Genomic DNA, 72089 nt, shown 5'->3' on the forward strand with positions numbered 1-72089 from the left:
GCTGTGGTGTGATTGAGGGTCCCATCGCTGAGCGTATCTCTCTGTGGCTTTAAAGCTCCCCAGCTCTGTTGTGTTTTGGGCCAGCTGAGATGCTCAGGTGTATGAAGACACCCTTATAGGGCTAGTGAAGATGACAAGAGACCTCAGGAGAGATGCTCAGGTGTATGAAGACATCCCCATGGGGTTAGTGAAGATGACAAGGGACCTCAGGAGAGCTGTTTGAAGCCACAGCAGGGTGGGGTGGGATGTCCTCAGACATCCCTAATGGCACTGACCCCTGCATTTGATCCTTGCACCCCCAAGCTGTGTTTCAAGCATCTGCAGCCTTACCTCCCTCACACAGCTTGAGCTGTTGTAGCCAGTCCTACACCCTCCACCTGGTGGGACCAGCCCCAGGAGATAAGGCTCCTCTTACCACAGGTGTCTCCTTTTTTCTGGTTTTCCAAAACCCAGTTTGTTCCCCAGTTTAGCTGCATCCCCACCACCCAGCTTTGGAGAAAAGGATGGGAACATGATATATGAGGGTTGTAGTGCTGTGCCCAGCCGTGTTTTCCCAGTGCCACCGGGTATTATCTGGCTGGCACACCTTCACACAGCAAAACCTGCTTTTTCCATAGGCTTCCCGAGGTGTTCTCCTGGGATCACAGCTTTCCCGGGCAGCGCTGAGGAACAAGTAGCTCTAGCAAGGCTCTTGGACAGCGAGAGGTAAACACAGGAGAAGCACAGGCACCCTGTCCCTGCGCTGCCAGGCTATCGCCTGCCTCTTACCCTGCCCAATAAATCACAGCTGAGCAGCACAAGCTGTTCCTGTCAGCGAAACACGGAAAGAAACGCTCCTCTTGGCACTGAGGAGGTGATAATGACCCTGAATTAGAGCCCTACGTCTCCAGCACCTGATTCTCCTGCTCCTGCGGGCGCAGCCTGATGTTTCTCCTCCTGGCTGCTGCAGGAACGGGGCCAGGTCTCGCTCAGGCGGAGGAAGGATTTGAAGGAGAGATGTCCAACCTGGCTTTTGGAGCAGCTTGCAAGAGGTTTCAAGCAGCCCATGGTCACTGCTGCCCTGTGGAGACCAGGGGACAGTTGTACGGCTGTGGGCAGAAGCAGGGACAGCCTGTCACCGTGTCAGGGGATGAACAGGAGATGGCTGGGGTGGTTTGGGTTGTGGCAAGGCACGTGCATGCTCATTAAATTGCTAATGCAGTCCTGGGAGTGCTTTTGGCCCAGGGAGCAGAAACATCAATGATGGTTCCCAGCTTTACTCAGCCCAGGCCAGGGATGGTGAGAGTTTGGGACCCTGTGTGACATCCCCAGATCCCCCCATGGCTCATGCACACACGGTGAAACTCCCCCCAGGCATTGCAAAACCACCAGGCACCCTCATACTGCACTTTTCACCATCTGAGTAATGCTTAGAAGGGGTTTAAGGGGCTCCCTTTAAAAATATAATTTCCTAAAGGCTTTGATCCATGTCTTTTTAATTCCTTTTGAAACTAAAAGGGAAATGTTTGAATAAAAAGTCAGGCCAAGATCTCAGATGCCAGCGTGCTCCTGTCACTTGGCTCCAAAGTGAACTTCTAAGGGACGTTACTCCTGCTCTGAGCCTAACAGAAGTTAAATATTTGAACTTCACACTGCAGCAGAAATGAGACATCCTCTCTTACAAGGAGCGAGGAAAAAAAAATCAGTAATATTAAGGATAAGCTGAGACTTGGGGTTTTTTTAACTTGTCAGAAGAGGAGAATCGCCAAGCTGCAGAGCACCCAGGCCAAGGGCAGCCCAGCGAAGCAGAGAGCTAAAAATACAGCCTGGGACTTCCACTCCTTTCCAAGCCTTACTGGTTTCGTTTCCATCCGCGCTCGCCAGGAACGAGGGAGGATTTATCTGTTGGCAAATCGGGCTTCTGGATAAGGGCGGCGAAACGCAGCTCCTGTGTGTCACTGCTTATCTGTGCTCCTGCCAGAGGACAGAGGGCAAGGCTGCCAGCCTGCCATGTTATCACCCTCGGCCCTCCAACCCTCTCCAGCAGCCGCTGATAACCCCCCGGGATATTCCTTCGGTTTGCCATTGCCCTCTAGTGGCTTTTGGAGAGAAGAAATGGGTATTTCCCCCCCAACCCCCCCAAAAAAAAGAGCATTTTGCAAAGATACTGCTGTGCCCTAGGTGGGTGAGGGCTTGGGGAGGGATGGAGATAGGACATGGGTAGTTTAAAATGGAAAAAGAGCTAAATCAAAATCCTTCATTCATAGATGCTCATCTCATAGACAGCAAAAGGAAAGAGGGGAGGTTGTGATTCCCCCTGTATTCCTAGGAGATGGCATTGCGGTTCATCCAAAGACAAATCTTGCTTTATTGTGCACATACATCTTCCCCTTTTCCTCCTCCCCTCCCTGGACTGACCCTGCTGTGTGTATAAAAACGAACACGGCTTTTACTTGGAAATCTTCTGTGCTGCAGGTAGGCTGGTCCAGCTGGTGGGATTGTGGGCTCCCACGTGTCTAATAGCACAGGGGATTGTTTAACACTGAGTTTATTGCTTCCTCCCTAGAAAAGCACCCTCCAGAAATGCCCTTTTCTATTCACCAAGCCTTAGAAAATGAATTTTTAAAAGATAATCCTCCTTCACCATTTTTCTCCCTCCCCCCCCAAAAAAAAAGAGCATTTTGCAAAGATACTGCTGTGCCCTAGGTGGGTGAGGGCTTGGGGAGGGATGGAGATAGGACATGGGTAGTTTAAAATGGAAAAAGAGCTAAATCAAAATCCTTCATTCATAGATGCTCATCTCATAGACAGCAAAAGGAAAGAGGGGAGGTTGTGATTCCCCCTGTATTCCTAGGAGATGGCATTGCGGTTCATCCAAAGACAAATCTTGCTTTATTGTGCACATACATCTTCCCCTTTTCCTCCTCCCCTCCCTGGACTGACCCTGCTGTGTGTATAAAAACGAACACGGCTTTTGCTTGGAAATCTTCTGTGCTGCAGGTAGGCTGGTCCAGCTGGTGGGATTGTGGGCTCCCACGTGTCTAATAGCACAGGGGATTGTTTAACACTGAGTTTATTGCTTCCTCCCTAGAAAAGCACCCTCCAGAAATGCCCTTTTCTATTCACCAAGCCTTAGAAAATGAATTTTTAAAAGATAATCCTCCTTCACAGAGTGAAGTTAAGAGTAAGCTTGATGGATCGTGCTCTCTATGGGTTTCCAATACACCTGAGGTGGATGCCCTCTGCATGAGCAGCGACGTATTGAAGCTGTTTGTTTAGGAATATAAAGAGAACCCAGTTCTGCAGGCAAAACCTCTGCTGGCAGAATAGAATAGAATAGAATAGAATAGAATAGAATAGAATAGAATAGAATAGAATAGAACATTTGGAAGGGACCTACAACAACCACCTAGTCCAACTGCCTGACCGATTCAGGGCTGACCAGAAGTTAAAGGATGTTATTAAGGACATTGTCCAAATGTCTCTTAAACACTGTCAGGCTTGGGGCATCAACCACCTCCCTAGGGAGCCTGTTCCAGTGTTTGACCACCCTCTTGGTAAAGAAATGCTTCCCAATGTCCTGTCTATACCTCCCACAGCACAGCTCTGAACTTTTCCCATGCATTATAAAATCCTAGGATCGTTAAGGTTGGAAAACACTTTTAGGATTATCAAGTCCAACCATTAACCTAACACTGCCAAAATCACCACTAAACCATGTGCCTCAGCACCAGGTCCACTCAGCTTTTAAACACCAGGGACGGTGACCAGGCAGAGTCACCACTCCCCTGGGCAGCCTGTTCCCGTGTTTGATAACCCTTTTGGTGAAGAAATTTTTCCTAATACCCATCCTAAACCTCCCCTGGTACAACTTGAGGCCATTTCCTCTTGTCCTATCACTGGATCCCAAGGAGAAGAGCTCAGCACCCCCTCTTCCACTTTCCCTCCTAAGACTGAGCAAACACAACACCAGGTCACTAGTTGAAATCACTGATCCTTTATTATACTCTTAGCCAAACCTTGCTATTAATAGCCCAAAGAGGCATAGAAGGGATGAGAGGAGGGTTAATGAGCAGACATACTTTGTTCTAATTCTTCTCATGTTCCTGTACCAGTCGAACCTTCTCTAGAAACCCCCGTTATTCATTGTAGTCTGGAAAACAAAAAAAGAGGTGAATTCAGCAAAGAGACAGAGTAACACATGTCTCCATCCCACCAAAGTGCTTGGAGGAAGGGCTCATTCCCAGCTGAGCCAAAGGACTGCTCTAACAACCTCTTCCCACCCCGAAAGGAAGGTTTATGGCCAACAGAAGCCTCCCTCTTCCTTGCAGGGATTTAAAACACCTCTCCCCACTTTTCTTTCCAGCAAGACCATGGTTTACAGCGGAGAAAGCGCCGCTGGTTTCGTTTCCATCCGCGCTCGCCAGGAACGAGGGAGGATTTATCTGTTGGCAAATCGGGCTTCTGGATAAGGGCGGCGAAACGCAGCTCCTGTGTGTCACTGCTTATCTGTGCTCCTGCCAGAGGACAGAGGGCAAGGCTGCCAGCCTGCCATGTTATCACCCTCGGCCCTCCAACCCTCTCCAGCAGCCGCTGATAACCCCCCGGGATATTCCTTCGGTTTGCCATTGCCCTCTAGTGGCTTTTGGAGAGAAGAAATGGGTATTTCCCCCCCAACCCCCCCAAAAAAAAGAGCATTTTGCAAAGATACTGCTGTGCCCTAGGTGGGTGAGGGCTTGGGGAGGGATGGAGATAGGACATGGGTAGTTTAAAATGGAAAAAGAGCTAAATCAAAATCCTTCATTCATAGATGCTCATCTCATAGACAGCAAAAGGAAAGAGGGGAGGTTGTGATTCCCCCTGTATTCCTAGGAGATGGCATTGCGGTTCATCCAAAGACAAATCTTGCTTTATTGTGCACATACATCTTCCCCTTTTCCTCCTCCCCTCCCTGGACTGACCCTGCTGTGTGTATAAAAACGAACACGGCTTTTGCTTGGAAATCTTCTGTGCTGCAGGTAGGCTGGTCCAGCTGGTGGGATTGTGGGCTCCCACGTGTCTAATAGCGCAGGGGATTGTTTAACACTGAGTTTATTGCTTCCTCCCTAGAAAAGCACCCTCCAGAAACGCCCTTTTCTATTCACCAAGCCTTAGAAAATGAATTTTTAAAAGATAATCCTCCTTCACAGAGTGAAGTTAAGAGTAAGCTTGATGGATCGTGCTCTCTATGGGTTTCCAATACACCTGAGGTGGATGCCCTCTGCATGAGCAGCGACGTATTGAAGCTGTTTGTTTAGGAATATAAAGAGAACCCAGTTCTGCAGGCAAAACCTCTGCTGGCAGAATAGAATAGAATAGAATAGAATAGAATAGAATAGAATAGAACAGAACATTTGGAAGGGACCTACAACAACCACCTAGTCCAACTGCCTGACCGATTCAGGGCTGACCAGAAGTTAAAGGATGTTATTAAGGACATTGTCCAAATGTCTCTTAAACACTGTCAGGCTTGGGGCATCAACCACCTCCCTAGGGAGCCTGTTCCAGTGTTTGACCACCCTCTTGGTAAAGAAATGCTTCCCAATGTCCTGTCTATACCTCCCACAGCACAGCTCTGAACTTTTCCCATGCATTATAAAATCCTAGGATCGTTAAGGTTGGAAAACACTTTTAGGATTATCAAGTCCAACCATTAACCTAACACTGCCAAAATCACCACTAAACCATGTGCCTCAGCACCAGGTCCACTCAGCTTTTAAACACCAGGGACGGTGACCAGGCAGAGTCACCACTCCCCTGGGCAGCCTGTTCCCGTGTTTGATAACCCTTTTGGTGAAGAAATTTTTCCTAATACCCATCCTAAACCTCCCCTGGTACAACTTGAGGCCATTTCCTCTTGTCCTATCACTGGATCCCAAGGAGAAGAGCTCAGCACCCCCTCTTCCACTTTCCCTCCTAAGACTGAGCAAACACAACACCAGGTCACTAGTTGAAATCACTGATCCTTTATTATACTCTTAGCCAAACCTTGCTATTAATAGCCCAAAGAGGCATAGAAGGGATGAGAGGAGGGTTAATGAGCAGACATACTTTGTTCTAATTCTTCTCATGTTCCTGTACCAGTCGAACCTTCTCTAGAAACCCCCGTTATTCATTGTAGTCTGGAAAACAAAAAAAGAGGTGAATTCAGCAAAGAGACAGAGTAACACATGTCTCCATCCCACCAAAGTGCTTGGAGGAAGGGCTCATTCCCAGCTGAGCCAAAGGACTGCTCTAACAACCTCTTCCCACCCCGAAAGGAAGGTTTATGGCCAACAGAAGCCTCCCTCTTCCTTGCAGGGATTTAAAACACCTCTCCCCACTTTTCTTTCCAGCAAGACCATGGTTTACAGCGGCATTTCCACAAAACCACCCCCCTGTGCCTGGGAAATGGCTGCTCCTTGCCCCAAAGGTGATTTCAGGGAGCAAAGAGCTCGTTGCTCACTCCCAGGTGCAAGGCTGAGAGCGTATGGTGGGGCACTGCAGGACTTGTAGAGATACTTTATGTTTCCTGCATTTCCCATCCACCAGCCAGCTCATTCCTTCAGCGGTTTCCTGCAGTAAGGTTTTGTCTGGGTGAATGGAGAGGGTCATTTTTTGGACACAGAGCCCAGCTCCTGCCCGGCTTGAATTTTTTCTGTGGTCCCCAGGAGCATTCCAGCTCCCAGGGAGCAGCTCCTTCCCTGCAGTTGGTTGACTACACCAAAAGTAGCACCAAATATCCTGACTTTAGACCTCCTCAGATGACCCAGTTCTACTCCTAATGGTTTAATAAATGAGAGGATTCAATTCCTCTGGCACTCCCTTGCCCTCAAAGAATGATAGAATGGTTTGGGTTGGAAAGGAACTTAAAGATCATCTAATTCCAACCCCCCTGGACATCTCCCACTAGACCAGGTTGCTCAAAGCCCCATCCAGCCTGGCCTTGAACACTCGCAGGCACCAAGCAACTTACGCTGTAGATCCAGTCCACGTAGGCTGACACACGTGTGAAGACTGTTGGCTTCTTGTAGGTGTTACAGTAAGGAACCAGCCCATAACTCACAATCCCGTGGACTTGCCAGCGGTTGTTTGTGTAGCAGTTGAGAGGGCCCCCAGAGTCCCCCTGGATCAGAGGAAGGAGAGGAACATATTAAGCCAAATTATCTGAGCCATCGAGGAACGACTGGACAGGATTAAGGAGCACCAATTAGTTAATCACTGTCCTGAACATCAAAATAAAAAATGGTGCTGTTTTCTTTGCAAAAGGCTGATTGCTCCACAGCAGCACGGGAGCAGAGACCACCCAATACCTCCGGAGATGCTGCAAAGATCAGACCCACTGTTTATTATCCCAGTCTATATGAACACAAACACAAATATATACACACACCCACCCCAGGAAGGACTGAAACCCTAAATTCCCACCCCCCACTGCAGATACAGTGACTGCAATGGTCCAGGGCACGTTGCACCACATGCAATCCTAAGGTCCACCTGGGCAGCATCTCTGCCAATAAATCAGTGCGCTCTCCAGCTACAAGGAACCAGGCAGAAGGGAAACGCTGCTCCCCTTCTTCTTTGCAAATAAGTATATTCAAAGGGTCCCAGGAAGCTAAAGTGGTGAAAAAGAAAGCCACTTGAGTTACAATGTCTGAAAAGATAAAGGCTCCTGCTTGGCTCAGAACTTGGTTCGTAACAAGGTTCTGCCATAATTAAACCACACCAAAAAATACACTAAATATCTAGAGACCTATGATTTACTATATCTCTAGTAGTACCATGTATAATTGTATAATCTGTTTTATTTCTATATATTTCTATATTATTCATATTTCTATGTGTTTCTATATTATATTCATATATTTACATAATAAAATATATTATGTATTTGTCCTCTATTTTTCAAGGGCTCTGCACGGTTGCTTTCACCAGAAGCCACCTCTGTAGTGAAGGGAATACAGGCAGAGATAACAGGTTTTCCCCCCAGACCCCCTTGTCTTGATGCTGGGGTCACCTGGAGCCCTTGGGATAAAGGGAACCTCACAGCATCTTCCTTTTCCACCTCACCTGGGCCAGATGGTGCCAGTTGGACATAGTCAAAACTTGCAGAAACCTCAGCTGTCTGTGCAAGCAGAGCTATTGCAGGTGGAGAAATGGCAAAAACGGGTCCCAGCTGAGGGAACAGCAAGATCAGATAAGAAGGAAAGAGCAAGAGGGGAGCCTGAAAATCCTCTGAGAATAACAGGTCTTACACTGCATCCGGACCTCACGCCATCTCCACCTGCGCAGATCATGGTGGCTTTTACTTGTGAGCCCCACCAGTCGTTCTGGGAGCAGATCTCATGGTCGACCACCGGCAGCATCACCTCCTGCAGTTTGACTGCGCTGCCGCCACCCACTAACAGAGAAAGGGTGAGATTTTGGACCAGCAGCTCCAGCAGTTGAAGAAGGAAGCCCATACCCTGCCTCGGGCAGCCTCCCCTGCACGGTGGTCCCTCTGAAATGAGGAGGGACCTTCGACAGTCCTCCTTCCCCCCTCACTCACCACTAACCACCCCCCATCCGGTAATGTAGCAGGGATAGTTATTGGGCAAAACATCTCCTTCAGATGGAAGCATTCCCAGCTCAACGAACCCATTGTCATAGGCAGGAGAATCGAGGCGCAGCAGGGCAATGTCATAGCTGAAACGGGATACAGGGAGAAGACTCTTTACTGCAAGTCCTGAATTGGCTGTAAGTCAGATCTGACGTCCTCACTCCTATCTCATCACTCGCTCAGGTCTCTAGCCTCTGGCATGGTGACAGCCAAGCACCTTGCAAACACCATCCACTACTCTTTATAGTTATCACAGGAAAATATGAGCAATTAAGAGCGAAGAGGCCGTGATACAGACTGATAAAGGACTCACACTCCCCCAAAAAACTCCTGCTCCTTTGGAAGTACCCAACCTCAGAGTAAACTTCAGTGGACCCCGGGTGGACAGACATGTCTCTGGGGAGGGATTTAAGATAGTCTCTCTGCATTTCCCCAAGGGCTTCCCTTCATCAGATGCAAACAGTGGTATGGCTGCTAGAAAAGTCCTTGACTCTGCTCTGCATCCTGGATCCCTCTGTGAGACCCATCTTTCCCCCATCTTGGGCAAAACTAAGGACTAAGGTCATCCACATAGACACTGTGTAACTCCTCCAAAAGAGGAGGTCATTTGGGAAATCTCCATTGTGTCATCTTCCAGTGCTTCCCACAAATCCAGCCTCACTGGGAACTGGACTGAACATACACAAAAACACTAATGGGACAGGGTGCTAAATACCATTCAACCACCTGACGATATTCAAAATAATTACCCATTGGCGATGTCATTGGGATTCCAGCCATTATGAATGAAGATTCTGTCCACACCAATATAGTACTCGGTGCCATCCACCTCCAAGAGATCGTGCTCACCCAGAGCCACTCGGTAGGTTGCTCCTGGTGGCCTGAAAACAAATCACAGAATAATTAGTGTAAAAACTACTGCCTACTGCTACCTTAAAATCATAGAATCATGGAATTGTCTAGGTTGGAAGGGACCTTTAAGATCATCTAGTCCAATCATCAACCTGATAAAAAAACATCACTAAGCCATGTCACTAAGCACTATGTCAACCCGTCTTTTAAATGTCTCCAGGGATGGTGCCTCAACCCCTTCCCTGGGCAGCCCATTCCAATGCTTAAATTGGATCACTGCATCACTGAGACCTTCCACCAATGTAATCACTTCTAAAGCACCTTCCACCGGAGGATTTTCAACAGACTGTAGCGAAATGGGCTTATGAATGTGGCAAATTCATAATTCAGGCCCCATCTGGAGTACTGTGTCCAGTTCTGGGCTCCCCAGTTCAAGAAGGACAGGCAACTGCTGGAGAGAGGACAGCAGAGGGCTACAATTCTCTGTGTGGAAAAAAAGGGGGAACAGCAGCCTGTTCAAGGTAGAGCCCAAGGTTACACAAACATCTCCGGGCTGCAGAGTTCCCACAGGGCCCTGAAGAAGAAAAAAACCCCAATAAATTTGGAGTGCTCTCAGATCAAGTCAAAACCAAAAGAGTTCAAACCAAGGCTGAAGAAGCCAACGCTTCAGAGTACTAATTGCTGAGGCACGTGTTGTATTCCCTTATCCATCAGGGCAGCTCTCTGCTTCTCCATGTAATGGGAACTGCTTTTTGTCAACAAGATAAAAAGAGCAACCGCAAACAGGGAGAAGCGTAACCACTGAGAGTGGTTCAACCTTGGTTGGACATGTCAGACTGACCTTGGTTGGACACACTGGTCCTTTTTTAGGATCATTTTCTACATCCTCCTCCCTGCTGAGGGAGTTTTCCTCTCCCTATCCCAAAGTGCTGGCTCTCAGCAGCAGGAGAGGAGGAGGATGCCTTCTTACTCCAGCTTGAGGAGGCATCGCGATCACAGGCTCTCATCCTGCTGGGGGATTTTAACCATTCCAACATCTGTTGGAAAAGCAACACAGCTGGCTGCAGGCAATCTAGGAAGCTCTTATAGTGCCTAGGTGACAACTTCTTGAGACAAGAAATTAACAGCCCTACTCGAGTTCCAACATCTGTTGGAAAAGCAACACAGCTGGCTGCAGGCAATCCAGGAAGCTCTCAGAGTGCCTAGGTGACAACTTGAGACAAGAACTTAACAGCCCTACTCGAGGAGATGCATTGTTGGACTCTGTGCACCCTCCCTTCAGGTATTTCTATAGATTGACAAAATCCCACCTGAGCATTCTCTTCTCCAGGCTGAACAGTCCCAGCTCTGTCAGCCTTTCCTCATGGGAGAAGGTGTGCACCCTCCCTTCAGGTATTTATATAGATTGATGAGATCCCACCTGAGCCTTCTCTTCTCCAGGCTGAACAGTCCCAGCTCTGTCAGCCTCCCTCATGGGAGAAGGTGCTCAACTTCCTTCACCACCTTTGTGTCCTTTTGCTGGCCTTTCTCCAGTATGTCCATGTGTCTCTTGTACTGGTGAGCCCAGAACTGACCCAGTGTTCCAGATGTGGCCCCACCAGTGCTGAGTAGAAGGGAATGATCACCTCCCTCGACCTGCTGGTAATACTTTGCCTGATGCAGCCCAGGATACCATTTGCTGCCTTTGATGCAGCCCAGGATACCATTTGCCGCTTTTGCAGCAAGGGCACACTGCTGGCCCATGTAAAACTTGGTGTCCACCAGGACTCCACAGTCCCAGCCAGCAAGGGCACACTGCTGGCCCATGTTCTACTTGGTGTCCACCAGGACTCCACAGTCCCAACCACCTCCCATAATTGTGGTGAAATACTGGCCCAGGTTGCCCAGAGAGATGGTAGATGCCCCATCCCAGGAAACATTCAAGGTCAAGTTGGACGGGGCTCCTCTTCTCCACATTCTTTCCAGAGGCTTGGGACAGGCAGTAGGTAGGGAAGGCACCAGGCAATATTGCCAAGACCCACGTCCCATCTTTCACAGTGGCCCTGATAGAGCACTTCAGAAGAAAATGTAGAAGCTTTTGTAATGGATAACTTCTTTGAGGGGAAAGAGTATGCCCACCCACCGCAGTCCCCTAACTGCTTTATGCTTGTGGAGCATGATGATTTATATCCGTTTAATGGTTTAAGGCATCTGTCTGGGAGCATAGCAGATGCACAGGTTCTTCAGTTAAGTGTAAAATACAGCCCTGCTCTGCATATCTAGTGAAAAGGAAAACAAGAAATGCCTGTGGCTGGTGAAAACCCAGACTTGTTTCCATGATCAAGGGAAATCCCCTTGGGACACACAGGCTGTCAATGGGTGGGCAGTAATACTCACTTTCAGCTTCAACTGCAGCCAGAAACCACCTGTCAAGTAAAAAAGGAAGAGTTAAGGAAATGAACTGGAGAAGACAGCAAGGCTTATCCACTCAGGTGTGCTAATGGGGTCCACTGTCCATGGCATGGGTACAGTAGGACCAGGGCCTTTTCCATATCATCCCATCAGTCCTCTTTAACAAATCCTTTCTATTTTACTGGAAGCCATAAAAAGTTCAGTGTGATATTTCAGCACTGAGACCTTCTTTAAAGTCGTTGAACGCTTTTTCCCTCTTACATCATAGATCATTTTTAGCTTCCAGTTAGTTTTGGCTAGGAGGTCAGAAAGTGGCCTCCTGGCCAAACAGTCTCTTCCCTCACTTTCACTACATTCATCATCCTTGTTAGACCTGGCAAACTCACTCATATTTCTATTGCTAATTTATTTTGCCAAAGTCTTTATGTGTTCCTTACACACAATTTGTTGAAGAACATCATTGTTTGTTTATTCTCCTTTTCGACAACGTGCCATTTAACTTGAGTAATTGTTTGTCCATCATCTGTACTCTACAGCAACGTGCACGGTATCATACTCGCTTTGCAGCTTTGATGTTGGGCTGTGTTGTAATGCCCCAAAGGAGAAATAAATAACACTGAGGATGATGAATTGCAGCTGTTTTCAGAATTCCTCCACTTCAGACATTGTTTAGGCATAGAGCTCCTGAGGGACTGTCTGCATTTTGCTCTGGGTTCCACATATGTGGTTTGTGGGAGAGGTGAGCCTATGGGACGTGTGTGAATGGAGAGAGGGGAGTTCAGCCACTGGGACTGGGAAGCTGCTCCATGTACAAGCACTTGCCAGGGTGAAAAAACCTGAATTTATGAATAAGAACTTAAATTGTAAGGAAAGGAAAAGAAAAACATGGAGATTGGCATTAATGGCAATAGAAAAGCTGATTAGTTTTTGGTATTGCAGCGTTACCACTGAGCTCCCATTGTGGAGCTTGGCTTGAGAAATCTAGAGCTGCCATCCAAAACACAACATCTCACCTACTGCTAAATCTCAGAGGCCCATAATCCTCCAGGGGCTACAAAAGCTGGTTCAGAACATGCACAGTCCAGGAACTGGAGTCCAGGACTTCTCCTCTCTGAAAGACCATCTCAAGCTAGAGTCATCTCAGCGTTTCTCACAAGTGGAGGCAAAAGAGAACTTCTGCACTCTGAGTCTTTACAAGTCAACAAAACAGGACTCCTGTCCCACTACAAGGCCTCCTCAAGTGGCCCTGCTTGTGTCCATATGGCAAAACTCATTTATACTCTCAACCAGAGAGGTCTCATCCTCGATGCCTATGGAGCAGGGTCTCTTGTCCACACTAACTTTCTAGCCCGTGCTTTGGGGAGCATGGGCTGGAGTAAACCAGTGCTATGGTAGACTGTGCTAACATTTAGCTGTACAGAAAGAGAAAGACAATGTCTGAGTTGGTGCTCTAGCACCATTTATTTAATTGGTGCTCTAGTATTGTTAATTAGTGGTCTGGCACTGTTTAGTTAATTAGTATATAGCCTTTTTGTCCTCGTTCTTAGACCACCAGAATTAAATATATTGATGACAGCAGAATTTTCTAGGTGAGCAGATTATTTTAGGAGTGATGGAATGATAAAGGAAGGTTGTGAGGGATAGGAGGGATGGTGGGGAAAGATTCCAGGACTGTATAAGCAAGTGAGGAGATTTGGGTGAACTTAATGAGATCCATTAGGGGCTACTGAGCACGAAGTTGAGGATATAGTCATCTTTCAGGGAGGTCCTACAGCACAAACTGACTGCCACACATTGGGAGGGTTTACTGTGCATGTTTATTGGACAGATCTGTGTCTGCTCTGCTCTCACACGCTTTTCCTAAGCATCTGCTGTCACCCATTGTCACTAGGATACTGGCTAGACAGATTTTGGCATGACACAGTTCAGCCCTACGTATATCTTTACTTATTGACTACTTATTGACTTATTGACTTATTGACTTATTGACTACTTATTGACTATTGAAAGCCTGAGATTTATTTTTGCAGTGCAAATGTCTCTAGAAACGAAAGCCTGAGATTTATTTTTGCAGTGCAAATGCCAAGGTTTCCTTTCTTCTTTATAGCAGCCATTCAACACAACGTCTCTATTCAGGATAGCATTAAGCACATTGTTAACTTAAGTACGTGCTAATGTAAAGCACATGCTCCTCTTCTCAACGGAGGTGGTTCTAAATGTAATAAGTAGGACTAGAGAAGATTCCTTCCAATGCACACAGAATATTCAATTTTTCAGTATTTCTTCTCTATATTTCTCCTCTTCCACACCTGAGTATGAGTTGATCATTTCACTAATAAATCCATAAATATTCCCAGCTTATCATCATTTGTCAACAAGTTAGGACAACAAGAGCAGAAGTTCTTTTGTTCTTTTACTGTTTACAACAGTAAAAAAGTCTATGGATACACTATCCCGAAAACACTGTCAGAACCTTGATATAATATATCATTGTAGTATATTTATTAACAATTGTACATTATCACTGTGATTCTGTGATAATGTATAATTGTTAATAAATATACTACAATGATCAGCACTGTTAATCATCAGTAAGTGAGGATAATAGGGCAAACGACTTTGCTTTTTCTTCTTCTTTCTGTTGCTATGGGATGAAGCCTTGAGCTGATAAGTAGGGAACCATCCAGCAGGTATGAGGGCCCAGTGAGAACCTCTGGGGCAGGAGAAATCCCAGGTCCCAGAGGCTGCTGGAAATGGCAGGTCTTATAATATCTGTAAGAAAGGCTACTGCATGTGATGGTCTTACTGGTTTTATTTAAAACCTTTCTGCACCATCTGAGGCAGGTAAAGGATGTTTAAAATTGCTAAATCCAATTTACTGCCACTTTAGGGTTCTTTCAGTCATTTTCTAAATAATTTGAATACATTCCTTCTAAGAAAATAGAAATGACATGAATTACAGCAACCTCCCTTCATATGTTGGTGATCGTATCGTATCCTGCACTGTCCCATTACGAAAGGCCAGCCAGGTTCTTAACAGATTGTGAAATAAACCTCAGCGCTTCCATTTATAGGAAACACCCAATGCAGCCCCAAACCCCCATTGAACATATACCTGCAGCTGAATTCCTGTTGGTAGATTTTTAGGATTTCATAATACAGAGGAATTTATATGTGAAATCTTCATATTACAGCAAGATATTATTGACCAACTAGATGGAATATATGGATCGTAAGTTCTTGTAATTAAAACACCTGTAAAAGCTTCTCAGCTTGTCTGAACATTAACCACAGATGATACAAAAGGAAAACCACCTCCTGTGTTACAGGCAAAGATACAACTTCCAGGAATAATCTCGTACAGCTGGATGCTGTCAACGTGACAACATGTTTCCTCAGTGAAGTACGAGGAATTTGGATGATTCAACTCTTAATTATTCAAAACACTGCTAGTCAAATCAAGGTCAAAGGGCTCTTATAAGTAGCAAAACAAGTTACCCGCTTAAATATGTTTAATGATTGATGATTAGTTTTGAGCATCGATACAGCTCTATTAAAATCATTAAGTATACATATTCATGCAGGGAAGCATGTAATTAAAGACTTTGCTGGATCAGGACCAGAGTGTTCAGCTAGTTGTAGTTTCACATTGCTATTTCATAGAATCATTTAGGTTAGAAAAGACTCTTAACATCATCAAGTCCAACCATTAACCTAACAATACCAAACCCACCACTAAACCATGTCCCTCAGCACCACATCTACTTCTCTTTTAAACATCTCCAGGGAGGGTGACTCAATCAGTTCCCTGGGAAGCCTGTTCCAAGGCTTGACAACCCTTTCTGTGAAGAATTCTTCCCTAATGTCCATCCTAAACTTCCCCTGGTGCAACTTGAGGCCATTTCTTCTTGTCTTATTGCCTGTTACTTGGAAGAAGAGCCCGACACCCCCCTTTCAGGGAGTTGTAGAGAGCGTGACACCCCGTTGGCTACACCCTCCTTTCAGGGAGTTGTAGAGAGCGAGGTGGTCTCCCCTCAGCATCCTTTTCTCCTGGCTGAACACCCCCAGGTCCCCCAGCCTTTCCTCATAAGACTTACTCTCCAGAAAGCTCCTCATAAGGCTTGTGCTCCAGACCCCTCACCAGCTTTGTTGCCCTTTGCTGCCCGTGTTGTCCAGACACGCTCCAGCACCTCAATGTCTTTCTTGGAGTGAGGGGCCCAAAACTGGACACGGTACTTGAGGCATGGTCTCCATATTTCCCAATATTGATTTGACTATATTGAAAGTCTTGGGAAAGGAGCAAAATGTCACTAATTCAAATTCCTTATGCACATCACAGAACCGAAAGGGTAAGTCTTGACGAATAATGTCCTATTTATTTACTATTAACAGCACAGTAGCTTGATCTTGCCTCCAAATTTTGCAGAACATTCAGTACATAATTCAGTCCCTTGTTTCAGTTTTTTAAGTAACTGTTGTGCCAGTAAGCAGCTTACTGAAATCCACAGTTTTCGTAACTCTTAAGAGTTATGGGTGTGATTTTCTACAAGCAAATAAACTGTATGCTTTAGAAAAATTAGTCTATGAAGCTTTATAAATACTAGTACTCCTAACTCCACTGAAATCAATGGAAAAGTTTAGTATTAATGACATCAGAAGTTAATCCAGTGTGTTTACTGGAAAAGTTCATTTTGACCTTAAGTAAAGAGGAAAAAGTACAAAATAAATAGCCCATATTCTGTCTCTTTCAGTCCTTACTTAACATGGAAAAAAGTAGTAAATGCATTCACATATAAGTATTTGAACATGCTTATTAACTTAATTTCAAAGCTTTTACTTTAAAGTTAAGAAGAAAACGTTATTCACTGTGGAGAAAAAGCAGGTAAAAAAGGAAATCAAGAGTCTTTTAGCAATTTATAACAGAAAGGAATGAGTATGAAAAGATTTTAAGAATTCTTACCTTATTTTTTGCCATTTCTACAAAAACACTGAGAACTTTTTCTACATTGCACATGCCTGTGGTAGCCATTAAACAGTAGTTCTGTAACGTCTTTAGCTGATTTTGGCCTTGTTGTGAAGGAAAAAACTCCTTTAATAATTTTTCTGCTGTTCTTACACCATGTTGTGCCGCTTCCTTCTTCTCATTTAAATTACCATAACATTAAGTTCTATATGGTATTTCCTAGTTTATCAAATAGTGACTGATATAAAGCAATATGCATTTTTGTCTATAAATTCTAACTACCCCATATGTAAACACAGTGGTTACGTATTTGTTTTTCTAAGTATCTCATAAATCATACTGTTTCTCAGCCTAAAAATGAGTCACTTTGAACTGCTGTTATTTGCATTCCTGCTCTACAGCTAATTTCACCCTACTCCGTGTCTTCCACGCGTGGAAGTTTTCAGAAGTGCTACCTTCTTCTTTATTTTTAAAATGAAAAGGTGTTTTAAAAGAATGGTTAGGTATTAATATTCTATTTCTAGGTGTGTTGCCAATATGTACATTTGTGCTTTCCCTGCATGTAAATTCACACATTCAAGACTGATTTTTTTTAATCTCAGTAGTATGCACTGGTGAGATATACAAGGCACCCTGTTTTTCCTTATTTTTTCTTATGTCATTTAAGCTGATATAAAAAGAAAGGGACACGCCCTACAATATCTGTTTCTCACAATATCAGTATTTCTGGAAAAATACTTCTGGCCTCAAAGCAAGAGATGAAGGAATATACATAGAAAAACATATCTCAAAGAACAGAATTTCAGCTAATTTCAGGGAACTCAGCACAAAGAGCAGAAAAAGGCTGAGTGCCTCCGCTTGTGGATGTTGAGGTGCTAAGTATTCATGACTGGTTGGTGGAGATGCCCATCTAGTTCAGATTCAGTTAACCATGTTTGCAGTGCAGAGCATTTCAGCAAAAGTGACAAAAGCATCTGAGATGGCAGCAGTTGCCAAACGTGTATTCAGATGCACAGCGGGGCAATTTTTAACTGAAGATCAGAATTTCTCCTGCTAAGAAGTTGGAGGTGTGCTCTCACCCAGAAGGACAACCAACACAAGCACTGTTGAACAGGGACAGCAGAGCCTGGGGTGGTGACTCTGGCCTCAAACATCTACAAGAAGACGTGGAAGGAAGGGCTGAGCTCTTGGACTTACTGGGTACCCTCAAAACAGAAGAAGGTCCTTGGCTAAGAGCAGGATCAGCTGAAACTGCTGGCAAACCCCACTTGGCATGGGACCTGTGTGCACAAGCAGGTGCTACAACCCTGTCCTACACCCCCTGGGTGCTCAGCTGCCTGCGTTCAGGGTCAGCTCTGATACAGTGGAGCTTCAACCTTGGATCAGATTTCGGTGGGAACTGCTACATCAAGAGAAAATGATGAATGAGACAAAACAACCCTGAGAAGGCTCATCTGGGTCCATACCCACTGGGCCAGCTGCTCAGGCCCCTGCTAGTGGCTCATGCTTGAGCTACGTCGCTTAGGACACAATTGCCCATCCCTTCTTCTCCCACTCCCCACTTCATGGTCATCAGCTTTAATGTCTGAAGATCTTGGCAAGTCACTCACTGATAAAAACGATGCTAAATGCTGCTTGCTGGTAAAGAAGGTGGGAACCTTTCAGTTCCTCGTTTTTGATATTATAGAAGTGATACTACCTGTTACTATGTGCGGTTGATGGATCTTCTTCATGTAGGGCTTTGGGGTATTCCCAAGATGACAAACTTTGAGCTTTCAGATCACTGGGATGAACCTTCCAACCATACATATGCCATCCTTTCATTTATAGCTTCACAGTGTTTACAGTTTTACAGACCATGTGCTTGCCGGTTCTGATGCACAGATTAATGCAAAATCAACCATTTAAAAAAAAGACAAATCAGGCACCAACCACGTAAACTCTGCCAAGGAAGGAGGAGAATGAGTTTGTTTGCTTTTCCCCAAGTACCACAACTCTTGCCCTGAATCATGACTGCTTAACTACTGACTCTCTGCTTGTATGCTTAGACAAAGAGTCTTCTGCAATTAATGAAGTACTTTTGTTTAGGTGCTGAATGCATTTTAACTCTGTCAATGGTACGTGTGGCTGAAAACCTGCCAATCCAAATCTCTCTCTGGGACACAGATGTCTACATTTCTCCAAACGTAATGTCAAAGTTGATGCTCCCACTCTCACCCTGAAATCCCAGCGAAACCACGAGCTCTACCAAACGCACAATGGTCCCTTTATGAAGCGGGGAGCAAGAGAATAGATGGGTCGTGCCAGGTGTTGATTGTGTTGTTTAACACAACTCACAAAGATACACCCGCGCTACGGTGAGAAATGAAATAGAGACGAGCAATAATGGTAAAGAATAGAATTTTCTTTAACAACTGAGATCTAAATAGAACCTCTTTGAGCAACTGGCAAGGCTGATTTATAATTAGAGTAGCTTATAGCATTAGGGTGTTGACTCATGTGCTCTCCAGTTACTTACATGGCTTAAAACTGATGATGGGGCAGGCTTTGTCAGCTGTGCCAAGGGTCCTGTTACGTACACAGTTGAGCTACTCTAACAGCTTGTTGCTACAAAAAACCCCGACTTGTTATCACTCTGCTCCTGGCAACGAGGTTGCTCACTTGCCTTGAGCTCTGGAACGTTTCCTCTCACACAGTAAATTGATTTGATCCACTAACCCGGGGAAAATATATTTATGTTTTTGCTGGTTATTTCTCTGTCATTTCAGAAAGCTGAATCGGGCAGGCACAGAACTGGATGATTTTCAGAGCCTCTGCAAAGAACCGGGTGAGACCAAATAGCAAGAAGCAAGGCAGGAGGAAGAGCAGGACCATTACGTCACTCCTTTTTTAATGTCTTTTTCTGAAAAAAATTAGTGATGCCATCCTACCATATCAGTAGTTTTGTTATTAGTACTTTCATGTAAAAATAGAGTGATGGCGTTTAGACCGGGAAAACAGTTACTGGATCTTGACAATCAATCATCCAAATTAAAATAAGCCAACTTCAGTATTATCTGAGAAAATGAGAAGTAATTAGAAATGAAGTATTCAGATAACAATTTTAATAGGTATCAAGAGCCTGTTATTTCTCTCTATTGAGTTCTATCATCGAAGACAGAAACAGAGTAGATCAATTTTTTCCAATGCAATTCAATCTACTTTTGTAATTACACCAAAGATAGATTTCCCCATTAGCACAACTATTGCAGTACCCAAGTAATTATGAATAATCAGCAAAGGATATTCTTTACTGATTTTTCTTGTGCATCATTAATTATCTGAAGTGATGGGGCTACCATTATTTCTATTACGAATAAGTAACTAGAGGAAATGTGGAACAAATCAAATACAAATAATAATAATATGGCCACTCTTTGAAAACCAGTGTAATCCTGGAAAATGTTAAAAGCAGTTCTATTTAAATGAAGCTGCATGTGTTTGCTAAACATTAAAGCTTGTAATATGTTGCATATCATTAGTTCTCAGTAAAAGCGTAGATGGAATTCATAGCTAATTCAATGCTATTTTCTGCCAGTTAATGGCCCTGAGTATCAAACATTCACAAATGTAAATGGGAGCTTTTCCAAACCAGTATTTTATGGGCTTTAAGAAGTAGCTTTTACTGCGAGTAGAGAACAAACCTGAGCAATTTTCTTTGTTGTAAGTGTGACCTGATTTTTACATTTGTAATATGATACTCTCTTCTGATAACTTACTATAGTACACGTGAATTTTTAAATATATTTCAATGTGATACATTTTATTGAATAGATACATAAGTACAAAAATGGCTAACGTGGCTGAATTGCCTTTTCGTGTTTGTGCTCCTTTTTGGTTCTTATTCCATTCAATGTCAGAAATATGATTTAAGCCTTCACCCATGGCACTTCTGTGCTTTTGAAAAAATCAATAAATATCTCCTTTTCTGTATTTTTCAAGACACCACACTGACACAACAATTTCTGTCTATTCCCTTGTATATACATAGTATGAATGAGATGTTGATTGAGATTTTTAAAAATATTTTCTGTACTCTCTGCTGGAGTATATGTTAAAGCATTTTTACAGCTCTCAGTAGCTTGTACATAGTCCTTCTGACTCAGGTAGTGCTCAGCAAACTGGGCATTAATCAGTGGTGCCAGCTTTTTCTGAGAAGAAAGTGATCCTGGCTGCTCCAAGGGGACAGGTTTCAGTGTTCTCTGTTGTCATTGACCTGCACGTGGCTGTCCTGGGCCACCTGAGATGCCATGCAGCATCTCACCCCGCTTTCGGGGTACTGTTCCACAAAAGCACTAGTATCCTGTCATTCCTGTGTAACAACGAGCTTGTTCAGATTTCTCAAGTGCCCCGAGGCATCCTCACTGGCACTGAAAACCCATCTTTAAGCAAATGTGTTAGGACCATAGGCATTATGTAGACATCATAATGTTGACCTGAACACCACCCTAATAAGCACCATTCCACCAAGGACAATACTGCCATCAAGTAGCTTCCAACTCAATGTCAAGTTCACTTTTTCTTCCAAAGAGATCAAGCAATAAAATGTATCTTTTGAAGTAAGTTTAGCGTCTTTAAGAGATGGACAACAACACTTTTTTAGGACAATAAAGGTCCTGTAAATCATCTGCACAAGTTCCACATGGTGTTAATCTCCTTAAGAAAATGCAGCTTAAACAGGTTTGATCTACCAGATGCTGTTCCTCCTATTTTTGAATAATGAATTTCTGTAATCTCTCCTCAGTAATGCTTAATTTCAATTATTTTGTCCAAAACATTACTGCTTGTTTAGGGTCAACTTCTTTGATCACCTTAAAATTTATTATATGCATATTATTATACAAATATTTTGTATTTATAATGAGCAAAGAACTAATCTTCCATTAATATTTTTCATCATCTTTTATTTTTTTTTTAAAATTAAACTTATTCACAGAATTTCCTCTGAATTGCAAGCTTGCTTCTGAATACTGAGTTCAGATGTTAATATTTGAAAACATTCACTCCTTCGAAATTTTGAATTTGAATGTTTACTCCTTTATAATTTCTGATGAGTTCAACAGAAAACAGTTCTGAAAGAGGCCAGAGATCCTTATTCACACTACGCAATTCTTCTGCCATACTGAACTATTACCTGTACAACGGGGATGAGAAATTCTTAATTATAAAAGTTACAGCCAGGAAGTGCCTGTTTTTCTCCACTGATTGAAAAAAAAGAACCTACAACTCACTCAGCTGCAGCTTTTTATACTACATCTACACATCTAAATGTATTTTAGAAGGGTCAGCACACCTTTCACATATCAGCTTTCATTTACATATGAATCTTTAGAAAAGACTGATATTGCAAGCAAGCTGTAACTGCTAAGCACACGAAGAGCTTTAAAAAATAAGTATTTAAATTTTACAGTACTCTGCAGAATCTGTCACTTCCACGTTACATTGTTTTAGTTCCATTACCATGAATGATAACTGATATTTCTTTCAAAATTCAGTATCTGCAAAAGCAAAGACCTCATATAGATATCGTTGTGCGAAAATGCCGTAACGCTGCATTATTTCTAGTGGCTTAAAGCCTCATAACAATCAGAATATATTTCTAATGACCTGCCAATTGTTATGTTTTTAACCCTGCATTACCAATTAGCTGCTTTTTATCATGTACTGACCTCTTTATTATAAAAGGAAAATCCTCTGTTAACAACGTATTTTGGAGAATGTATAGAATCTCTTAGCCATTTACTAACAATAAAATAATCCTGTTACTGTCTAATATATGATTAACAGAATCAAATTTAAAAAGTAAGATTTCAAAAAGTGTTTACTAAGAAACTTCACAACGATTTTCATCCATCAGTTATGTAGTGGCCAGTTTTAACGACACCAATATGCAGGTAGGTAACCTTTGCACGCTGTCACCAACGGGACCGGACAATTCTCTTTGTTTATTTTCAGAAACTCTTTTAAATGCAGACTGTTTCCTATATAACACCATTCATGAGGGAAGAATAAGCACAGAAAGAAACACAGGAAGAAGAAGCTTGAAACTCTTCTTAAACTCCTTGTACCTCTTTCTCAGTAGGTCAGGATTTGCCTTTTAGGGGAGCAGTCTGTAAGACCTGTTCAGAAAGCCTTTCAATTCCAGACTCCCTGCCTCTGGTATATAATTACATCAAAGTAATTCTAAAGTTGCATCCAAATGTACATAGACCTGATGAAACAGTTTTACCCCTAACCATTATTTTATTTTCCCGCTGCAGAAAAAAAAATAAATCTTCCTCGTCAGAAGAGTTTTGGATTAATGTAGGAAAAGCCACTAAAAAAAAAGAATCAACTAATTTTCCCAGATTTTATTGTAAACAAAAAATGTAATCTAGATAATTATAATCCTAGGTACAGTGTACATTAGGTTTTGCATATTTATATTTTCTTGTATTTGGCTAAATGTCTGATGATCTCATTTTACTTTTTAAGTAGTGAGTACTTCTGTCTTGTTATGGATGAAATCCCACTTACACCCTACCTCTCTAGATCCAGGCAACATTTTCAGCATCCTGTCAAGTCCTTAATCTTTTTTATCCATTAGCCATAAAAACATTCGTGCACAATATAATTCATTAGGCCCTGCATTTTTTTGTTTATTTTTGTTTTCCAGCTCTAAATAAGCATCATTATCTAAAAACAAAAATGTGCGAAATGTGTTAAATTTTGAAAGGTCATGTAATGACAAAACCAGTCAAATCAAATGAACCTCCTAAATCCTGAAACAAACAGGTCAGTAGCTTATCAGATTGTGCTACTGAAATCAAAATTGTTCAGCATTTGCCAGATTGGAAGGTAAAATAGTAAGCTTTCCTCCTTTAGAAATTATATCTTTAAAAAATTAATTATTTTTCCACAAAGACATACGGAAAAATTCTCCACTGATATCAGGTGCAAATGTCCTATTTACAGGACAGGATTTCAGCTCAGTCCCAACTGCTGCTGGACCTTGTGTCACTCCTGTGTGAGCTGTAAGTGTTCTGTGTCTTTCGGGACCTTTGTATTCCTAAAATTTATTACCTTGACAGAAGAAATATCTACTAATTAGTGTTCTCCTCTAGTGTCTGAAATACCCTCGTGCCAATGTTCTAGAAACACCCATGCAACACCCAGTCAAAACAAATCTTTAGTGCAGCACAGAATCGTCTTCAAGGTGAAATGAAAATAAAACTTGATTTCTCTTCTTAAGAATACCATAATGTGATGACCACAAATCCTGCTATGCAATGGTGGTTAATAATTTGACATCTCTGAGCTTCGTGTAAGTTGACAAACTGAATATGCAAGCACCGAGCGCCCAGATTAGGTTGAGGGTTGACTTGCTGGAAAGCAGCTCTGCAGGGAGAGACCTGGGAGTCCTGGTGGACAACAAGCCGACCAGCAGCCAGCAACGTGCCCTTGTGGCCAGTGATCTCCTGAGGTCCATTTTTAAGAGCGTGGCCAGCAGGTGGAGGGAGGTCATCCTTCCCTTCTACCCTGCCCTGGTGAGGCCACATCTGGGCCACTGTGTCCAGTTCTGGGCTCCCCAGTTCAAGGACTGGGAACTGCTGAAGAGAGTCCAGTGGAGGTTACAAAGGTGATCAAGGGACTGGAACATCTCTCTGATGAGGAAAGGCTGAGAGACCTGGGTTTGTTGAGCCTGGAGAAGACTGAGAGGGGACCTCATCAATGCTTATCAACATCTAAAGGGCAGGTGTCAAGAGGACACAGCCAAACTCTTCTCAGTGGTGCCCAGTGACAGGACAAGGGGCCATGGGCACGAACTGGAACACGGGAAATTCCATCTGAATGTGAGGAAAAACTTGTTTACTTTGAGGGTGCCAGAGCACTGGAACATGCTGCCCAGAGAGGGTGTGGAGTCCTCTAGAGATATTCAAAACCTGCTTGAATGCGTTCCTGTCCAACCTGCTCTGTGTGACCCTGCTTTGGCAGGAGGGTTGGCCTTCGATGATGCCAGCAGGTCCAGAGAGGTAATTCTTCCACTTTACTCTGCCCTGGTGAGACCTCACCTGGAGTATTGTGTGCAGGTCTGGAGCCCTCAATATAAGAAGGTCATGGACCTGATGGAGCGGGTCCAGAGGAGGGCCACAAGGATGATCAGGGGGATGGAGCACCTCTGCTACGAGGACAGGCTGAGGGAGCTGGGGTTGTTCAGCCTGGAGAAGAGGAGGCTCCGGGGAGACCTAATAGCGGCCTTCCAGTACCTGAAGGGAGCCTACAGGAAGGCTGGGGAGAGCCTGTTTAGAAAGGCCTGCAGTGACAGGACGAGGGGCAATGGCTTCAAGCTGGAGGGGAACAGATTTAGACTGGAGATGAGGAGAGGGTTCTTCACTGTGAGGGTGGTGGAGCACTGGAACAGGTTGCCCAGGGAGGTGGTTGAGGCCCCTTCCCTGGAGATATTCAAGGAGAGGCTCGACGAGGCCCTGGGCAACCTGGTCTAGTTGGGGGTGTCCCTGCTGACTGCGGGGAGGTCGGACTAGATGACCTTTGGAGGTCCCTTCCAGCCTGGGCAATTCTATGATTCTATGATCTCTGAAGGTGACTTCCAACCCCTACCATTCTGTGATTTGTGATCGCTCCTTTCCGTGTGTTTGTTAATGCCTTTAGGTATTCCCAACAGACAGGTGGGACGGGCCACCCCGTTAGCAGAGCCACGCTGACCCTTCCCAAGAATATACCGCTCAAGTATAAACCCCTCAGCCCCTCGCCCGCTCCCTGTCGGCCGTTTCTCCTCAGGGCTTCCTTTCGGCCCCTCACTCGCTCCCTGTCAGCCGTTGCTCCTCAGGGCTCCCCCTCGGCCCCTCGGCCTTTTCTCCTCAGGGCCCCCCCTCAGCCGCTTCCCGCCCAGCGCCTCGCGCGCCCCGCCCTCACCCAGCAACGCCTCGCTTCCCCCGCCCCCTGCGCCGTCGCTAAGGGCGTCTCCGCGTCACGCCAGGGCGTGGGGTAGATCTCATCTCTCATCTTCCTCCACCCGGCTTGGGCGCTGTGCTCGGCGCTCGTTTGCTCAGGCCTGCGACGCCCTCCTCTGAGGGAGCGGCGGGCGGGCGATGCTGGCTGCCGCCGCCGCCGCCTGAGCGTCCTGCCCGGCCGGGCTCCCGCGGTGGTGGGCATGGGGCTGGGCTCGAGCTCCGAGGTCCCCGACGGCGGCGCCGAGGGATTCCACGTACACGGGGTGAGGCGGGGAGGGCCTTGAGGCAGCCACCGGCGCTGAGGCGGCGGCCGTCGGGGCGTGGAGTCCCGCTTCACCCCCGTCTCCAGCCTCAGGGAGGCCGAGTCCGGCACCGGAGAGGGGGCTGGGCTGGGGGCGGCGGGCCCGCGGTCTGTCCGGCTGCCCCCCCGCCTTCCCCGCACCTGTCGGCTCCCTCCGGGGAGCTGCCACGGCGGCAGGGGAGGAGCGGCCGCACCGCTGCCGGTGGTGGCGGCGGGGGGGGGAACCCGCCCAGCGCGGCCTCACGGCCCCCCCCCACCGGCGGCTTCGGAGCCACGACTTGCCGTGTCTCGGCTGCTGGACAGCCCAGGGGAGCCTTTTGGGTTTCTTTAGATGAATTTGAAATAGTTTAACCTCGTGAAGTTCAGCAAGGCCAAGTGCAAGGTTCTGCACGTGGGTCGGGGCAATCCTAAGCACAAATACAGGCTGGGCGGAGAATGGGTTGAGAGCAGCCCTGAGGAGAAGGACTTGGGGATGTTGGTGGATGAGAAGCTCAACATGAGCTGGTGATGTGTGCTGGCAGCCCAAAAAGCCAACCTTATCTGGGGCTGCATCAAATGCAGCGTGGCCAGCAGGGCAAGGGAGGGGATTCTGCCCCTCTGCTCTGGTGAGACCCCATCTGGAGTGCTGTGTCCAGCTCTGGAGCCCCCACCGTAAGAAGGACATGGACCTGTTGGAGTGTGCCCAGAGGAGTGGCACAAAGATGACCAGAGCACCTCTTCTGTGAGGACAGATTAGGAGAGTTGAGGTTGTTCAGCCTGGAGAAGGCTCTGGGGAGACCTTATAATGGCCTTCCAGTACCTGAAGAGGGCCTACAGGAGAGATGGGGAGGGACTCTTTATCAGGGAGTGTAGCGATAGGGTGAGGGGTAATGGTTTTAAACTGAAAGAGAGAAGATTTAGGTTAAGTATTAGGAAGAAATTCTTACTGTGAGGATGGTGAGACACGGGAAGAGATTGCCCAGAGAAGCTGTGGCTGCCCCATCCCTGGAGGTGTTCAAGGCCAGGCTGGATGGGGCTTTGAGCAACCTGCTCCAGTGGGAGGTGTCCCTGCCCAGGGCAGGGGGTTGGAACGTGATGACTTTTAAGGTCCATTCCAACCCGAACCATTCTATGAATATAGTCCTGTCTCCCCGCACCCCTCCAAATTCCCTTGACTTGGAGATGTGACTAAGTTTTATTTGGATCTGTACAGAATCTGGGGAGTTAATTCCTGCACCAGCCAGTGTTTTCCTGAGGGGCTGCTTCTCACAGGCACTATATATACGTATATGCAAGTTTGTTCCAAGTCCTCTATCTGGCTTATTGTTTGCTCACACCTTTGTTTAAACGCGTATCTTGGAGCTTAAAGATAGGCAGAGGTATTGCTGATAAGTAACAGTTGTTGGGGAAGTTACCTCTTGGTTTAGTTGGTGGTCTTCCTCCCTGAAATGGGATGGAGCAGTTTTAACGTTGCTAGAAATGAACTTTTTAGTTTAGATGATGCATGGGTTGTAATTTAGCACTTAAATCATGGGGTGGCTTTCAGGAGTCAAATATATTGCGGGTTAAGGGCTGTACAGTTGAGTTAACAAAACGTAAAGTTAAAAGAAGTGCAAACTTTTAGTAGGTTTGCAATGGTTCCCTTGATACTGTGCTGCTTTGTTAGTATACTTTGAAGTGTGTATAATCTCATATACTCTGCATATATCAAGTTCTGTGTAACTTTTGGTGGGTTTTATCCTGGTGTGAATGCATTTTAATAAGTATTCTTTGTATTTCTTTATTACATCTGTGTTATGATAATGTTGTTATAAGGAAATTGAGATGTTGCAACTCTTATTTCTAATCAATCTATTGTAAGTGATGGCAATCTTCTTGACCAGTGTTCATGGTTAGCCATCGTTTATAGCATGCCCTTTTAAGTGTTCCTACTCTAATGCATTATAAATTGTGGGAATCTAACTGTAAATTGTGTTTATGTAAAAATGGCTGTGATGTAATTGGGGATGCTTAATATGCTCAGGCTATTAGTAACATGCAAGAAAATCCTTACAGCTTAATTTCGACACCTGTTGTTCCTAGCTTCATAAAAGCAAGTTCCTGAGGTCTGCCATTTGGTGTCTTATCTCTGCTTCAGCTCAGAAGTAAATATTGAATTAAGTGTAAAGATTAACACTGTCACTTACTGTAACTAGAGATCAATGTGTAATAAAAAAATAATAAATGTATGTTTTACAGGTTCAGGAAAACTCTCCAGCTCAACAAGGAGGACTGGAACCTTTTTTTGATTTCATCATTGCCATAGGACACACCAGGCTTGTAAGCCTCAAATACTTTTATTTTACTATTATTTTTTTTCCCCTGGGTGAAATATGGGTGTTGTGATGATGGTGGAAAAGGTGGAAAGGTGGAAGCCAAAGCTGTCACAGTAGAGAAAGCTTTTCACATTGGGCATTCTATAAGGCATTCGAAGGGTAAAGTGAAACTTGGTGGTGTTCAAAGTCTCCTCTCTAGCTGGATCCAAATTTGAGGAAATTTTCAAATTTTCCAAATTTGAAAAGAATTTGTCTTTAGTCACCTTAACTTCTTAATAGATTAGCACAATGTTTATGACATTATTCATTCATGCATATTTTCTGCCACAAGGTGAATATTGAACTGGTGAGTCAGTGGCAAGAGCTCAACATCTGTTTAAGCAAGCATGTTTCAACATTTGATAAAACATGAAAAAGAATTATAGTCCATCTCACTTATACTTTAAGACTGGGAATACAGTTCCTGTATGTTGAGTTATGACAGAAGAGTTGAGTTCTGGTTTGTTTTGTTGGTTTGTTTCTGGTTGAAAGAGCTCACAGCTTTGTACACTTCACCTTAATGCTGAATTCATTAACTTGGCCGTGCTTTTATTAGTAGATGTGTCTTTCTGGAAGTGATGGTTATAAAGAAAGATCACGGATCTTGGATGAATGGATCCATGAATCAATGGATTTTGGTGGAAGATCATGTCATCTTCTAACTTGACAGAAATAATGATAGTTCTCTAAGCTGCTGCCAAATAGTCTGTGCTTTCACAGTCAATTTGCAATGACTTTGAAGGGTAATTGAATAAGTACTAGGATCCGAGGCATGAAGTAAAATGTTGCTGCTTTCTGTTATGACTACATAGTTGAGATTTTATATCACTGATATTATTTAATCGCAATTAAAAGGAACAGGAATGTGTGTGATGAAATGAAGTAATAGTAAGTACTTATGTAAAGGGACATGAAGTGATAGAATTGATTTATTTCTAATCCAAGGGAATTGAACTGCTGGGACTGACTGTGAAACGCAGAGCCTAAACATTGATGGTTTTGATTCTTTGTATTGAAATTCTGCCACAGGTGTGTTACAAGTGCAAATAGAAAAAATGTTAATCATATATCTCTTCTTGTGTTTTACAGAATAAAGAAAACAATATGTTGAAAGATCTGCTGAAGGCAAATGCAGAAAAAGCAGTGAAGCTGGAGGTGTATAATATAAAAACAATGAAAATAAGAGAGGTGGAGGTGATCCCCAGTAACATGTGGGGTGGACAAGGTCTTCTTGGAGCCAGCGTGAGGTTCTGCAGTTTCCAGGGAGCCAATGAACACGTGTGGCATGTTTTGGTGAGACAGAATTCTTCATTGGCTTGTTTTGAAGTGTCATGTATAGAAGTAACTTGTATGCAGAAGTACAACACTGAAATCACACAGAAGAAGCAAACCCAGCCTTGAAAGTTTGTCTGAGTTATCTGAATAGGGACAAGTAGTGGGTGACTGTTAGTGTTGCCTGTTGCTATGAAGAAAATTATCTCCATCCCTCTCAACCCCAATCACTGTGTGATGGGGAGAAGGTTTTTTCATCTTATTTTAAAGAATCAGTGGCATAAGCAAAAAAAGACTCTGACTCGATAGGTGTCTCTGTTGGCTGTGCTTCATCCAAGTAATATTAAAAATGGCATAAACAAAAAAGACTCTGACTCGATAGGTATCTCTGTGTTGGCTGTGCTTCATCCAAGTAATATTAATGTTGCAAAAAGCACCAAAACATTATTTTAAAATTAAGAGGGAGAGCTGAAAGAGTAGAAGAGCTTAGGAAAGACTGAGATGATCTTTTTTTTATGTTTCTTGTTGTTTAATTAAATAAATGCAGCTTAACAACGTCTTTAGAGTATCTCATTTTGAATTGATAGTGTGTTGGTCCTTATTCAGCATGTTTTACAAGATGTCCTTGAGCAGTCCACAGCTAGGTGTGACTTCTGTCTTATAAGCAAAATGTTCTCTCCTCCTGTTTTTGGAGTTAGTTTTCATTTTTGGTAGTAGCTTATGCTGCTGGAAGCACAGGTGACATATGCTGTTCCTTCACAGGACGTTGAACCTGCATCTCCTGCAGCTCTAGCTGGTCTCCAGCCCTACACTGACTACGTCGTTGGGTCTGATCAGATCCTTCAGGAGGTAAGGGTGCATGTTCCTTCAAGTAGTGGTTGTCTTTGTGCCTGCCAAGTGTATGTTGTAGGGTTTGCTTTTTTTATAAATCTAATTGTGTCCATCAAATGTATGGGGACAGTCTTTTGGGATTTGGGGAGGTTGATATTTATGACAGGTATTTTATGGTTGAGGTAAACATTATCTCTCTTTAATCTGTCAACAAAAGAAAGTTGCCCCTAAAGATCAAACTACATTAGTGAATTTTAATCTTTGGTTTTTTAATATCTCGCGTTGAATTAAATAACTGCATAAAGTGCTAACTTGCTGCCAGCCCCTTACACATTTGAGTGATACTACTACTTTCTCTTTTTCTTAGTCAGAGGATTTCTTTTCACTGATTGAATCCCACGAGGGGAAGCCGCTGAAGCTGATGGTTTATAACACTGAAGCAGATTCCATTCGAGAGGTAGTTGTGACTCCCAATGGAGCTTGGGGTGGAGAAGGAAGGTACTGATCTCCGGACAGCCACTGGCTGATGACAGGTTATATACTCACTGTAAATGAGCTCCCATTAAGAGTATTATTATTGATTACAGCTCGTTGCTTTCAAGTTAAGCCTTGTTTCTTTACACAAAATTGTTTGTTTTTCCATTAAAAGATAGTTTGGAACTAGGCGTGTTCTGGATCTAATCCTGTTTGAGCTGAAACCAAAGGCAAAAACTTACCCAGTAGCAGTTTCACTAATTCAGTTAAAGCAAGAATAAAATCTAAATTGGGTCAGACTATATTTTGTAAAGATATAAAAATATAATCAGCTGAAAGCTAGGCTATGCATAGCTGAATGTCAGTTGCAGAGTGCTCCTTGAGTACTATAAGTAAGTGAAATGATTCCTGCAGGTAGGTATTTCTTGCTGTAAATTAAAGACTCTCTCTGTTTTAAAGAGTCAAAACTTAAAATGCTTAATAGTTTTATTAAGAACACCATTTTTTTCATGTCTTGTTTTACTTTTCTTGTACAGTTTAGGATGTGGTATTGGATATGGCTACTTGCACAGAATTCCAACGCAGTCCTTAGTATCAAAGAAAAAGCCAGAGAGCAAACCACCTTCACCCTCACCAGAAGCTGGAGCTCCTCTACCACCTAGTAATGGTTACACAGAGGTATGTGAGGAATCAGTTCATATCTCTGTCATGTTCTCTGGGGTTTCCAAATTTTCTACTTGTTGGAACATTCATGAGGCGATGTATTTGTGTACAGCATACAATTGTGCTTGAATGCAAAGGAGTAAGGTGGAGGGAAAATGAGAGCTGATGACACTGAGCAGACAACAAATCACCAGTGTTGGCTGATACCAATTATTGCCAGATACTTTCTTCCTGTTTTGAAGACTTGCATGTTACAGAGAATCGCATTAGAATACCCTCCTCACTAGGAAATAAAATACAGTGGCAAGAATTAATATGGACTGCTCTTCTAAGAACATACTGGCTTTAAAAGGCCACGCTGGAACATGTCCTAATCGGTGGCTTGGCTCTCAGTTTGGGCATTGTATGTTCTCTCTGAACTGGTGTACTTGGGAGACTGGGGCAGAATGCTTTCATAGGAAGCTCATCTTCAGTGAATCTTTCAATATATAAAAAGATGCTTTTTCTTCTTATTCTTTTATTCCAGACTCCATTATTGGCACCTGCTTCTCAGAGTGACAACTCTGAAATAGTTACGAACTTGGATCATTCCGCAGATCAAGAAATGGGTGGTTATTCACCAGAAAGCTCACTTTCTCCTCCTCCCCCTCTCCAGAGAGTTATGGATCCAGGTATATTTTCTTAGGTGCTCTTTTTCAGCAATTCTTTAGAGGACTCTAAGGTGGTCATAAACAAGTTTAGGGACTTAAATGCAGAACTATAAACACTGGTGGTTGTTTTCCTTGAAGTTCTTGACTTCACTGGATTTCAGAGCTGTAGAATTGGGTACGGTGAGCCTGACTGAGGTTAACGTTCTGCTGAAGTCTTTCCACGGATACCACCTAACTTTTAGGTTAAATTTATTTGCATTTAGTGGGGAGGGGACTTCACTGACTTCAGTCTGGATAGAACAAGTCTTTTTGAATCTAGAATTTTGTGTTCTATCTAAAACAGTACTGTAATATGTGCTTTCTCCTTCAGGATTTCTAGACATGTCTGGTATTTCATTTCCTGAACTCACTGACTTAACAAAAATGTCCAACATGTCTTCGTCTGCCTCCTTCAACATGCCAGCAGCAGATGCTTTAGTTGGCACTGAGAAGTTGAGCAGTGAAGCTTCAGTTTATTTTGGTAAGTGTCTTCAGGGTTTCCTTTAGGCCTCTGACCTCATTTCTGGAATGGCACCAACTCATTCCTGCTTCAAAGTATCATGCCTGTTGGACATAAGCCAATTTTAAGAAGAATTGGAACAGGGGTTTGGCTAAAATGAGATGGGAAAAGTAGCAGAAGTCAGGTGCAGAAGTAGACAAAAATTACTAGGCTGTTTTATAAGATTTTAGAATGTGTATCTCTTTAAGATGACCCAAATGAAACTGACCTTAAAAGTAGATATTTCTAAAACTGGTGTAAATGAATTTTTGTACCATAAGCTTGTATTCACAGTTGTAAAGTGAAAACAATGGCTACTTGCACAGAATTCCAACGCAGTCCTTAGTATCAAAGAAAAAGCCAGAGAGCAAACCACCTTCACCCTCACCAGAAGCTGGAGCTCCTCTACCACCTAGTAATGGTTACACAGAGGTATGTGAGGAATCAGTTCATATCTCTGTCACATTCTCTGGGGTTTCCAAATTTTCTACTTGTTGGAACGTTCATGATGTGGTGTATTTGTGTACAGCATACAATTGTGCTTGAATGCAAAGGGGTAAGGTGGAGGGAAAATGAGAGCTGATGACACTGAGCAGACAGCAAATCACCAGTGTTGGCCGATACCAATTATTGCCAGATACTTTCTTCCTGTTTTGAAGACTTGCATGTTACAGAGAATCGCATTAGAATACCCTCCTCACTAGGAAATAAAATACAGTGGCAAGAATTAATATGGACTGCTCTTCTAAGAACATACTGGCTTTAAAAGGCCACGCTGGAACATGTCCTAATCGGTGGCTTGGCTCTCAGTTTGGGCATTGTATGTTCTCTCTGAACTGGTGTACTTGGGAGACTGGGGCAGAATGCTTTCATAGGAAGCTCATCTTCAGTGAATCTTTCAATATATAAAAAGATGCTTTTTCTTCTTATTCTTTTATTCCAGACTCCATTATTGGCACCTGCTTCTCAGAGTGACAACTCTGAAATAGTTACGAACTTGGATCATTCCGCAGATCAAGAAATGGGTGGTTATTCACCAGAAAGCTCACTTTCTCCTCCTCCCCCTCTCCAGAGAGTTATGGATCCAGGTATATTTTCTTAGGTGCTCTTTTTCAGCAATTCTTTAGAGGACTCTAAGGTGGTCATAAACAAGTTTAGGGACTTAAATGCAGAACTATAAACACTGGTGGTTGTTTTCCTTGAAGTTCTTGACTTCACTGGATTTCAGAGCTGTAGAATTGGGTACGGTGAGCCTGACTGAGGTTAACGTTCTGCTGAAGTCTTTCCACGGATACCACCTAACTTTTAGGTTAAATTTATTTGCATTTAGTGGGGAGGGGACTTCACTGACTTCAGTCTGGATAGAACAAGTCTTTTTGAATCTAGAATTTTGTGTTCTATCTAAAACAGTACTGTAATATGTGCTTTCTCCTTCAGGATTTCTAGACATGTCTGGTATTTCATTTCCTGAACTCACTGACTTAACAAAAATGTCCAACATGTCTTCGTCTGCCTCCTTCAACATGCCAGCAGCAGATGCTTTAGTTGGCACTGAGAAGTTGAGCAGTGAAGCTTCAGTTTATTTTGGTAAGTGTCTTCAGGGTTTCCTTTAGGCCTCTGACCTCATTTCTGGAATGGCACCAACTCATTCCTGCTTCAAAGTATCATGCCTGTTGGACATAAGCCAATTTTAAGAAGAATTGGAACAGGGGTTTGGCTAAAATGAGATGGGAAAAGTAGCAGAAGTCAGGTGCAGAAGTAGACAAAAATTACTAGGCTGTTTTATAAGATTTTAGAATGTGTATCTCTTTAAGATGACCCAAATGAAACTGACCTTAAAAGTAGATATTTCTAAAACTGGTGTAAATGAATTTTTGTACCATAAGCTTGTATTCACAGTTGTAAAGTGAAAACAAAATTGCTGTCATCTTAATAGTGACTTTTCTATTAAAAGAAAAAAAGAGAAATCCTCATATTGTGGATGCTTTTCCCCTATAAAAGGTGGGGTGGGTAAGAGTTGTAACACAAAACATCTCTAAGCATAAGAATTCAGCAGAGCAAATGGTTTGTGGTCTCTTAAAAACCTACTTGCACCATCAGATTTTTTTTTTTTTAGATTTGGGGACACATGGGCTACATTTACACAGTTATTTGAGAGCTGTAAATCTGGTTCTGGGCCTGTTTGAGGTATCTCATTCAGGCCGATTTTTCTAGAGGTGTGGCAACCAGAGAAATCACCTGTTAGCCTGATAGTGTTTGTTTTTTTACAAACTGTTTCCATTTCCCAGAAAATGCCACAGCTTTGGACCCTGACAATGTCACCGTGTGTTCTGAAGGTGCAGCCAAGCAGCCCCAGTTGGAGGACCTACCCCCTTCAGTTCCATCTTTACCTTCGTTTACTCTACCTAATGAAATTGTTTCAAAACCAACACTAGGACCCGATCCCGATAACCAAGAACCAAAGCTGCTGTTGAACAGTTCTGAGAGCTCGTTAACCGCTGCTCTGGTGACACCAGGTGATGAAGCAGCACGTGAACACAAAGAGGAAGAAGCTGGGCAAGATGATGAGTGAAATGGATGCTGCTGCTTTTGTTTACAGACTATAATACTACAGCTGGGAATATTTTTCTGATCTTGAAAGAATTACAGCTATTTTTGTTAGTGTAGACAATATTATAAAAGAAATCATATGAAATACATACCTTATTGTCTTTTCCAATCACTGTTTAACGGATTGATCTCTGTTCAAACTTCGAATGCTGTCTAAAATCACCAAATAAATGGAGAAATTAATGCAGAAACAAGTTGGACATGGGGAAAAATGTTAATTTCCTGAATTTGCCTTTGCCTAGAAATGCTCCTGAATGTATTTATGAAGACGCTCTGCCTGAACAGTGACACTTAGTGATGATTTTCTCAGTGTGATTGATTTTTGACTTGCTGGAAAGCTTTTCTAATGGTACACCTCAGTTGGATGGTTTTGGTGGCTTTCAAGGTATTTCCTACCCCAAGATATCTTTATTCCTACTTACTACTCTGCAAACTGTTACTTTTCTTGTTTTAGAGTCCCTTAACTGTTACGGTTACTCATGTACCTTCTCCACCCCTCCTCCTGCAGGGAAGGAAGTACCATATGGTTTGAAGTTGCAGCATAGAGCCAGGACAGAACGTGTTGGTGGGTCCTGTCATTCACTTTGGAGGATCATGTGGTGGTCTCACAACTTATAAAAAAAAAAAAAGGTGTGTGTGGGGGAATTAAAATGGTTATTTGAAACAAACCCAAGTCAAAGATGATTTTAAGTCAGGGCTGTGTGTTATCAGTGTGATTAATCTTTTCAGTGGAATTAAAGACATCCTGGTTTCTGTAGTGACAGAGAAATAGCTTTTCTTTCAGTTGTGCTTTTCTGTTTACCCGATTCTATTTTTATAAAAGTCATTGTAACTAAGACAGGGGGATGGAAGGTGTTAGTGCAGCAACAGTTAGTGCTTTTTTTTTTTTGTTTGCATTTGTCTTCAAAAAGCTTCTGAATGTAATAGTAAATGTGAACAATGAAAGAAATGTGAGTGTTTTTACACCCTCAGGGCAGTGATTTATCATGGAATTTTAAAGCTGCTGACTGGGAATAACTTCACTACAGCTGGTACAGTCACTGTGGGGAAAATCTTAAATGAATTTGAAAATGTAAAATCTTACAATTAAGAGAACGGGGTGCAAGGGTAGGGGTGTGTATACTTGAGAATACTTATTTAGCACAATATTGTCTCATTTCCTTTTTTGGAGGATCAGGTGGTGGTCTCACAACTTATAAAAAAAAAAAGGTGTGTGTGGGGGAATTAAAATGGTTATTTGAAACAAACCCAAGTCAAAGATGATTTTAAGTCAGGGCTGTGTGTTATCAGTGTGATTAATTATTTCAGTGGAATTAAAGACATCCTGGTTTCTGTAGTGACAGAGAAATAGCTTTTCTTTCAGTTGTGCTTTTCTGTTTACCCAATTCTATTTTTATACAAGTCACTGTAAGTTTAAGACAGGGGGATGGAAGGTGTTAGTGCAGGATTCTATTTTTATAAAAGTCATTGTAACTAAGACAGGGGGATGGAAGGTGTTAGTGCAGCAACAGTTAGTGCTTTTTTTTTTTTGTTTGCATTTGTCTTCAAAAAGCTTCTGAATGTAATAGTAAATGTGAACAATGAAAGAAATGTGAGTGTTTTTACACCCTCAGGGCAGTGATTTATCATGGAATGAAAAGCTTCTGAATGTAATAGCAAATGTGAACAATGAAAGAAATGTGGGTGTTTGTACACCCTCAGGGCAGTGATTTATCATGGAATTTTAAAGCTGCTGACTGGGAATAACTTCACTACAGCTGGTACAGTCACTGTGGGGAAAATCTTAAATGAATTTGAAAATGTAAAATCTTACAATTAAGAGAACGGGGTGCAAGGGTAGGGGTGTGTATACTTGAGAATACTTATTTAGCACAATATTGTCTCATTTCCTTTTCTCTGCCCTGTCTCCTGAGCTGTTTCTGGGGAGGTCAGTAAGAGAAATGAGTGACTTGGCTGAAATCTTGTAAGGATGGAGGACAGGGAGTCTGGGTGACACAGATTTGGCTGCCAGAGCCCAGCTTCAGGGAGAGGGAGCAGGTGAAGCTGCAGCACAAGAGAGGGCTGCAGATGAGTACACCCCTACATGAAATCTTTTATATTTCCCCCATCTCTGTTGTTAGTCTTAAATCCTGCTTCTGCATAAGATACAGTAGCTCTGACCAGGACAGTCAAAGTATATTTTGCTTTTAAAAATGCAGGTAGTAGAATTAAGACTTGAAATTGTCTGTTAATAGCACAACAGATTTTTTTTTCCTATACTGCTGATTTCCTTTTTTCTTCCCCCAACTGACTGATACAAGTGTGACCAGCCACACACTAAAAATAAATGTAATTTAAGCTATGGGTGAGTTTCTTTGGTCTCAGAGCCCGATGATGTTTAGGTGATCGATTTGTTTGTTTTCTCTTGTTTATTTAGGACTGTTCCTAGTCTTACACCTAAGCTGGTAGCCACTTGTTTAAGTGATGCTCTATCATAAGCACCCTTTAGAAATACAAGGGCAGGAGATGTCAAAACTGAATACGAAATTTCAAATGTCACATAAATAAATGGCAAAACGTTCACGGTTTACGCTGTGTCCAGCCTACTTTATATTAGGGAGGAACTTGGAAGTTCCACCAACTATGCTCTTGGAAGGGGTGGTGGGGAGTTGGTTAAAATTTATGAAGACTATTCTTTTTTCATAACATCCAAATTACCATACCCCTTCAGAAAAACCAAATAGAGTTAAACCTCTAGCAGCACTATGTTATATTCTCCTAACCTATAACTTTATCGTTTAAGTGCTGAATGAAGTGAAGGGTTTAACCTCCTCATCAAATGCCTTTTCTCTTGACAATTTGGGGACTGCCTTTTGAGGTGTCTGAAGCTGCCTTCCTGCTGACACAGAGAATGTGCTCTTTTACTCATGGGTGTAGAGGTGAGAAAGCTGATTAGAATTTCCTAGTTTGAAAATAAAACCTAAAAAGAGTGGTAGAACCTCCTGAGTGGGGCTGGATCCGGAATTAATGTATTTAGTGTCTTCAAGGTGAACAACTACTGGCAAGAACGGTTGAAACGCCCAAATTCAGGCAGTGATGACTTTGTTTTCCTTCTCAAACTTTCACAGCAGGCTTGACAACATACTGAGTCTTCTGCTGTCCTACTCCAGGCTGTGGCCACACTTGGCTGAATTCCTCATAGGTGCAGCTGAGAAATCCTGCAGGAAGAGAGACTGGAAGAGCGAGTCGAGATCACGCATCTCCTGCTTATGGGCTCAAATAATGCCCTTCCAGCTGCTGGGGGGTTCAGGATTGAATCTCACCGAGCACAAGGGGTCACAGCAGTAACAGGGGAAGAGGAAGACTTCAGCTGTTCCAGGAGCAGGAGCTCCGCGCTCCTGCACCGTGAATCTCCCAGAAAGGGAAAGCAGCAGAGGCAGCCTCCCACAGAGAAGCCTTTAATTCAATATTTGCCCTCACCCTTCTCCACCTTCCCCCAGAACCAGGCAATTATTTTCCCCACCAAGCAGTTATGGAAGCACCAGGCACCGCCAGCCCTGGCTGTTCAGAGAACACAGCTACAAGTTCCTCCCTGCAGCAGCTTTGACGACACTAATCTCTTATTTCCTGGGCATTGCCACGTGTGTCCACACAGCCTCCCTCTTGGCTTTTGCCTTAAGCAAACACTGATCTGCACGGGTGCTGCTGTAACGCAATTTCAAAGCAACTGTTTGGTTTAAGCTACATTTCTAAGCTACGGAAAGTGATTAAGCCTTCACAGTGCCATGAAAAATGGCTGGAAGAGTGGCACAAGGTCCTCAGAGAGGGGATGGGCACGGGGCACCCAGCCTCTAATCAGTCCCTCTGCTCTGCAGGGTGTTTGTGCAGCTGCTTGCAGAAAAAAAAACCCAGCACATAGTACAGGAAACTATTTTACTCACTCACTTTCTTTTACTCAATCACTTTCTTGATATTTAAGCCTGCATGTGCTTTAAACAGCTCTGTTATCCAGGGGGGCAGTTCCACCTGGCTCCATTCGGGAGCCATCAGCACATCTCCAAGTGTAAGATCATGTGCATAAAGAGTGATGCTAAATTAACAAGTTCAAGAAATTTCTAAGGATCAAGTCTGAACCAAATGGGACCTCTGTGAAGGAAAAAAAATAGTACCTGGGTGTAAAGGACCGGCCAAAAACTGGAGTGCTGGAGCTGGATTCATGCCCTTAACAGTGGCTCTATGCGTTCTCTCTCCTTCCCTAGCAGCTCCACGCCAACTCCCCTCAGCAAACTGACCTCTGCAGCTTCTCCCTCTCCCTTGAGTCTCTCAGATCTGCACATCAACCAGATGCCCATGCTGCAGCCCTGGGACAGCAGCTCTCCCCCCTGCTCTGCTCAAGGCTGGCAGAGGAACACCCTGTCAGTCCCCAGGTCACCCCTCTCCCACTGAACATGAACAACCCCACTAAAAAAATCCCAAGTCCCTTATTTTCCCCCACTGTTTGGCAACGAGGTAGAACTACATGAGTATCTCCTGCCTAGGGCTTATTTGGAGTATTTCTGGGGGGGTTCTAAAAAGTTAACGCTAAATCCTTCAAGTAGTTCTCTTCCTAAAATGATCCTGGCACCTCCTGAGCCTCCTGTGCCTCACCTGAAGGGGAAAAAATAACTTGCCTGACATAGATAAATGTTTTTCCAGGAGATGGGTTAAACAACTGAATACCAGATTTACAACTCCTTTCCCTCATCAACTTGGAAATTAAAAAAAAGCTTCTACACAGCAGCAGCCTTTCATAGGATCATATGGTTTGGGAAAGGTTTGGGTTGGAAGGGACCTTAAAGTCCCTCATCAACTTGGAAATTAAAAAAAAGCTTCTACACAGCAGCAGCCTTTCATAGGATCATGGAATGGTTTGGAAGGGACCTCAAAGACCATCTAGTTCCAACCCCCCTGCCCTGGGCAGGGACACCTCCCACCAGACCAGGTTGCTCCAAGCCCCATCCAGCCTGGCCTTGAACCCCTCCAGGGATGGGGCAGCCACAGCTTCTCTGGGCAACCTCTTCCAGTGTCTCACCACCCTCACAGGAAAGAATTTCTTCCTAATATCTAATGTAAATCTCTCCTCTCCCAGTTTAAAACCCTTAACCCTCATCCTATCACTGCATGCCCTTGTTACAAGTCTCTATGGTTCCAGCACACTGGAGCTCTGTCCCCATCCATAACGCCCCAACAAGCTGTGACTCTCACTGCCATTCAACGCTCTGCAGGCACCTCTCCTGCTCTTGCCTTCAGGACTCTTACAAACAGCACAACTTTAGGAAAAAGTGACAAATTAGAAGTAAGTAGCAAAAAAACCCAAACCCTGTCACTTGATGGATGGATGGATCTCTGATGGATATCTCTGGGAACAGATTTTGTGCAAGAAGGCTTGCACACTTGCTAAATTCTTAAATCCAAGCCAAATTACAAGATCATCATTAAGGGATTTCATTAAAGCGCTGCCATTTCTTCAGCCATCCCATGACTTGAGGCTTCAAAGGACGAAATTAAAAGAAAGTAGCAAAAAAACCCAAACCCTATCACTTGATGGATCCGGAACCTCACGGCTTACATTTGAAGGCTGGCACACTTGCTAAATTCTTCAATCCAAAGCCAATTACAAGATCATCATTAAAGGATTTCATTAAAGCGCTGCCATTTCTTCAGAATTAGAAGTAAGTAGCAAAAAAACCCAAACCCTGTCACTTGATGGATGGATGGATCTCTGATGGATATCTCTGGGAACAGATTTTGTGCAAGAAGGCTTGCACACTTGCTAAATTCTTAAATCCAAGCCAAATTACAAGATCATCATTAAGGGATTTCATTAAAGCGCTGCCATTTCTTCAGCCACCCCATGACTTGAGGCTTCAAAGGACCCCGAAGCCCTTTTAGTACCACCATGAAGTGGCAACGGTCCCAGCTCTAAAATTGCATAATTGATCCAATACACAAAACAACTGGAAAATATTTTAACTAAAGCCTTTTATTCTATACAACTGTGAAACATCATTAACCCTTCTGGCATTGCAGACTCTTCTGTCAATCTTTCTCGAAACTGTGTTTTGGGATGGTTAGAAAGGAAAAAAAAAAAATAATAAAAAAAAAATTACCACCTTGGGTGATTCCAAACAAAATCACTGGGAGCAATTCCAATGGATACAATGGGACAGCAAGACAACCAGAAAAAAAACCAACCCCAAACCCAAACAGTGCCTGTTGGAACAAGCATAGACCCTTGCTATTAATAAATACAAGTCAGGACAGTTTATCAATAAAAGTTACAGTTCTGTTTAACTATTAAATTCACAAATATCACTAAAAAAATGTGCAGTTCTAGCACAATTGTGTCAAAGTGAGCATACACAGAAATGGGGATTAGAAACTGAAACTGACTCCCAAAAGACAGGGAAAAAAAAGACATGCTGGCTTAGTTCTCAACCATATCTTTTGTTTAAGTGATGAGTTGGTTTAGCTCGGTTAAGAGTGTGCAGAAGGTAATGATTTGATTATTTTTTCAAATAAAATACGATGAAAAATATTTTACTTTTTGTTCTGACCAATACGATCCCAGTAATAGAATTTATTGGGACTTTCTTTAGGCCTCAACCTAAATCTTGACAGCAAGATACAGGAAGGGCAAGAGCATCTGTCTCCTGAAGAAACTCCAATAATATATTGCCCTTTGAAGGCACTTTGTGCTTCTGCTTCAGACAAGTGTCATTTTTACACAATTTCTTTACGAGGATTTGTAATTTGTAATTTCTGGCTGCAAATGGTTTTTCTGGGACAGCCCCACATTTTCTCACGAAAAGCTGAAATGCCTTTACCCCCTCCCCCCAATAAGTTAAACTCTATAAAAGACTACTATGAGTCTATGACAGTCACAGATTTTTAGAAATAACAGTGAAAAGAAGATCCGCATAAATCTATAACAAAAGAACAACTGCATATAAAACATCGGAAAAGAAGAATAAGTATTTTTATATCATGAATATGAAATCTGCTGAGAAGTTTTCTAAAGTTTAACATTAAACATATGAAGTTATTTGCAGAATGGTCTGAAGTTTTAACAAAACGTCACATAGATTTGGAGCACAGTTACCAAAAATTAGACTCGTGTGTCTTCAGAACACCTAGGACACAGTGCAGGAAATAGTTATAGATATTTAAAAAAAAAAAACAACAAAACAAAAAAACCCAAAGAAAAGACTTTAAGTTGCTGCAAAGCATGTTCACTCTATGATGATGCACAGCATCACTGGACTGACTGCTACAATATTTATCTAGTGTTCTCATTCTGTGTGTCAACAGCTCTGTAAAGCAACAATTGTGTTGCAATATTAAAACAATTCTAATATTAACCCTTCATTTGCAATTAAATGGGCCAATTCTTTCAAGTATACAATACCTATTTGCTGTTGGTTTTCTTTTCCAAATTTCTTTAAGTGGTAGAAGCGTTTGAGTAACCCGTGAGAAATCGTTGTAGGAATTTTATGAATGGAATGTACTAAAAAAAAAAAAAAAAACACCTTGTGTGCAATTCTGAATTCTATTGTGAACACAGTGACTACTATGGCCAAAAAGATTTCATATCAAGCATGAGCAGATGAGGATATTATGGTCTGGAAAAAAAAAATGAAAGCAAAAAGGAGGAAGCAAAAGTCTGCACTGGATGATCATCCATTCTCTGTACACCTCACACAACACGAACCACTCAGGGACTTCCCATCTCATTGGCTGAGATGAGGACAGACTTTAGTTTAAGTCATATAGATATTTTTTTTTTTTCCTCTATATTACAGATCTATTAGTCACTTCAATTAAATGTATACTTTCCGTCCATACTGAGTCATTAGAAGTCTCATCTACCTTAGGGGTTCAGTGGGCTTCTATAGTACTACTCTTGGAACCAGTACAGTATGGTCAAGTAAATAAGGAACCATTTGGGTCCACCAAGCCCTTCACGTTGACTTCTGGCGATAATGAAGCGTCAGATCACCACCGCTCTTCCAAATGAAGTGCTTTACAGTTCGAAGGTCCATATTCGGATCCAAAACCTAAAGTAGTAAAAAATAATCTCTTAATCCACAAATTTGCTGGAAATTCAAAGCTAAAACGGCTCTGGTTGGGTTAATCAATCCCATGGGAGAGCTGGCTTCAAAAAGGAACCACGCCAAGGCTCGTGTTTTTCAACCAGCAAGTACAACTGTTGCATTGCTGAAAGGTTTTATCAAGGTAGCATATAGCTTCATGTTACAATCATCTCCTCAGTATTTAATCTTCATGCACTTATTACACTTATTAGTGAGTTCATGATTTTGGACAAATTTGGGAAAATTTGGGGCATTTTCTGCTAGAAATGTGGAATTAAAACCATTCAAAAATGTTAGAAATGGAACTCTATGGAATTGTATTAAGTCCATTTGTGGGGTGTGAGTAAGTAATTCCACAGAGGCTACTGGTCAGAACCAAATTAACCAGGGATACTATATAAATTCTTTGATCCAGCTGCCTGCAACTGCCCAAACTGGTGCCAGCCAGACATCAAAACATTTACTTAGTTTTAAAGGTAACAAATAATCTACAGCATATTTCAAGCTCAGCATTCAGAAATTCACAAGTGATTCAGTGCTAGACATGGGTTTTGTCCACAGGCTGAGACACCCAAGTAACTTACCTGGTCCTGGCACAGAAGCTCAATCTTCTCCTCTGCCAGCACAGCGATGTCCTCCTCTTTCTCTTGTTCTCCTGCCTTTTCATTATTGGAAGAGCTGGTTGTCTGAGACTCATTATCCAAGTTGATGATTTTCTCATACACGTGTTCCATCACTTTTCTCACCTGAAGCATATCACTTGCTGACAGTCGGTCTCTATATAAGGTAAGCAAAGTTTGGGAGGAAAAAACTTGAGAAACTCTGTTTCTTATCTTCACAATACCCTATCTATTGCAAACTATGCAAGCACACAAATAAGCTCTTGACATTATAATAAGTTTAACAATAAATTATCATGATCATCCAGAACACCATGACCATAACAGCTATTTATCCGAAGATTTACCCAGCAAAAGGGACTCAGAATAAGTGGTAAGATATTCAAAAGACTGAATTAAAAATCAAACCTTAGATGAAGAACATTGTACACAACCCTCATTCTTTCCATAGAAAGGGATTAGTAAGAAAAGGACAGAGGATATGGAATAAGAAAAAAGGTAAGCCAGAATATGCTTTTCACACTACTACATTAACAGAGAGACATTCTAAAGTAATAAGCAGCAGTGTATTTTGTGGGAAAACCACAAAAGTCTATGAAGCTCCTCTTTCACAAATTGTCTCTCACGTAAAGAACTCAACAAGACTTAAAGAGGAACTGGGCATTAGTGGAAAATACCCCAAACTGTTGTATATAAACAGTAAGCACATTGTGACACTGACCTCATATCTGAGGACCTGCATTGATTTCTAACCTACAGAGCTCCCAGTTACAGCTAATGTGATGGGCAGACTATATTGTATCCCCTGCTGTCAGGTTTTGTACCTTTTCCTTTTAAAAAGCTGTTATTCATCACAGTTAGAAATAGGAAACATAATGTAAATATGTATCATTAGTATATTTTAAAATAATAATAATTATTATTAAATGATAATTTCAAAATAAATCATTATCTTTCATATATTTAAATAATAATAATTAAAAATAATTAGTAATAAAAATGACAATATGCATTACTTACTTCTTTAGAGTTTTTGCCCCTGATGATGAATGCGGTTGGAGGTAGAAGGGAATCTTATTGAATTTGGGCATATTTTTCTAGAACGAAACAAATTTCAAAAGTGTTAATTTAGGATGAACGGTTATCAGCTCCTATTTCCACCAGCTGGTATGTGAAGTGTATTCAGCTCCTAATTATCAAAAACCAAGAGAGATTCTTAATCAACATAAGCACCGCAGCCAGCTTCCAAATTACTCATACTCCTGAGATGCTTCAATTTAGATGATGCACATATTAAGTCTAGCTTTTGAATATAAATGATCACTCATTTCAAAGGAAATTAGATAGTATCAAAAGACTGCAGCGATATGAAGAGTATTCTCTGCTCCTGAGCTCCACACTTGAAAAGGATACTAATTATGCCCAGTGCTTTGAATTCTTTTTCTAAGACTTTCAGTCAAAAGAAAGTGAACAGAAATTCATTTTTTAATGTGTCCAGTTAAGGTATCTCAAGGGGTCTTGAATATAGACCTTGAGAACACTTATTTTAAATACAAACAGAGCAAAAATTTAATTTGCCTTTTCAGCTCCTGTATAGTTAAAAAAGCCTGTAATTCACCTTAAAAAAAAAAAAAATAAATCCAACAAAACAGCAAAATCTATCCATGTGATACTTACATCCACAGTGATGTCAATTACCCATTGTGGCACAGTTTCATTAAGAAGCATAGATTCAGTTTCACCACCCGAATCCCGACATAATAACCTAAGACAGGGAGAAATAACCTTTGTGAATGAAAACAATTATTGTAATGCACATTAAAAAGCTCTCAGGAGAGGACCTGCCCTATTAATGGGCCGGGAGCTTGAACTTGGTTAGCTGGCCCTTCACATCATCAAACTTATTGGGGAAGTGATCACACGTTTTCCATAAAGACCAGAAAAAGTAGCTGCAGGAAGAGGACAGATTTCTAGGGCAGAAACAGGGAGAAATATCTCAGGAGACCACAGGCTATGGCACAAAGAAATTTTAAAAACTACTTAGCTCTTGGATTGTGTATGTTTGTGTGTTGAGGTACAAAACTGTCAAGAGAAGGGGAAAGGTGTCTGGCAGAAAGCAGGTATCTTCTGCTTGGGACATAAAGCATCTGCTAAGCTCTCACCAAATGGAAAGAATCAAACCAATTTTAAGAAATGTGCACATAAATATTGAAACAAAGCAACATAATTTTACATACAGCACAGAATGGATGCAAGTGTTACATTTTGATAACATTTCTGCTTGCACAAAGGAAATGATTGTTTAAGCCACTGAATGTACACTCTTGAATTTTTATACCTGAACAAAGTGCGTCCTCCAGCCTCACCAAAAATAACTGGTGTATGTGGTGGCACTTGAAAATACCCATTTCCTTTCTGGACTCTGTTCTCCTGCTCACCATTCACTGTTGGAAAACAACATACACAACAGTGAGACTTCACTAGGCCTTAAAATCGAGTATACACAGACCAACAAGTGTATTTTTCCACCTGCAGCCAATTTATTTCAGAAATTAACAAAATCATAAGCTTCATAAAACCCAAGAAAATCCCCATTTCCAACACATAGCAAGTATATAAAAAAAACCTACTATAGATTAACTAGTTGAACAGGGGTTTGACAGGACAAGAGGAAACGGGCACAAACTTGAACATAAGAAGTTCCACCTAAACATGAGGAGGAACTTCTTCACATTGAGGGTGGCAGAGGCCTGGAACAGGCTGCCTAGGGAGGTGGTGGAGTCTCCTTCTCTGGAGACATTCCAAACCCCACCTGGACACGTTCCTGTGCAACCTGCTCTGGGTGGACCTGCTTTGGCAGGGGGGTTGGAGGAGATGATCTCCAGAGGTCCCTTCCAACCCCATGTGATTCTGTGATTCTGCAAGGCCTATCCCAAAAGCCTTTCAGAAAAGGGAAATAAAGCTCACGAGCCAAAACATGCTAACTACTTTTCTCCAGTTCCATAACAGAACTCTGGGGATTTGTGAAATTGAACAATATTAATATTAGAAACCAACTAAGGAGACTTTGCTGAGACAAGACTGTTCCCACCTCCCCGGCACGGACAGTACAGAATTCCAAAGGATGTTAGATTTGCTGTTCTACCTGGACTTGCCAGAAGTCACATTAGTAGACTAGTAAAGCTCAGACCCACATTTCCTTGAAGTTACTGCATACTAAATTCAATTTATTTTTAGCTAGTTATAGCAGTGTGGTCTTCAAACACTGAAGAACCTGACTCCACATCAGATTGATAGGATAAGATCAAAGAAAATTTCGCATATTTATGCACCTCTTGAACAGTGCAGCTTCTAGTCACAGGTATCTTGAAATACAATATAGAAGTATTTAGATTTAGTATTTAGATACAATATAAAAGTATTTAGTATTTAGATTAGTATCCACTTGAGAAAGATCATCTCGATCACATTGTGTCATCTAATTACTGTATTTGAAAGCCTTCCTTTCACTTGAGAAAGATCATCTCGACATTGTGTCATCTAATTACTGTATTTGAAAATGACATTGAATTCAAGCAACATAAAAAAATTAAAAAGGCATCACCTCCCGAGAGTAATAATTCCTTAGCTTTCTGACCAGTAACACATCTAGTGAATGAAAGGTAAAAGTCGTATGAAGCAAAGAAAACAAAACAGAAAACTCATTCTTTGTTAGAAGGGGTGAATGTGATACTGAAGTTAGAGCAAGTGAAAAATCCTATAGTTTGAAAGATTTCTTCATTAGAGATCTGTTAACAACTGAAAGGAACAATACTGCACATATACATATATGTGTATACTTTAGTTCTTTCTTTACACAAATTTCAGTGTCCAACAGGTATACTTTATCTTCTTAAATGACCCTTCAGTGTCAATTTCTTAACTGTTACTTTTGAAAGGGAAAACAAAGACTGATTCTATAGTGAGTATTCTAAACATTCCACTAATCCACAACTATTCACAGAAATAAGTACTGCAGCATCATTGTTCCAACGAGACAAAAGCCTCAGTTATGCTTCTCACACATTGTCTGGCTCTCAAGCTGTGGACTGACAATACACAAAAGTATGAGAATCAGCACTTTATCCAGAGCCGCCTGCCAAGTGCTGTAACCCTCCCTGGAGGTCATTTTTGAAGAAAGAAAGTAGCTAACTCTTGGTACAATCTTTGTCACAAAACGGCAAGATATTGCTGAACTTACAGTTTTCTTAATTGCATTATCTGTAGGAAGTAATTTCTTAATCACCAAAGACAAGACTATTCAGTGAACTCTGATCTGGGTTGAATTCATTTCAACATAATTCATAAGTTCAGGATTTACACAGACTCCTCTATTCTGCCGAATTCAGCCACTCTCTTACATTTTACATAGCTGTGTTGTTTATGTCATGCCCAATTAGACTTAGAATTATTACCTTAAAAAAAACTACTCTAAGATGGTTCTGTATAGACTTACCCCATGTGTTATTCTAACAGCCATTGAATTTTTTTTTTTCCAATAAATCTTTCTTTTATTTTATATTGTTCATAATATTTAGAAACAAACTGGAATTACGTCACCAGAATACCGGCTAATGTTGAATAACTGAACTATTGCTCTTTGCTCCCATTATCTAGGCTGTTTCTTTTCCAAGTCAAGCCTTAGTTTTGCCAGTAATTGTTTTTCCATCAAGGCATCATGTTTCTGTAACTTCGGAATCATCTATTCACCCACTTTTTTTACAGACTAGAATTGTTTTCCAATAAATCTTTCTTTTATTTTATATTGTTCATAATATTTAGAAACAAACTGGAATTACGTCACCAGAATACCGGCTAATGTTGAATAACTGAACTATTGCTCTTTGCTCCCATTATCTAGGCTGTTTCTTTTCCAAGTCAAGCCTTAGTTTTGCCAGTAATTGTTTTTCCATCAAGGCATCATGTTTCTGTAACTTCGGAATCATCTATTCACCCACTTTTTTTACAGACTATCACAGAATTATTCAGATTTTTGGTGACTTTCAGAGGAAGAAAGCTACTCAGCAAATGTTGGTGTAAAGCAAATTTAAAAGCATTAAAAACATTAGTCTATAATGCATAGAGGCAAGTTTAAGACAGCAAGTCACGTTATATCTGTTAAAGAAACAGAAATATAAACAAACTGAATCTATGAAAAAACCCTAAAAAAAGGAAAATATTAAAATACTAACCATGGTTTATTTCGTTTTCTTCTTCATCCATTGGATTGATATGTGTTCTAGGCCAATACTCCAAAAGTGCCTGTAGCAGAAGCCCTCCAAGGTTTACTGTCAAGACATAACGAGGTAGAAGTTCAGCTACATAAAAACCACTGGCATCATAATATTCTACATTTGATCCACAGCTGAAAACTTTCCCAAAAGTATAAGTAGTTCTGTTCCCAGACTAAACTATTAAAGGGCACAGAAATCTGATCATCACAGAGCTATAAGTTACAATCTTTCAGAAAAAGCTGATCTTAAAATCAGCACTGTTGGATCACTCACATACTGTAACATTCTCTAGATTAGGTAATAATTCTAAGTTTAAGAATATTACTTTTTTTCCTTTTGCTTCTTGAAGGTTTTAAACCAAGTTAAATAGAGAACCTGAACATGACTGAAATGTTTCAGAAAAAAGCAAACATTCTTCTTGGAGAATTCCCTGCAGAATTTAGTTTCAAGAAAATAAGCCCTAAAATCCAACCAGCTACTGCTGTATGTGGCACAAGAATACTTTAAATCATAAATACTGGAATTTATTCTGCTCTTTTGTTCCACTAAAACACTAATATTAGTTAAAACTTACATTTTGGATCAGAACCATCTGGACTGCTAAATCCAGCATCCTTTGCTGAAACCCAGGCTGCAAAGCAGTCACTTTCATCCAAAGTAATTGTCAACATCTGTTGGAAAAAGACCACCAAGAAGAGGAATGCAATAGTTGTTTTGTATTTAACAAGTCTATAAATTTATTTTGTTCATACTTAACTGGGAATATAAACCAAAGAATTTCTAAATGCATGATAGGACACTTTGTTTGCCAAATTGTATTCATTCATATTTAGTATTGGTGGGTTTAAACTGACCATACCATGAGAAAAAAAAAAAAAAAAAAATAATCTGTTTTTCAGATTATTGAGAACTGAGGTAAAATTTGCTGATTTGCTTCAAAATAAATCTAACCTATCCGATAGATGATGATCATCCTTCAAAACTTATAACCCAATAAAACCTTCCTGAACAAACAGTACATGAAAATACATGAAGTATGACATTAGAAAAACAGATTTAGAAGTTGTATCTCACCCCAGTTTTCAAGTCTACTGAGAACCAGTTTGGCACATACACCATTTTAAATCTCTTCTTAATTTCTTCTTCAAAGTCTACTTTCCCAAGATCTTCAACTTTACATGCCTGTATGCCAAAAGAAAGACATAAGTCTTTAAATTCCGAGTACTGAGTCATATTAACACCTCAAATCTTTTACTTGACTTTCATATACACTCGGAATAATTAAAACTTACTATTTCTCCATGAGTACTGTTGACCAGAAACAAACAACTTAAAGGTTCAAATTTTTCTCAAGAAACTGAACAATAGTTTAGGTGGTAAGTAATTTTATTTATTGTTTATTTCTGAGGTAGTGGCATCAAGCCTATGCAGAGGTATGGAAGTATTACTTCACATTAATAAAAAACATTTTCCCTATCACTGAACAGACAGTTGTCTTCTAGTGCCCTCTGCCACAATTCTCCCCATCAATAGCAATACTTCAGTACAATTCTCCAACACTAATATTTACTGCAAGTTTAGCACCTCAGCTACTGCAAAGGGAACAGCAGAGAGTGAATTTGTGTGCGGATTCTTTTTTCCTGTTAAAGTTTATCTATCTGTTTTATTGTATGCTTTTATTTTTAAAGTTCCTCAAGTAATTCTGTTAACATCCCAATTCTTGTAATCCATTTGCAGAGTCATCTTGAAACCTGAAACACATGCTTTGAGCAAACTAAGGATTATAACCTTGCAAGACTTATTTCCTCAAAACCCAGGAAAAGTTACAGGAAGCAAAGTCTGAAGGGTGCAGCTACAGGTAAAAAACCCTATTCTCCCTTCTTCCAGCAGTCTCCATAAAGCATCTCAGATTTAGACTGCAGTGATCCTACACATAAGATGACTCTTTGACCTGGCAAGTAACCCCAACTCTACAGTGAATACGTATTTAAACATATCTAAGAGATGCTTCCGAAACCCCTACCAACAAAAGAGAAAAGGAATTGAATGAAGGTAGAAACTAACATTAACATTTGGTTTTGGTCCTGAGATCTAATACTGTACTTAAATATACACCGACTGTAAACAAAAGAAAGAAAAGCTATTCACTTTTTCACAGAAGATAATTTTTAGTCCAAATTTACATTCTCTAACTTAACTCCCTTCTTTCTTAGTTCAGTCAGCAACTCAGTAAGTCAGCTGGACGTGCTTTACTTCATTACTGAATCTTGGCTGGAGCACTGCATCGTTCAAGATGAAGAAAAGCTTTTGAATTTCAAAATGGATTTTGCAAGAGAAGAAATTGCTGACCATCTCACTGATCTGGGATTCTAGTCGTTTGTCTCTGCACTCTTCTCCCTCTCCTCTGACCAACCATTGGGTAAAGCAAGATAAAAGAAATACCAAGCCAAGCCTTTCTCCTCTCACAGGAGCAAGCAACACGAGGTGGGATCCATGTCTCCTGCTAACTTTCCTTCCAGTCCTGCCTCCCTTTGCTTTTTTCACCAGCGATGAGTTCTCACTCCCAGGCTGCTCACAGACTCCCAGTCAGCACATGCGTGTGGGATCCCTGGGATCCCAGCAGGACATGAAGTGCAGGCTTCCCTTTCTTATGCTATTCCATACCCCAGGGGCTTTCAGAAGCCCTCTTTAAAAAAAAAAAAAAAAAAGACCCAGTCCAAACCAACATTACGGTTTTCAAGGAGAGAATTCAAGGGTCTGAATTTCAGATGAGTGAAAAATGTCACTACCCAGCCTCATGTCAAGCAAAGGCGCAGAAAAGCTCAGAAATCCCCCTGCCCTTTCAAAACCAATCTTTGCATTATGTTTTGGGACAGAAAGATGGCTTACTTTCTACCATAGGACTAAAAAATAAATGTAAAAAAAGGTACAAAATAAATAATTATCCAATAGTAAAATGTTTAATCCAAAATTACATGTAAAAAAAAGGTACGAAATAAATAATCATCCAATAGTAAAATGTTTAATCCAAAATTATATACTTACCTTCAAGACATCCCAGTATGCCACATTATTATTTGTGTCTTTGGTTAATATGTGCCTCTTGTCGTTAAGAATGTGGCACTGAATAATACTAGCACCCCCTAGCAAATAAACAAGAATTAAAGTCACTACAGTGATTTTTCTAATATTACATTAAATTAAAACTGTATAGCACGCGTGTGATTGTTCTTTGGTTTCACTATTTGATGTAAGACTCAGATATCACTAACACTAGAGAGATGATAACCACATTGTCTTTGTTTTGGTCGAAATCAAGTACCTAAAAACTTGAGCCAGTCTTAAAGATGTACCATTTCTGCTAATGATAACAGGTAACATTTTATAAGGTACTCTGGAAAACAGCTGTTTACCTTTTATAACTTGGTCAGGCTGTGTACACAGGGGTGGTATAGGATTGGTACAATCATTATCATAATCTCCAGATGCTCTAAAATTATGAATTCCCTTCAAAGTCTAAAGAAAGAAACAAAATAATGACACATTCGCAACAATCTATAAACTTTGCTTTTTATCTGTGAGCAGCAGCTGCCAGTTCATGCTGATATTTTGATGTTAACCATCCAGTTCTGAGTAAGAGAATTTATATCTAAAAGCAGCATATATAGATAGTAAAGTAATTCAAAACTTAATGTAATTTGATCAATTTCTGTATTAGTATTTTATAATATTTTTTTGAAAGAAAGTTGACAGATTGTAGCAAGTCACAGTCAAATTGCAAGCAACAGCCCAACAGTTCCCACATCAAGACTGCAGATCCCACGGCTACTTAATTGCATTCAGAGAGTGTAAAATATATCACTTACCCACTTATTCACAGAGGATTTAGTTGTTGCAACCCAAAGTGCTGGAGGAGGATCAGCCGATCTATCAAGTTCCATCTAAATAATGAAACCACAGATATTTTCAGGCACACTTAACTTAATTTTCCTTTATTTAATTTTTTTTTTTTCCTGTATAGACCTGCTCCCTTACTTGGATATATGTCAGAAACAGCACTACTTTCAGTTTACCAAAGAAATATGAAGTTAAATAAAAGATAACTAAACTACGATTTTTGAAACTCCAGAGAATTTGTTTCAAATATCTAACAAATAAATTCTGGACGTGGACAATAGTAGCTGCAATGTGTCTGAAGAGCCAGTATTTAAAGTTGCTTCTAGCACGATGCAATCTTGTCTAATGGACAGTTTGATATTTTTCTGAATTACTTTGCACTCAAATACTTCACATAGCTAAAATGAGAATACAAGAAGTTCTGTACTAATGAAAAAGCAGAAAGTTATATGTTTTGCTCTGTTGGTACATTCCTTGGACAATAACAAATCACGGTAGCAAAGATACTAGAGACTCCTTCTGATCTTTGTGCAGCTGACCATGGCTTTCATTTTCCAGTTTGAGCTGAAATTTCTCAGATTCTGAACTTTTTCAAAACTACATTAATATATCCATGGATTTATCTGAACATACTAAGCCAACAGAGTTCACTCACAATGAAAGCCAGATTGCTTTTATACTGGTATCTGTTTCATTTGCACACTCCTTATACACCTATGTATTCCCAAGGTCATAAATATTGCTGCTATGAAACATCCAATTTTGTCTAAAGCCTTGGCAATGCTGGCTTAATTTCTTAAAACGGTACTAGAGTCTGGTAAAAAATTTTAACGTCTGAAGCATTTTTAATTTCAGTTATATTCAAATTTGCACATTTTAAGAAGCTGCCAGGCATTTATCTTCCTCAGACAATTGAGTTTATTTAGGAGACAAACCCAATATACTGAAGATGTGGTGTAGTAAATACTTGTTACTCAATACACGTTCTTCTATCAACTTATACCTCAAACCACTATTTCAGTAGACAACATGCAATACAATTACACTTCTATACTGTGAGGGTGACAAAGCACCAGTACAGGTTGACCAGAGAGGCCTCCAAGTCTCCATCCCTGGAGATATTCAAAAGCTGGTCCTGAGCAACCAGCTCTAGGTGGTCCTGCTTGAGCAGGGCAGTTGGACCAGATGACCTCCAGAGATCATTTCCAACCTCAACTATTCTATGATTCAACTCAATTACCTTAAGAACGGGTGCCTTTTCTTCACAGATAAGCACACGGATATCAGGATTTCGTAAATCTGTACAATAAATCTTCCTGTCTCTTCCTCCTGAATAAACATGAGTGAAGGCTTCATTGACCTGCAGAGCCCAAACACCTTCATCGTGGACTCGATATGTGGCTATACATCTCTGCTGCCCAAGGGACCACAGGCGGATAGTCCCATCAGAGCTACCTGAAAGACACTGAGCAACAACCATCATACTTAAATCAAGCAGGTAGTTAAGTCTCTCAAAATAATTTTTTCCATAAAGAGCTTTCATAATTCTTATGGTTATATTTTTCCATTAAGACAGTGCTGAACAAAGACTGGCAGTTAACAACTCTACTCATAATTTCCAGACCTTTCATGTAAACCACCCCCCTCCATACCTAGATGGACCTATAATAAAACAGAGCTTTCACCCATCAGCCCCCCTCCCTTAATCACTAAGTATCTATGAAATATTTGTTAAGCTACCTTCTGTAATCTATAATATAAAATATTATATTTAAAAAGACTAATGGCACTTCTGCTTTCTGTAAAACGCCTTTGTCTCACATTAAAGCACGTACCTGGGTGCCATCTCTGTTCAACAACAAAGCTTTTACATTGTCTGTGTGCCCTTTGAGTTTCATTAGTTTTGCACAAGTTCTCGGATCCCACACCCTCAGAACCTACAAAAACAGACATCAGATAACTGGCATTAACATCATTCTTCCCACCAATGCATTTTCTTTATGGAAGATTAAAGTCTTTCCAAAAAATCTGACCCTTATTTCAAACACACAGATATCCAACACCAAAAGCATTCATTAGAACAAGATAGACTTAACTAGATCTTATGCACCTCAAATAATCAGATGTGATTTTCTTAATTTAATTTTAATTTTATTTGTTCTGGCCTTTTCTGTTTTCTTAAGAAAGTAAAGAATGGAAGTAACTGGAAACAGGACAGTGTGATGTGGGTAAAAAAAAAAAAAGAAGATTCTGTGAATCTTCTCAGATGCTTCATTGGTGTATCCTATTTTCATCTTTATATTGACTAGGAAATAAAATTCTCTCAAGATTAGATTAGGCAAAAAAAAAAACCCAACAACCCAACAACTCACAGCAGACTTTAGGGCGTTTCACCTTCCTTCACAAGAAAGAGCATGGGCTATGTCTTGGGAAGACTTGAACTTCATTAGCTCTCCTCCTTTCCCAGCTCCTGCAGGGGTCTTACAAATTGCTGCCACCACTTCTTTCTTACCTGTGGCTATTACTTCATATTTTTTATAATAATCTGAGTAACGTGCCCCCAAAATCAGAGCTCTTGTGGTGAAATGTAACGATCTCTGACAGAGAGAGGGCTACACAAGATGATCTGATTGTCTCTTTTGTGTATTAAAGCTATACGGATATATACACATCTTCAGATGGGGGCAGTTATTTGTATCCTACACTTAAACCCCCTGCTTCAAAAAAACAAGTGTCTACTCTCACTATTAAAAACAAAAGCTGCTACAGAAATGATATTGAAAATAAATAAAATTGTCTCTTTATACTAAACTCTAAACTGAAGTGGAATGAGCCTTACCAGATTTTCGCTTACCTTTTCAGTGGACCCTGATACAATAACTGTTCCCATCTGATTCATTGCAAGGCTGTAGATGGAGTCTTTGTTCCCACTCAGGGAAGAAGCTATTTCAAAATAAAATTTACATTTTCATTTTAATGCTGTCACTTGAAAAACATATTCACTCAAAAACGGTATTTTAAGGGTAGTTTAATACCTTTGGTGCATGAAAATAGTGCCACTCTACCCCGAATATAGAATGACTTTTAAAAAAATAGAAACACTATAGATAGCATAGTGCTAGGAAAACTCCATTCCAATTCTTAATCTATTGCTGCATAAAAACAAAGTATCCCTCAGCCTTATGGTCATTACAATCCTGGTGCCCTTTGGGCACCGCAGTTCAGTACCAGGACCATCAAGGTACTCCAGCTCTTCTCAACTGCTTTATTAGAGAATAATATTTCTGTTTGATCTGATAATACGTAGCATTTGGATTTAAGCACAGGGATTTTATTCCAAGCCAAGTAGCAGCAAAATTCTACATTATATATTAAAAGCTCTTCTCGTAGCTCAGCAGAGATGCACTGCTGAAGTTACACTGCAGGGTTGAAATGTGTTACTTGAGCACGGATGCTATCTCCATGTTTGGGAAAACCATATGGCAACTCCCCAGCATCACACCTACCATCAAGAGTTGAGGAATTCTGTACCATCCAGCCTAATCTACTTTTGGACAAATTAAAGTACCAAGCGCTCAACTGGGAAAAGCACAGACACAGCAAATGAAAATCATCTATTCAGAGAGCACCATTAGGCACTTCATCAAGCCCTAAAACCATACAATCAGTAAGGCAAAAAGGCTGAGAACAGCAACACACCACATTGCCAGCAAAAATGTGAAACTTTATATACTGATTTATGTATATTATGGAAATAAGATTTGAACACACTATTTGTGACCCAATATCATACATTTTGTCACAGTGGAACAATTACACAGCTTTACCTCAGGATCATCTTAACCACTACCTATAGCTATCCAAATGTGAAGTTTCAAACAAAATCTATTATTTGTAACCAGTTTTCCACTGTCCCCAGAGAACAGCTGAAGGCAAAAAGGAGAATCGAAAGCTCTTGAAGGTTAGCACACTGCTCAGCAGTTGTAATAAAGTGACAGTTTTCCACTGTCCCCAGAGAATAGCTGAAAGCAAAAAGGAGAATCGAAAGCTCTTGAAGGTTAGCACACTGCTCAGCAGTCATCATCATTTATGAAAGGTTAATGTACAGAGTTACCACAAGCTGGACATCAGGAATGGAAGAGAGAATCTTAAGTGTACAGAAGCAAAATTTATGCCAGAACAAAAGCAAAGCTCGATTCCATTCTCTCCTGGAAAGGACTACCTCTCAAAAGCAAAATCTCTCCACTTAATTTAAATTATGGCTATGCTGACTGAGAGACATTTTAAAAAGAGGCTCCCTTTTAATGTTGGCTTGTGCACATTGTTTCCCTGTAATCAGATAGGAAATTAATGTACAATAACAATCTTCATTTGCACTCTGAAAAAAACCCAATACTGTTTGAAAAGACTGAGGAAAATCAGCTTCTTTAAGGACATACACTGTGGTTCTTCCAACAGAAACACTGTTAGGTGGGAGCACTAGAAAGAAAAACAAATCCTCTGCTTCTCCTTCCTCCCCCTTATGAAGCATTACTGTTTCTTCCAACAGAAACAGTTAGGTGGGAGCAATAGAAAGAAAAACAAATCCCCTGCCTCTCCTTCCTCCCCCTTATGAAGCATTACTGCTCTAACTCTAGAAATGCAAATTTATTTCTGTCATAAGAGGTAATGCCTTCGCTTCCCTTTGATCTTGGGCTTAAAACAAGTATCAACTCCTCAGTACACCCCGTCTCCCAGTAATGACTCACTCAAATCATTTAGGCTCTGTACCACTGTCATGGCGTTCAAGAAATCCTTCCCCTGCCTCCCAGCAGTTTTCCTGTGAGCCAGTGAATAAATTCTTTCTTCAAAAAAAATCCCCATTCAACAAGAAGATAGCATAACTTACAGTTATCAGCCAAGCTCAGTGATAAAATAATACTACTTTCAGTGAAAGAAAACTTCTGAGAAATATAAGATAAACCTATTTCATTATGTGCAGTCATTGCCATCTGCAGTCCAACACAGCTCACTAGAGGCCATCCCTCTTCCAAAGGCTACACAGACCTGTCAGCATAAGGCTACATGTGAATGAAAAGGTCCTGCAGACAGAACAAATACAAAACTGACAGCTCTGCCCACCAGATGCACCTTTCATTTGAGAAGATCCTAAACCCACAAAATTAACAAACCTTTCAGAATTAGCCAATACACTAAGTCAAAAAAAACCACACCAAAACAACTGTAATGCCTGCCTTTTATTTATAGAATCAGGTATTCCTGAAACTTCTTACAAGTCTGTTGTGCCAATTCAAATCTTAGTTTTGCAGATTTTTCCTCAGTCATTCCCAACCTAGGAATGAGAAAGCAAGTAGTCTTATTTAGAAAATTCAAGTGTGGCCATGGAACAAGAGGGTATGTTCTTTCCCCATGCATCTGAGACTCTGCTACTGTTTAAACATGTATCAAACACTAAGGATAAAATGAAAGAGATCAGTCACTTTGTAGGAGAGCTGGAAAAATACTGTCCAAGCAGCAAAACACCCCGTGGTCAAACTAAACCTCTTTCTGAAAAAAATGTAATGTAAAATAGCCAATACAAACCAGGATGCTGATGATCCAGATTTACATTATTCACTCAAGTAATTAAATCTAACTGAACTTGAAGGCTGGTGTCATGCTTCCCAGAAGAGAAACTTAACTAGTTCTCTCCTGACTGTTCTGAGAAAGCTGTGTTGGAATTGCTCTGTGGGGAAAGATCTCATCGTTTAATATAATGTCTTCATTGGGATAGAGAACTGTGACACACAGGATGATGACATTAAGGATTAACTCTGATGAGTAGAATCTACAGGCATTTTCCCCTTGTTTTCTAGTATCTAACTAGTGAGGCAGATCTCACCAACATACTACCTTTACATGTAATTAGTGCTTAATATTACTTCACATTTTTTAAACCTAAATTTATCTAGTAACTTTATCATTCTGACAGATTTGATAAATGTACCGAGTTCTGCTTTAGGAGCACACTTTTTGCAGCATCTACATAAACAACACAACCCTCAAAAAACAACCAAATTATAACACACAGAAAATGCACTAACAAATAACCTAAGGGAAAATTTCTATAACAGGTTAGCTGAGGAGCAGAAAGCTTCTGAAACTAAAGCTCTATCAAGCTTCAGAGAATACCAGCACGTTACATTTCAGGAGAAAACCTTCAAAGAGACCTGTCCTCTATTCTAAATGCCGTGACTGTTGGCTGCTCTAGATTTTCAGCTATTACATAATGCAACAAATGGACCAAGTACAGACTAAAACCACTTTAAAATTTTTTGCACATTTTTTATTTACACAGAAACCAGTACCTATAATCTTCAATGGATCTCAGATTATGCTATTCAATAAAATTCATTGTATTTGCCTCCCCTCCCTGGGTACCTACTTGTTACGGTGTTATTTGAGGCAGTCAGTGCTGTTAGAGTATTTACATCCCAGAGGAATATCTGTCTGTCCAGCCCGGCAGATGCTACCAGTTCTTTATCTTTTGCATATGCTAAGGCTTTCACATAATCCTACAATAAAGTAAATATAAAAACATGACTCAGCAACATTATCCATTTGAAGCCTACATGTTAATATTTAAACATTTGTCAGTGATAACATACTGTATTTACAGATAACGTTTTTCACCTTATGTGTCCTTAGTGTTGACATGCAAAATCCCTTATGTGCATTCCACACTTTAACAGTAGTATCTGAAGAAGCAGATATCACTAAAGTAGAAAGAATAAAGAGTAAAATTTAATGGCTTATATATTACTTATTACTTATATTACACATTTAAATTTTTCCGTAAAACACCTGCTTACATTATTTACCAAATTTACAATACACAGCACAGAAATTCATTTTACTTGCTAAGAGAAGATAGAAAATAATTAAAGAGGTGGATAATGTAATTTTTATATACAATTTCTGAACACTATAGTTTCCAAATATTTCAGTACTTACATGTTTTACCATTGCAGCAGAGCACAATATCATTTACCCAGTCTGTGTGGTGTTCCATAGATGCTATATAAGGGTCTTGCTGCAAATTAAGAAAAAAGTTTATAAGATCTCTTCACAAATGGAAAAGATTGTGACTATCGGATGCTGTTGTAATATTTTCTTCAACCTTCAAATGGACCAAAAGTTGCCTAAGGTAGAGTTACTTGAAGTCACTACTCCAGAACTTTTTTGTGAAAGAACTATACAGTTAGGTAAGGTACCACAGATCAGTTTTCAGTGGAATCCCTGTACATTTTAAACTCACAGTCTCATTTTGTATGTAACTTCACCATAAAGTGTTTGGTTTTGTACCACAGAAAAACTTATAACCAAACCAAGAGGGACTGCCAAGCTAATGTTATTTCTGCATAGATGGCATTGGACTTGTTCTGCTGTGAAGAGGAACAGAACAATCAAAGCACAACACAAGAGTCACTCATGATCTCTCCAAGTCATGAACATCATGAAGTTTTATGCTCTGAACCTTTCACATGGAAGCTCTAGTTTCCAGTAATCTGCTTCTGTTATTAACACTGGCCTTTTTTTTCACAATGGTGAAAGTAAGCAGAGCAAGAGTCTGATTAATGCTTGCTTTTTTCCTTCAAAGATAACAAAGGGGAGATGACTTAAGATTCTCCCAAAATCTCATACTATACAAAATGCTCACTGACCAAAGTAAACAATCCATCATAAGGTACATTCATAACTAACAGAAGATACATGATTCTAGTGACTGTATTTATATCTCCTTTATCACTGGAAAAGGCATAATTCTATATTTAACTTTTTTTTTTCCTCTCAGCTGCGACTAGTTCTTTGGAGAATAAGCCCAAACATCTCTCAGTTGTGACTAGTTCTTTGGAGAATAAGCCCAAACATAGGTTTGTAAAATCCCACATAGTTTGTTACAATACAAAATGGTTTTCCTATCATAATAATTGGCAGCTGTTATCCACATATTTTGTTACAATACAAGCAATATCAAAATAGTTTTCCTATCATAATAATTGGCAGCTGTTAAGCTGTTAAAAAAAAGAGCATCAGATGTATACTTGTAGGCATCTTACTAATACAATAACTTGGAAAAATGAAGGTTTAGACAAATAAAAGAGCATCAGATGTATACATGTAGGCATCTTACTAGCACAATAACTTGGAAAAATGAAGGTTTAGACACAGGAATCCTCTCTCGACTTACCTTGTGCTGATTGACACTCCATATCCTTATAATAGAGTCTCGGCCCGCTGTGAAGAGTCTGTTTAACGCTGGATCCAGCTGAAGTGCATTTACCCCATTTCGGTTATACTTCTCCACTTCATCTCTAATCACATAGGAGACCTGAAATACATTTCCACAAATCCAATTAGGGTATTAAGATATTGGCTTGCCCACAAAATGCTACCATCTAATTTCATTTTTGTGAGATTCTCAGGTAGAAAATATTGAGAGCTTTACAAGCATTATAAGCCTGTCAGTTTGAGAGTTACCACCTCAAGTAACTCCCCCCTCCAGCCCCAAAAAGGGGCAGAATCATACAGAGGATGCCAGCAGCGCTAGAACTGGAGCCCAAAGGATTATTTAATCATTACAACTCAAGCGTAGACCCAGAGGATCCTTAGCTCAATTCCCTGCTCTGCACAGATATTCTGGGTGATCCCAGGCAACACACTGAGTTTGTGTCTCAGCTCTAAGTAGGTTTCATTGTTTCTGTCTGGGATGACAGCATTTCCCAGGCTCACAAGGGAAAGGATATGGTCACTAAGGATTACAAAGCACTGAAGGACTGAAGATACAAATTCTAGCTATTTCAGGTGCTGCTATTATTTTGAAATAATTTTTTTTAAAAAACTACCTGCTTTCTAATAAAATAAGCAGTACAAATATTTACTGCTCTTTGAGATAATTTATTCCTTTAGTTTCTCTCCTGTATTTGACAGTACTATATGTATAGCTTATTCCATTGTTTTGTTCAGAAACACTAAAAGGAGATTTAGGGAGACATGCTGCAAAGGCTACAGCACTCTCCATTATTATGTTCAATAAAGATGATTATCAGGCACTGCATTTTCTTCAGTTACCCCACTGGCACTGTGCTGCAGCTCTCCTGATCTCAGGGTCTACAAGGGGTTCATGCATTTCTATGAGGAAAGCCCTCATACATAAAGGAGTTGATGCTGACAGCTACGTTCCTTCCCAGATCCTGTAAAATATAATCAGAACAATAAGGTAAAATTTTGGCTTGGTATAATCCAATCTGCCCACAGCAGGAGTCATTTGGGTACATAAGTACCAGTGTTTTGAAAATGCTTTCAAGTAGTCATCTTAGGCTAGAGATCTGAAAGTAATTTTTCACTCCAATAACTCCATTATAGCAGTATACAGAAAATGTTTTCCAGATCAGATCTCAGTTACACAAAATAAAACCAACACATTAAACAAAAAGTCCACTGGTCTTTATCATTGAAGAAACATTTTCCGGCACCTCAGATTTTATACCACAAAAAGCCCATTTGGTGAATGTGGGCAACAGCAACGGCTGAATTACCCTGTCCCAGTGTAGCATGGTAAGAAAACTGATGCTCCTAGAAAGCACACCATCCAGTCCCATTCTCCGCCTTAGAAATGGCTGCAACAGCTCTATAGACCAACACTAGATGATCAAAATTAAGAGCCCTCTGAATCCTTATGTCCTAATACTTTCCATTACCATCCCACAAGTCCACTTACATTTATTACGTTACGCCCCAATGCTCCTAAAGCACTTCTTGCTCACAGCCTTTGATAGCCACTCAGAGTCCTTGTAGTCACAGCTCTTCCTCCCAGTTTCAGACTGTGTCCTAATTTCCAACACTCTCTGCTTCTCTCACCCATTCCAGACGCACCCATAATATTCTTGCTATTCATGCTCAAGTCTCCACCTACACACAGCTTCGGAGTCATTACTGAGAGAAGACACCATAAATCACACAGAATAGTGTTATGTTAAAACACTTCAAATACTTCAAGTATTTCTTTTTTTTTTTAAATACAGGGAGAAAGATGTACGTGCAACTCCTCCTCACCTGGGCTTAATCAGGTACATCACTAGAAGATCCACACAGACTATTTGAGTAAAAGGATGATACAAAGTCAAGGTCTATTGTGATACAAAACATGAAGCAAAGGGATTGCCATCAAATTCACACTGCTTTCAAATGCTTTGAATAAAGCCAATGAAAATATCCAGTTAAAAATACTAAGTGTGAACAGGTAAGACACAAATTAAAGGATTTGAAAACCTACAGGTCAGTAGATCAAATTTGATGTCAGTTACTACAGAGAACAATCCCTTCCTGAAATAGTGTCAGACACAAGATCAGCAGGGGTCCTGCTCTTGCTTTTCCAAACCAATACCATGACATTTTTTGACAAATCCTCAATTTTTGGATTTGTTCTTCTTCTGTCAGTCACCTCACATCTTTGTTATATTTTCAGGTATAATATAGAGTTCTTTATTCCATTAATAAACAAGACAGTCAAACTATGCTAGTCACGCAAGCATTTTAAGGAGCTTTTTGCTCGTACTAGTGTTACTTTTTTAATTTACATGAGTTCAAGAAAAAAGCAGCCATAAATGACTGTCTTGAAAATGAAAAAAAGCAAATAGTGGTTTGGATTAGTTTAGTAAATAAGGTACTTTTCATATACGATCAATACTTTAACAGGACTGTGGAAATTGACATTTGTATTTCTATGTTAATCTTGACAATCCTCTCTTGTAAACCAGTCATTGACACTAAAATAAACATTTTATATATGAAAATAGCTAGAACAAGACACACAGAATATGCGGCTGAACTAAAAGTAACCTCACAAGATATTTGCTGTATACCACACGGAGCCTCTTACAAAGAGAAAAGTAACATCAGAAGCATCCAGGTTTGTATTAAAATACATTAATTATATATTAACACAGAGGGACAAATTAAGGGTTTCACAAAATCGGTTGAAAGGGTGTTGAAATGCCCCTCAACGCAGGGAATTTAAAATGGACCAGTAACAGCAATTTGACTTAAAAGACCTGACACGTGTAAGCATGGTGGGCAGCATGCAAGTTCACTAAACTCAAACATTCTCTAAAGTGAGCAGAGGAAGACTGCTGGTAACACACATGTGGTCCTCCCTTATACTCTTATTTTGGGGAAAAAAAGGTCAGAAAGTTTTTTGTTTGTTTTTTAAATTTGAGTGCCACTGAGTATAGAAATACAAGAACTCTAAGTAAATATAGTAACTATACAAACAAATACAAAAATATAAAGCATGTGTATACACACAAACATATCTAAACAATGTAAAAGCAACAGGCTTTTCATAGAATCATAGAACAGAATCATCTAGGTTGGAAGAGACCCTTGGGATCATCAAGTCCAACCATCTACCCTACTCTACAAAGTCCTCCCCTACACCATACCCCTCAGTACCGCATCTAAACGTCCCTTAAACACATCCAGGGAGGATGGCTGAGAAGAAATTGCTGTGATAAAATTCAACTCTGACCCGCAGCCTACACATCTTTATCGCTGCAGATAAGGTACTGCGTTCTGCCTGGAGAGGACTGTGGAGGCCACCAGGAAGTTACTACTCTGAGGAGCAAGTGGCTTTTGCTTCAACCAGGCAGGCTGAGAGAACATTACTATTTCATTCATTGGGTCGATTCACAAAGTCAGCTGCAAACCACAAAGCTAATGATGACTATGATATAGACCACAGTCGTTTTATTGCCATGATGATCTGGGAGGGGCAAGATTTGTGGGATAGAAAGTATTTTAATAACGTCCAAGGCCTTTTACATTTATGCTGCTGTAGCTTTTATAAACTCCCATAACAAATAAGAACCTTTCACTGCAGCAGTGCACAAACATTACAAGGCGATGGACCTTCATTATAAAGAATTTATGGGATTCAGTACCCTAAATGGATCAAGACTAATCATTTTAATGACTATCTAAGAGCTTCAGAGATAAAGCTACAGTCAACAGACACATTTCAGCACAGAAAGCCAAGTGAATTTCTTACATGATGTGTCTCCTTCGTGGATGAGTGCATCAGCTGATCTGAAATCTTGTTACCCTTGTTATACTACATATCTTGTAACAGATTTTGTCTTAATAGATGGGTAGAGTCTGCTTTTAAAAATACCCCCATGCCATCATAGTAGAGCAAACAGTGAACAGCTGAGCTCTTATGGCACTCATTTCTTCTTTGTAAGTAGAGAAAAAATTCTAATACACAAATTTTATTGTGAATAATTCAAAAACTGGTATTTTTCAAAATCACTGGAAGGATTCCGTGACATTGGACATGAATTGCACCAAAAAAATGGAAGGAGCAGCAGTCAACCTTCAAGAAAAAATAAAAATCTATTGTCTTAATAGCTCAGTAGGGCAGATGTGTCCCTTAAAATAACTTTTTAAATTAAAAATTCAAATATCAGTGTGCTTTTATCAGGCGCTTCAGGCCCTAGAATAAAAGCAATGGAAGGCATTAAGAAGTTAATTTTATCCTTTTACAATGGTAAATCAACAAGTATTTTGCTATTTGTTTGCTGAAGTATTATATATATAACAACTATATAAAAGTATTTAGAGATTATATTTATTACATATAAAATATAAGAGTATATATGATATCTAATAAATCAGAGCATAAAAAAATCTAGTGCTGTTTTAATAAACGGTACAATGAAAAAGATCAGTAGCTGAAATATTTTCTAAATTTAAAGGTTTGTTTCTACTTGCTGTCATAATGCAGTACTAGTGCGTAAATATGACAGTGTCAATGCAAAAAGATCTTCTGGTTTTGCACAGGACTTAAAGACAAAAAGGACTTAAAATTCACTCAATTTTATAAGAAAGATGCTGATCCAAATCACTTATGGCAAAATTCCCATGTTCTGTCAATAGGTTTTGAGCCTGGGGGTGAATTTATTCTTGCCAGGTAGCAAGTTTGCAACAGCAGTTCCAGTGCAGCCCTTCAAGGGCAGCTACTTTAAGCCACCTGCTGAAAAGTGGCTTTATCTCGGCTTAATTCACAGCAACATATCTGAAAGCTACAGCATATGGCCAACTGTTTCTCATCACCCAGCAGGGTGTGACACACCTCTACATGCCCATTCCCTTCCCCAAGTAGACAACCTCACACTACCGCAGCCTTCAGACACACACAGCTGAGCTTAAGAAACACTGATAGTCCGCCGCTGGACATTTCAAATGCCTGACTTACATTTAAATAACTAAACTTACTTTTTATTAATGCATGAAATTTACTTTGAGGCCTAAAAAAATCTATTCTGATTCAACCCTTAGAAACATACAATTATATGCAGAAGCACCCTAAACTGACTTTTTTGGATGGCTCTGCTTACCAGTAAAACAGGTGCATCCAAGATAATAATAGCTCTGATTTTCATAAACTTCAACCAGCTCTCCTGCCGCGTAAGGAATCAAGTTCCTCTGTGCCCAAGAGGTATTTTTTTCAAAAAACTTCTTCCCCTAGCCTCACAGGTTTGGGAGAAATTTCCTCCCCCGCCTCCCCAAAACAGCTTGATGTAGCAGCACCCAAAATGCTCAGCCATTGGGAAGCAAAACAAATTATTGGTGGTTTTAACTTTCCATCAGTGGCCAATGGATACAACAGCCCCTCAAAATTCCATTACAGAACAAAATACTGTCTCTAACCAAGCAGGTGAAATAATAAAAGTGCAAGAAAATACCTAGCTTCTACTTGAGGCTTTATACGTGCTTATGATATAACCAAAGTTATTCTCTGTAGAACTTGACTTACAATGTCCGGGCTGAGACACAGATCGGTGTAGCAGTACATGAAGTGGGCAAAAAAATAATCATGTAACACAGTGAAAGCAGAAAAGACATCATAAACCAAACACAGGGATCCTCTCTCGACTTACCTTGTGCTGATTGACACTCCATATCCTTATAATAGAGTCTCGGCCCGCTGTGAAGAGTCTGTTTAACGCTGGATCCAGCTGAAGTGCATTTACCCCATTTCGGTTATACTTCTCCACTTCATCTCTAATCACATAGGAGACCTGAAATACATTTCCACAAATCCAATTAGGGTATTAAGATATTGGCTTGCCCACAAAATGCTACCATCTAATTTCATTTTTGTGAGATTCTCAGGTAGAAAATATTGAGAGCTTTACAAGCATTATAAGCCTGTCAGTTTGAGAGTTACCACCTCAAGTAACTCCCCCCTCCAGCCCCAAAAAGGGGCAGAATCATACAGAGGATGCCAGCAGCGCTAGAACTGGAGCCCAAAGGATTATTTAATCATTACAACTCAAGCGTAGACCCAGAGGATCCTTAGCTCAATTCCCTGCTCTGCACAGATATTCTGGGTGATCCCAGGCAACACACTGAGTTTGTGTCTCAGCTCTAAGTAGGTTTCATTGTTTCTGTCTGGGATGACAGCATTTCCCAGGCTCACAAGGGAAAGGATATGGTCACTAAGGATTACAAAGCACTGAAGGACTGAAGATACAAATTCTAGCTATTTCAGGTGCTGCTATTATTTTGAAATAATTTTTTTTAAAAAACTACCTGCTTTCTAATAAAATAAGCAGTACAAATATTTACTGCTCTTTGAGATAATTTATTCCTTTAGTTTCTCTCCTGTATTTGACAGTACTATATGTATAGCTTATTCCATTGTTTTGTTCAGAAACACTAAAAGGAGATTTAGGGAGACATGCTGCAAAGGCTACAGCACTCTCCATTATTATGTTCAATAAAGATGATTATCAGGCACTGCATTTTCTTCAGTTACCCCACTGGCACTGTGCTGCAGCTCTCCTGATCTCAGGGTCTACAAGGGGTTCATGCATTTCTATGAGGAAAGCCCTCATACATAAAGGAGGGGATGCTGACAGCTACGTTCCTTCCCAGATCCTGTAAAATATAATCAGAACAATAAGGTAAAATTTTGGCTTAGTATAATCCAATCTGCCCACAGCAGGAGTCATTTGGGTACATAAGTACCAGTGTTTTGAAAATGCTTTCAAGTAGTCATCTTAGGCTAGAGATCTGAAAGTAATTTTTCACTCCAATAACTCCATTATAGCAGTATACAGAAAATGTTTTCCAGATCAGATCTCAGTTACACAAAATAAAACCAACACATTAAACAAAAAGTCCACTGGTCTTTATCATTGAAGAAACATTTTCCGGCACCTCAGATTTTATACCACAAAAAGCCCATTTGGTGAATGTGGGCAACAGCAACGGCTGAATTACCCTGTCCCAGTGTAGCATGGTAAGAAAACTGATGCTCCTAGAAAGCACACCATCCAGTCCCATTCTCCGCCTTAGAAATGGCTGCAACAGCTCTATAGACCAACACTAGATGATCAAAATTAAGAGCCCTCTGAATCCTTATGTCCTAATACTTTCCATTACCATCCCACAAGTCCACTTACATTTATTACGTTACGCCCCAATGCTCCTAAAGCACTTCTTGCTCACAGCCTTTGATAGCCACTCAGAGTCCTTGTAGTCACAGCTCTTCCTCCCAGTTTCAGACTGTGTCCTAATTTCCAACACTCTCTGCTTCTCTCACCCATTCCAGACGCACCCATAATATTCTTGCTATTCATGCTCAAGTCTCCACCTACACACAGCTTCGGAGTCATTACTGAGAGAAGACACCATAAATCACACAGAATAGTGTTATGTTAAAACACTTCAAATACTTCAAGTATTTCTTTTTTTTTTTAAATACAGGGAGAAAGATGTACGTGCAACTCCTCCTCACCTGGGCTTAATCAGGTACATCACTAGAAGATCCACACAGACTATTTGAGTAAAAGGATGATACAAAGTCAAGGTCTATTGTGATACAAAACATGAAGCAAAGGGATTGCCATCAAATTCACACTGCTTTCAAATGCTTTGAATAAAGCCAATGAAAATATCCAGTTAAAAATACTAAGTGTGAACAGGTAAGACACAAATTAAAGGATTTGAAAACCTACAGGTCAGTAGATCAAATTTGATGTCAGTTACTACAGAGAACAATCCCTTCCTGAAATAGTGTCAGACACAAGATCAGCAGGGGTCCTGCTCTTGCTTTTCCAAACCAATACCATGACATTTTTTGACAAATCCTCAATTTTTGGATTTGTTCTTCTTCTGTCAGTCACCTCACATCTTTGTTATATTTTCAGGTATAATATAGAGTTCTTTATTCCATTAATAAACAAGACAGTCAAACTATGCTAGTCACGCAAGCATTTTAAGGAGCTTTTTGCTCGTACTAGTGTTACTTTTTTAATTTACATGAGTTCAAGAAAAAAGCAGCCATAAATGACTGTCTTGAAAATGAAAAAAAGCAAATAGTGGTTTGGATTAGTTTAGTAAATAAGGTACTTTTCATATACGATCAATACTTTAACAGGACTGTGGAAATTGACATTTGTATTTCTATGTTAATCTTGACAATCCTCTCTTGTAAACCAGTCATTGACACTAAAATAAACATTTTATATATGAAAATAGCTAGAACAAGACACACAGAATATGCGGCTGAACTAAAAGTAACCTCACAAGATATTTGCTGTATACCACACGGAGCCTCTTACAAAGAGAAAAGTAACATCAGAAGCATCCAGGTTTGTATTAAAATACATTAATTATATATTAACACAGAGGGACAAATTAAGGGTTTCACAAAATCGGTTGAAAGGGTGTTGAAATGCCCCTCAACGCAGGGAATTTAAAATGGACCAGTAACAGCAATTTGACTTAAAAGACCTGACACGTGTAAGCATGGTGGGCAGCATGCAAGTTCACTAAACTCAAACATTCTCTAAAGTGAGCAGAGGAAGACTGCTGGTAACACACATGTGGTCCTCCCTTATACTCTTATTTTGGGGAAAAAAAGGTCAGAAAGTTTTTTGTTTGTTTTTTAAATTTGAGTGCCACTGAGTATAGAAATACAAGAACTCTAAGTAAATATAGTAACTATACAAACAAATACAAAAATATAAAGCATGTGTATACACACAAACATATCTAAACAATGTAAAAGCAACAGGCTTTTCATAGAATCATAGAACAGAATCATCTAGGTTGGAAGAGACCCCTGGGATCATCGAGTTCAACCATCTACCCTACTCTACAAAGTCCTCCCCTACACCATACCCCTCAGTACCGCATCCAAACGTCCCTTAAACACAGCCAGGGAGGATGGTTGAGAAGAAATTGCTGTGATAAAATTCAACTCTGACCCGCAGCCCACACATCTTTATCGCTGCAGATAAGGTACTGCGTTCTGCCTGGAGAGGACTGTGGAGGCCACCAGGAAGTTACTACTCTGAGGAGCAAGTGGCTTTTGCTTCAACCAGGCAGGCTGAGAGAACATTACTATTTCATTCATTGGGTCGATTCACAAAGTCAGCTGCAAACCACAAAGCTAATGATGACTATGATATAGACCACAGTCGTTTTATTGCCATGATGATCTGGGAGGGGCAAGATTTGTGGGATAGAAAGTATTTTAATAACGTCCAAGGCCTTTTACATTTATGCTGCTGTAGCTTTTATAAACTCCCATAACAAATAAGAACCTTTCACTGCAGCAGTGCACAAACATTACAAGGCGATGGACCTTCATTATAAAGAATTTATGGGATTCAGTACCCTAAATGGATCAAGACTAATCATTTTAATGACTATCTAAGAGCTTCAGAGATAAAGCTACAGTCAACAGACACATTTCAGCACAGAAAGCCAAGTGAATTTCTTACATGATGTGTCTCCTTCGTGGATGAGTGCATCAGCTGATCTGAAATCTTGTTACCCTTGTTATACTACATATCTTGTAACAGATTTTGTCTTAATAGATGGGTAGAGTCTGCTTTTAAAAATACCCCCATGCCATCATAGTAGAGCAAACAGTGAACAGCTGAGCTCTTATGGCACTCATTTCTTCTTTGTAAGTAGAGAAAAAATTCTAATACACAAATTTTATTGTGAATAATTCAAAAACTGGTATTTTTCAAAATCACTGGAAGGATTCCGTGACATTGGACATGAATTGCACCAAAAAAATGGAAGGAGCAGCAGTCAACCTTCAAGAAAAAATAAAAATCTATTGTCTTAATAGCTCAGTAGGGCAGATGTGTCCCTTAAAATAACTTTTTAAATTAAAAATTCAAATATCAGTGTGCTTTTATCAGGCGCTTCAGGCCCTAGAATAAAAGCAATGGAAGGCATTAAGAAGTTAATTTTATCCTTTTACAATGGTAAATCAACAAGTATTTTGCTATTTGTTTGCTGAAGTATTATATATATAACAACTATATAAAAGTATTTAGAGATTATATTTATTACATATAAAATATAAGAGTATATATGATATCTAATAAATCAGAGCATAAAAAAATCTAGTGCTGTTTTAATAAACGGTACAATGAAAAAGATCAGTAGCTGAAATATTTTCTAAATTTAAAGGTTTGTTTCTACTTGCTGTCATAATGCAGTACTAGTGCGTAAATATGACAGTGTCAATGCAAAAAGATCTTCTGGTTTTGCACAGGACTTAAAGACAAAAAGGACTTAAAATTCACTCAATTTTATAAGAAAGATGCTGATCCAAATCACTTATGGCAAAATTCCCATGTTCTGTCAATAG

The 72089-nt window shown here is 40.6% G+C and overlaps 3 protein-coding genes across 3 annotated transcripts; 1 reads left to right on the forward strand and 2 right to left on the reverse strand.

Moving 5' to 3' along the window:
- Window positions 1-6113: 6113 nt before the first annotated feature.
- Window positions 6114-25994, reverse strand: LOC106889643 (elastase-1-like). The gene is made up of 7 exons (XM_014944863.1): window positions 25755-25994; window positions 22302-22339; window positions 9346-9477; window positions 8546-8682; window positions 8253-8398; window positions 6974-7123; window positions 6114-6140 (listed from the first exon to the last, which is right to left on the reverse strand). Exons 1-7 carry the CDS (start codon window positions 25992-25994, stop codon window positions 6114-6116), a joined length of 870 nt encoding a protein of 289 aa, XP_014800349.1.
- Window positions 25914-35655, forward strand: GORASP1 (golgi reassembly stacking protein 1). The gene is made up of 9 exons (XM_014945177.1): window positions 25914-26055; window positions 28311-28391; window positions 29516-29719; window positions 30461-30547; window positions 30897-31027; window positions 31540-31681; window positions 32193-32337; window positions 32687-32836; window positions 35143-35655. The coding sequence occupies exons 1-9, from the start codon at window positions 25993-25995 to the stop codon at window positions 35424-35426; spliced, it is 1287 nt and encodes a 428-aa protein (XP_014800663.1). The 5' UTR covers window positions 25914-25992; the 3' UTR covers window positions 35427-35655.
- A 5791-nt stretch (window positions 35656-41446) lies between these two features.
- Window positions 41447-70832, reverse strand: WDR48 (WD repeat domain 48). Its single transcript, XM_014944864.1, has 20 exons — window positions 70722-70832; window positions 67345-67485; window positions 61596-61745; window positions 60359-60437; window positions 60038-60120; window positions 59790-59919; window positions 56220-56308; window positions 55201-55302; window positions 54606-54830; window positions 53335-53409; window positions 52882-52984; window positions 52514-52611; window positions 50543-50650; window positions 50043-50139; window positions 49427-49522; window positions 46534-46639; window positions 45873-45960; window positions 45216-45292; window positions 44160-44352; window positions 41447-43539 (listed from the first exon to the last, which is right to left on the reverse strand). The coding sequence occupies exons 1-20, from the start codon at window positions 70830-70832 to the stop codon at window positions 43444-43446; spliced, it is 2247 nt and encodes a 748-aa protein (XP_014800350.1). The 3' UTR covers window positions 41447-43443.
- Window positions 70833-72089: the final 1257 nt, after the last annotated feature.

The sequence above is a fragment of the Calidris pugnax genome, unplaced genomic scaffold (genome assembly GCF_001431845.1).
Source record: "Calidris pugnax isolate Ruff unplaced genomic scaffold, ASM143184v1 scaffold54, whole genome shotgun sequence".
NCBI lineage: Eukaryota > Metazoa > Chordata > Aves > Charadriiformes > Scolopacidae > Calidris > Calidris pugnax.

Bases quoted from the DNA above. Each gene is read 5' to 3' on its own strand.
- LOC106889643 (XM_014944863.1), bottom strand. From the start codon at position 25,994: ATGCCCACCACCGCGGGAGCCCGGCCGGGCAGGACGCTCAGGCGGCGG. The intron at 22,340-25,754 runs GTGAGGGCGGGG...TTGCTTTTGCAG, and splicing joins GGGAAGCGAGGCGTTGCTGG to ATACTGAATTTTGAAAGAAA. The intron at 6,141-6,973 runs GTAAGTTGCTTG...TTTGTTTTCCAG, and splicing joins ACGTGGACTGGATCTACAGC to ACTACAATGAATAACGGGGG.
- WDR48 (XM_014944864.1), bottom strand. From the start codon at position 70,832: ATGAATGAAATAGTAATGTTCTCTCAGCCTGCCTGGTTGAAGCAAAAG. The intron at 49,523-50,042 runs GTAAGTTTTAAC...ATGTCTTGACAG, and splicing joins AGATGGTTCTGATCCAAAAT to TAAACCTTGGAGGGCTTCTG. The intron at 44,353-45,215 runs GTAAGTAATGCA...TACCTTATATAG, and splicing joins GGGGCAAAAACTCTAAAGAA to AGACCGACTGTCAGCAAGTG.
- GORASP1 (XM_014945177.1), top strand. From the start codon at position 25,993: ATGGGGCTGGGCTCGAGCTCCGAGGTCCCCGACGGCGGCGCCGAGGGA. The intron at 30,548-30,896 runs GTAAGGGTGCAT...TCTTTTTCTTAG, and splicing joins CTGATCAGATCCTTCAGGAG to TCAGAGGATTTCTTTTCACT. The intron at 32,338-32,686 runs GTATATTTTCTT...TTTCTCCTTCAG, and splicing joins CCAGAGAGTTATGGATCCAG to GATTTCTAGACATGTCTGGT.